The 70303-nt window shown below is 34.3% G+C and overlaps 7 protein-coding genes, 1 long non-coding RNA gene and 2 pseudogenes across 13 annotated transcripts; 3 read left to right on the top strand and 7 right to left on the bottom strand.

Moving 5' to 3' along the window:
• Positions 1-3407: 3407 nt before the first annotated feature.
• LOC123206758 (LEAF RUST 10 DISEASE-RESISTANCE LOCUS RECEPTOR-LIKE PROTEIN KINASE-like 1.1) lies at positions 3408-11343 on the bottom strand. Of its 4 annotated transcripts, none has more exons than XM_044623985.1 (6): positions 11082-11343; positions 10829-10979; positions 9701-10738; positions 5056-5094; positions 4673-4927; positions 3408-4566 (listed from the first exon to the last, which is right to left on the bottom strand). In XM_044623985.1, exons 3-6 carry the CDS (start codon positions 10395-10397, stop codon positions 3590-3592), a joined length of 1968 nt encoding a protein of 655 aa, XP_044479920.1. In that variant the 5' UTR covers positions 10398-10738; positions 10829-10979; positions 11082-11343; the 3' UTR covers positions 3408-3589. The 4 variants fall into 4 exon arrangements, with proteins under 4 accessions (XP_044479920.1, XP_044479922.1, XP_044479921.1 ...); XM_044623987.1 differs by having other exon boundaries at positions 11118-11343; XM_044623986.1 differs by having other exon boundaries at positions 10829-11343.
• A 596-nt stretch (positions 11344-11939) lies between these two features.
• LOC123206750 (PR5-like receptor kinase) lies at positions 11940-15286 on the bottom strand. The gene is made up of 3 exons (XM_044623976.1): positions 14313-15286; positions 13962-14000; positions 11940-13140 (listed from the first exon to the last, which is right to left on the bottom strand). The coding sequence occupies exons 1-3, from the start codon at positions 15007-15009 to the stop codon at positions 12062-12064; spliced, it is 1815 nt and encodes a 604-aa protein (XP_044479911.1). The 5' UTR covers positions 15010-15286; the 3' UTR covers positions 11940-12061.
• Positions 15287-19085: 3799 nt separating this feature from the next.
• On the bottom strand, positions 19086-20060 carry LOC123206751 (annotated as a pseudogene).
• A 3430-nt stretch (positions 20061-23490) lies between these two features.
• Positions 23491-25520, top strand: LOC123206747. The gene is made up of 3 exons (XM_044623972.1): positions 23491-23660; positions 23748-23956; positions 25058-25520. Exons 1-3 carry the CDS (start codon positions 23556-23558, stop codon positions 25341-25343), a joined length of 600 nt encoding a protein of 199 aa, XP_044479907.1. The 5' UTR covers positions 23491-23555; the 3' UTR covers positions 25344-25520.
• A 1113-nt stretch (positions 25521-26633) lies between these two features.
• LOC123206749 (DNA-directed RNA polymerases II, IV and V subunit 12) lies at positions 26634-29517 on the bottom strand. The gene is made up of 3 exons (XM_044623975.1): positions 29360-29517; positions 29170-29262; positions 26634-26945 (listed from the first exon to the last, which is right to left on the bottom strand). Exons 1-3 carry the CDS (start codon positions 29397-29399, stop codon positions 26923-26925), a joined length of 156 nt encoding a protein of 51 aa, XP_044479910.1. The 5' UTR covers positions 29400-29517; the 3' UTR covers positions 26634-26922.
• An 11505-nt stretch (positions 29518-41022) lies between these two features.
• LOC123206761 lies at positions 41023-52690 on the bottom strand. 2 transcript variants are annotated; one of them, XM_044623988.1, is made up of 11 exons: positions 52510-52690; positions 52315-52413; positions 52140-52224; positions 45411-45480; positions 44769-44829; positions 44637-44690; positions 44095-44342; positions 43495-43604; positions 42801-42907; positions 41921-42031; positions 41023-41740 (listed from the first exon to the last, which is right to left on the bottom strand). In XM_044623988.1, exons 1-11 carry the CDS (start codon positions 52597-52599, stop codon positions 41627-41629), a joined length of 1149 nt encoding a protein of 382 aa, XP_044479923.1. In that variant the 5' UTR covers positions 52600-52690; the 3' UTR covers positions 41023-41626. The 2 variants fall into 2 exon arrangements, with proteins under 2 accessions (XP_044479923.1, XP_044479924.1); XM_044623989.1 differs by having other exon boundaries at positions 52315-52385; positions 52510-52655.
• A 6035-nt stretch (positions 52691-58725) lies between these two features.
• Positions 58726-61739, top strand: LOC123206743 (annotated as a pseudogene).
• Positions 61740-62921: 1182 nt separating this feature from the next.
• LOC123206752 (auxin-responsive protein IAA32-like) lies at positions 62922-63555 on the bottom strand. The gene is made up of 2 exons (XM_044623977.1): positions 63124-63555; positions 62922-63034 (listed from the first exon to the last, which is right to left on the bottom strand). Exons 1-2 carry the CDS (start codon positions 63362-63364, stop codon positions 62922-62924), a joined length of 354 nt encoding a protein of 117 aa, XP_044479912.1. The 5' UTR covers positions 63365-63555.
• Positions 63556-65567: 2012 nt separating this feature from the next.
• On the bottom strand, positions 65568-66462 carry LOC123206741 (putative CCR4-associated factor 1 homolog 8). Its single transcript, XM_044623967.1, has 2 exons — positions 65940-66462; positions 65568-65842 (listed from the first exon to the last, which is right to left on the bottom strand). The coding sequence occupies exons 1-2, from the start codon at positions 66460-66462 to the stop codon at positions 65568-65570; spliced, it is 798 nt and encodes a 265-aa protein (XP_044479902.1).
• A 1484-nt stretch (positions 66463-67946) lies between these two features.
• Positions 67947-70298, top strand: LOC123206760. Of its 2 annotated transcripts, XR_006500116.1 has the most exons (4): positions 67947-68095; positions 68896-69029; positions 69812-70012; positions 70089-70298. It is a non-coding gene; the product is annotated as an uncharacterized LOC123206760 (long non-coding RNA). The 2 variants fall into 2 exon arrangements; XR_006500115.1 differs by having other exon boundaries at positions 69812-70298.
• Positions 70299-70303: the final 5 nt, after the last annotated feature.

Below are 70303 nucleotides of genomic sequence, written 5' to 3'. Positions count from 1 at the left end.
CTGATATGTTTGAAGCTTCAGCCCAAAACTCTTTAGGGAGTTTTTTCTCAAACATGAGACACCTGGCCATTTTCAAGATGGATCTGTTCTTTCTCTTAGAAACTCCATTCTGCTATGGAGTATAAGGGGTAGTAAACTGATGCACCACTTCTTAAGCACAACAGAAATCAGCAAACTCTTTAGAGGAATACTCACCTCCATTGTCAGTTCTTAATACTTTCAACTTGAAACTGGATTGCTTCTCCACTTCTGCTTTAAATTTCTTAAACAAATTCAGAACTTTAGTCTTTTGTTTCATAAAATAAATCCAGCAGAACCTTGAATAGTCATCAATAAATAGCAAGAAGTATTTGCTTCCATTTAAGGAAGGAATGCTCATAGGTTCACACATATCTGAGTGCACTAAATTCAGTCTTTCAGAAGCTCTAGAGTTGCTGCTTGCTAAAGGAGATCTAACTTGTTTACCCAACTAACAAGTTTCATACACATCTTCAATCTCATCAACTGTTGGCATATTTAAAACTATTTGCTTGACATGCATTTGTTTCAAAGTTGAGTAACTGAAATGGCCAAATCTTTTCTACCATAATTGTGAATTAAACTCAACATGATGTAAAACATTGTCACACAATTGCATCCAACTTATTTCAAAATTTTTATTATGCATTTCAACTATCATCAATTCATTTCCTGCTTGATCTTTAATTGAGCATGATTTCTTTGCAAAATGCAAAGAATAACCCTTATCAACCATTTGAGCAACACTCAACAAGTTATGATTTATTCCAAGAACATAAAGAACATCATTAATGATTTTAGTACTTGTTTGAGTTGGAATATAAACAACACCCTTTCCTTTAACTTCCAACAATTCTCCATTACCAATCTTCACTTCAGATGAATAGGAAGTATCCAAGTCCTGCAAAATTGATGCATTAAAGGTCATATGGTTCGAGCAACCACTATTTATCAACCATACTGACTTGTCATCTTGTTTTGCATAGCTACAGGCAACAAACAGGTTTTCTCCTTCGTTATCCTGCTTTTCTGCATTTTAAGCATGTTGCACTAGATGATTTCTAGCTTTGTTTTAGCACACATGATCAATATGACCAAGCTGTCCACATAATCTGCATTTTACATTTGGCCGAAACCAACACTGATTTGGAAAATGCCCTTTTTTTTTGCAATGAGGACAAGGGTTGTATTTTCCTTTTTTCTCTTCACTTTTTGAAACTTCGCTGTTGTGTTTACCTTTTTCTCCTCTTTTCTCAAAGTAATTTTTCTTACTGGAATTATATCCAGATTTCTTCTCATACAACTTGGCATTAAAAGACAACATCTGTGACAGCTTGGTGTATCACAGACAAAGCTCTAGGTGTTTTGGCCACTTCATCCTCATGCATCCTTAACTGATTCAGAGTAGGATTCGGTCCTAAAAGAGGTGGTTCCCTTTCCTCCTCAACATATTGCCACAAGCCAACACCTCTCAAGTAAGCTTTCATCTTAACAGCCCAAATATGGTAAGAAGAAGATGTTGAAGCCATGAATTTCTAGAAAAAACACAGTTCAAGGAATTATTATTTTTTTGAGCCTTCAACCACATAGCCCTTTAAGAACAATATCGCTCTGATACCATGTTATCAAGAATAAGAATAAAAGAAGATCAGGAGTATTAAAATGCTGAACAAATGATCAAGTGACAGATTAAGAGAGTTACGCCTGAGTAGAGTTGTAAAGTGAAGAAAAAACTTGAAAAACAGAGGAAGATTTTGAGGGAATTTTTACTGTATTTTTCTGCTATTTTTTTTTTCATAATACTAGGCTTTTTAACATCACAAAAACAATGAAGTCATGCTTACATTAAATGCAAACCATACTTGACTGAACAAAAGTACCAAAAATTATGGATCATCACACATTCTAAAGTTCAACTGCCTTGAATAAGTAAAAGACAAAAATAACCTCAATATTTAACATACCAGAGGAGAGGTAACAAGAGGAATTTATCACAAGCTAAGTACAAATAATGCAGTTATGTCCAGGTGTTGCACATAGATTTGAATATCAAGATAATGGCAAGATAACATGTTTTGAATATGGCAGCAAGATAATAGCAGATAGGCAGATAAGTTCTAAATTGAATGAAGCTGAGAAGCAGGAGGATAATGCAATTTGAAGGTAGCTGCTGGAGTTATAAATAGAGAAGCGTTGGTTGTGTTTTCCATTAAGCAGAAACACAAAAACTAAAGAGGTTATTTGGGGGCTTAGGCCTAGGGGGAGGCTGAAAGGTTTTAGTCAGCATCCATTTGGTTTATTCTGGGTTCGGTTATTGCCTTTCAATTAGGTTCTGTCCTTTGGTTTACTTCACAATAAATTACAGAACACTTGGGGCTGTAATCTTGCTTATTGCATTCAACAAAAGTGATTTACATTCCTTTGGTTTGCATTTCATCGTGTGTCTCAAATACAAACAGTTTCCTCTGTTACATCAAGCCAAAACACAATCAATTATTTACAGCAAATTCCAGCAGGCCAATACAAAACAAACACAACAGCTTCCTGCATCAAGAGTTGGACACAGAGAAGCAATCTGAAGAGCAGAGAGCAGCAGACCAGGGAATCTACAAACCTGCAGCAGTCCAGGTATCCATCAAGGGCACATTAAGAGATAGAGAAGGGGAGATGGGAAGACTCAAATTTTTTAAGGATTTGCTGCAGCTACAGTACTCGTGTCACCACCCGCCAGTTTCATGCTTGGCAGAGGGCTGTCCCAACACAGAGACAGACACCTTGGATTCAACCTGTTTTCTTCTTGAGCCAAGCAAAGAAGTAGAAACAAAAAAAAAGAGAAAACAAAATACAGAATGTAGATTAACCATTAGAATGAAAGTACCAATAGGATCAACTATTGCAACTTCCAAGTCTTTGCAATCACTTTTATTTTTTTTTTTCAGATTAGAAGTTGAATGCCTGCACTCATTGCTTTCTCCATATAGAACTTGAGTCGCTTTATCCATCCAAACGCCCCAGTTGACTTGGAAATTGCGTACAGAAGACTTAGAGAACCAGCAGGAAATGAGATTTTACAGCATATCAAACTTTGGAGATGTTTTTGGTGGTCCTTTTGAAAATTCAAGAATAAGGGGTTGAAAAAAGTGTCAATCTGTTATAATCTTAAATGAAAAGTATGAGAGTTGAATCCTTAAGCAAAAAGTATATATTCTGATATGGAGTTAACCGTAGACTTTTTAATATCAATAGTTGACTTTTAAAGTATGATTCTCTTAAGATTTGTATCACGATAAAAGGAATTTAAAAAAAAAAATACTCAACTATATCATTAAAAGGATAACCATGATTGGAATATTTGCAAAATATGAACACTGGTATGGCCATTTCAGAGCTCTCTTGCAAAATTTGAAGTTGCTCCATTCACCATTAGTTTACATATGTACATGCTCTCTTGCTTGAGCCTACAGATATTGCATATTACTTCTATAAACAGCAAAAAAATATGAGCTGATGTGCGTTGATGACATATTTTCACTATTCAACCCAAAAATCCAGAAACAAGAAACCAAAAATCTTAGCCACTGACATTAGGTGTGGTATTATTACTAACCCATTTGGCAGTCACAGAAATGGGTGAAGATGGCAATCTGATATGCTTCAACAAAGCAAGATTATCGCAATCAGATGGTGATGGTGGTGGGTGCATATTCTTTGGCATTTCATTATCACCTTTCTCATCTCTGACATCCTCCAATTTCCATTCTCTATTTTGAATTCTCTTCAGTTCTTCCAAAATCACATCCATGGGCGGTCTCATTTCCTTGTTCTGTTGTAAACATAGATATGCCAACTCTGCAACTGAAGTTAACATCCTCTGAACTTCTTCATCAGATTGGTATCCTAGTAATGGATCGAACAGCTCTTCTATTGCGTGTTTCCGGATCCGGTTTATTGCTAAGTTTGCCAAATTAATCTCATGTCTGTGCCTGTTTATATCTACAGCAGGCATTGATGATATGAGCTCAACAAGAACAACTCCAAAGCTATATACATCACTCCTATCTGTTAGCTGATAACATTGATGATACTCAGGGTCAACATAGCCTGGAGATCCTTGTGGAGCAGTTGAGACATGAGTAACATCAGTGGGGAACAATCTGGAAAGCCCGAAATCCGCAACTTTTACACAAAAATTGCTATCAAGAAGAATGTTGTTAGTTTTCACATCACGGTGTATGATATCAGAAGCATGGAGGTATGCCAATGCACTAGCTGTTTCTATTGCAATCTTCATACGAATAGGCCATGTTAATGAACCTGGCTTCTCTAGATTACCATGGAGATGATCTGCAACAGTACCATTAGGAACATATTCATACACAAGAAGGAGACCCTGTTGACTGAACCGTGAAGTGCAGCCATAAAGGGATACAAGATTTTTGTGACGCAGACGTGTGAGTATTTCAACTTCATTCATGAACTGCTCAACCCTTCTGTAATTGTGCTCGTATAAGCGCTTTACTGCAACCTCCCGCCCATCGCGAAGTTTCGCTGATTGAAAAGAATCAAATAGGCCATTCAGCAACCTGTCAACTGTCCCAAATTCTCTTTTCTACTTTCATTAAGCAAATTTATCTAAAGGGTTCCAATAGCTTACCATAGTATACTGTTCCAAAGCCTCCATCTCCAAGTTCTTTCTCATGACTAAAATTGTTAGTGGCTTTTGCAAGTTCAGAGTAGGAGAATATGGGGACCCCAAAATAGGCACCACCCACTTCCAGCTCCGACCTTGAGGAGGGGTCAGAAGAACAGTCCCTTGAATTGAAGATTGTGGGATTACACCTTTGTTTCTTGCGACACCAAATAATAAAAGACAGAACCGCAATTAGACCAGACCCTCCAACTCCAACACCTAATGATAAAAAAAGGGTAAACTTTTTTATCGGCACACTGTTTTTGTGGAAAACCATAAAAATACTAACCAAATATTTTTAATAGAAGCATAGGCAGCCGAGAACTTTGGTTGAAGAGGTGTATTACCTAGTCCGAGGCCTAGCTTCATTGCCAAGTTTCCCTTTCCTACGACAAAAGTTAAAATATAAACAAAATAATGGTGTTAGTTCTGATAATAAAAACCATATGTGAGTATATTTATTTCATCCAAATCCTAGATATGATTGCACTAAGGAAAGTCAGAACTTCCCAAATGAGACTACTTTAGCTCTGAATCAGGGGTGGATTTGATCCAAGCTAGGGGTAGGCTTGAGTTCGGATTGAAGGCATAGTGCCCCACTCAAGCTTGAGATCATTTGAGCTGGTGAACAGAGTCATTGGAGGGCTGCCGACGGTGTAAACAGTGTCATCGGAGCTCCAACAACTAGTCCAAGACATGAATTTGATCCAGTCCACCCCTACTCTTAATCCTGTTAAGGAATCAATCAAAATCCAGAGGGCAATTTAAGTAGAAACTAGAAAAGAGTTTGTATGGTTGAATGATATTAAAACTAAAGCAACTTAGTTAAATCTACTGTAAATTGGCAAGTAACCAAACAACATGAAAAGCAGCACAAACAGTAACCAGGAACCAGCCTGAGTACTGCACCATAATTTATGATACCTCTTCTTTCTGCCCCAGAACAATCAAAATTTCCCATTCTATCAGTTTGGCATCGCCCTCCAGCAAAAAAACAATCAAAGCATTCATTTGTTACATCCACTTGAACAGAGAATAAACTCGTAAACAAATCAGAATATTCAACACTTTTTGGTGTCTTATTCACTTGGAAGTTAATATGTGAGCACAGAGGTGGAGCATTTTGAACATTATCAATTGGGTTTGTGTAATAGATATAAGAGTGCTGGGAGTTATTGCAGCCAGGACTGAAATTTTTTGGGATATTGTAATTGAGGGGGCATTCGTACAGGGGTTGAATGAAGGGCACACGAAAAGAGAGAAAAGGAGAGATGGGAAGAGTCAAAATTTTCAAGTAGTTGCGGCTGCAATTTTTCTTGAGGTTTCCAAAAAGATCTGGGTCCTTAATATTAATCATATTATCCTGTGAGATTGCTGAAACACTAAACCAATGTCCCTCCTTCCCAATCTGAATCTTTGGAAATTGTTCAGAGCAGTTATCTACAATCACCAACCCACAATCCGGATGCGACCGATCGGAGAAGGGGAAGCTGATATTGCCCAAGAAACCACAACGGAAACTTGGACATCTTGAATTTACCCTCTTCTCTTCTTCGGCAGAGCAAAAATGTAGAAGGAAAGAGAGAACAAAGAAAGTTATGTAAGAGAAGCGAGCCATTGGAGAATAAACTATGGCCATGCACTAACTTCGTTCATGATATAGAAATTTTTGTTCCTGCTATAGAAATTTTTGTTCCTGCGTTCACTTTCTTTCCCGAAGAAAAGTTTGCCAGTCCACCCAGACACGCCAGTTGACTTGGAAATTGCACTGGGATGACTTGAGAAAAAGAACGAAACAAGTGCAATTAAGGTCTGACAAAGACTGCTTCTGTAGAACTTTTCCACAATAAAAGCCTTGACAGTTGGCTACTGTACAGAAACTCATTAATGGGCTCCACGTTGGATTGACCAATGTTTTAGTACTCTGAAAGTCATTGAATTAGTTATCTAAGTGGTTTTCAATTCAATCAGTTTAATTAACCCGTTTAATTTATTATTTAGTTATAATAAATTTTTAAAAAATAATATTTAAATAATTGACAAATTTTGCACTTTAATAGAATAATTAAAACATCTCAATAAAATAATTAAATAAAAAAATGTCTTAATTTCATTATTAAAAAAATATATATATAATCCTTCAAACCATTACCTACAGAAGAAATTTACTTTTTTACAGATTATCTAATACTACAATCATATGATGTTTTAAAATTTTAAAAGTTAATTTATAAAGTAGTTATTTTAATAGATATGAAATGTCATTTTTTTTCCTTCTTTTTTTTTTTTTCACTTTTTGTATTATATTTTTTATAGGCATTTGGAAATTGATTCAATTTAATCTAAAATAATCAAATTTTTTAAAAATAATCAAACTTTGGTCAAATTTGATACTGTCAGGTTTAACTAGTTTATCAGGTTTATCGAATTTAATTGACTCAAAACCTAAATTAAGTTTCAACATAAATTAGATAAAGCTTAGAGTCAATATCTGATTTAGTCGGTTGAACTAATTGATCCGGTCAAGTTTTCGAAGCCTTGGAATTGAGACACGTATAGACAAGGACCCAGAGAAGAAAAATCTTGGATGGCATTAACAAACAAAATGGAACTTTTACTAAATGGTTCACGGACTTTGGAGAAGTTTATGGTGGACATCTGAAAAACCGTCAGAAAATGTTGTGAGAAAGAGGAGAGGGATTTGACGTACAGAAAAAAATTCTGAACATGGTCACCAAACACAGATAAAAACAAATTACAAATACTCAAATACAGGAACACAAGTTTATAGAAAGAAAACTCAATACGGAAAACCCACGTACATTGGAGAAAATTCTAAGATAAAATAAAAATGCAACAGGGTGAAGATTAACAGATTTCTTTGTTCTCTTTTGCCTCAACTCTAATTCTTTGCTCACTCGTTTACTTATACTCCTAACACAGTTTTTATAAACAACTTTAGCCGCCAGATACTTAGCGCACAAGCATTTCTATAATAAGTCATTTCTGAATTATAATAGGTCATTCCAATCCATCAGTTACACCAGATATGTTCGACTAGATGAGCAAATGGATAGATATCTAACCACTACATTTACTTGAAATGTATGTGAAAAAGATCCATACTATGAGATAAATGGTGGGCTACAAGACAACCTAATCTCTCTGATATCACCATATATCTCATTAAAAGTTCACTTTTCAAATCCGTACTTTCTAAATTCAAGTAACACCTTACAGAATTCAAATAGCTACTATGCAACAAACATGGTGGTGTCAGGGAGAAAGACCAATGTGAGCTCTTCAAAAAATGGGGGAAAAACAGAATATATCTTGAAAGAAAGGGAATTACAAGTTGGGGAATTGTCAATTCTTGAATTCAATAGACGGTATTGCAACACTGCAATTGAGGAGCAGACTTTCTGTTTTGAAAAGTCATTGAATGTGAAGTAGGGAATAGAGCAGAGAAAAGATGCATGGAGACGAAAATCTACTGATATTTCAGGAATCTTTCTATGCATTTTGAAGAGGCTCTTTGATGAAAGTAATTATGAATCTTTCTTCAATTTGAAACAGGTTCTCTTCTTTATCCATGTTTCATTTAGCAGAGGATTTAAATTCAAGAGGTGTTGAAACACCACAAGTTGTCATTATGATAGACCATTAATTGAGGATAAATTTGTTTCCTTGAAAAGTCCTCGCAGTTGAAGTAGGGAGTGGGGCGGAGAATAAATGAACAAGGGCTGTTTCTCTGATTCTCTTTCATGAGACAGAGGATTTATACCTCCAACTTGAATTCAAGGCTGGGCACACATTCGTACAAAACAGACAAAGAGGTTTCTGCACTAGCAAGCAAAACAATACCGCACCACAGAATCCATGCAATTCATACAAACAGACAGAGAGGTTTCTGCAGTAGCAAGCAATACAGTACCACACCACATAATCCTGTCTTACACAGCGATTTTACCTGCCAACTATCTGGAAACTGGTAAGGCTCCATTTTAAGATATCTCTCAGCCTGGGGATGTTTTGTGTTCTGCTGTCATTATTAGCTACTTGTTCTAGAGGAGTTCAATAAACATGTGGAAAGCATGCATTCTTTATTTGTCATGCTAAGCTTGTGCAGGAGCTATGTGCTAATCTTTACAAACCCACATCCTCTAATTGAACAGGTGCAGAAACTAAATATTTACATGCAATTTTACTCCAATTTACATCCTTATCCCCAGGAACTGTTGAGTATCACTCATTGGGTGGTAATTAAGTTGTGTGGGTATGTAAGTCTCACCCCTTGAGTTAGCTTTTAGATGGGAAAAACCCAATAGTACTTTTGTGGTAGCCCAATCGTGTGTATCAAAGCCTAATGTTTGCAACAATTCCATCCAAATCCATTGTAGTACAGGTCCATGAGAAGTTCCAACCTGATAACCTAAAGGCACAGTAGAGGGGAGGTTGCACCTTACTCCCCAGTTGGCCTGGTTTAGGAGGCTTAAATGAAGGGGTTCTAACCTGGTAACCTAAGGGCCTAGTAGAAGGGATGTTGTGCCTTACTCCCCGCTTGGCCTTTGCTCAAGAGACTTAGATGAAGGAGAGGTTTTATCAATCTTACTCACCTAATTCAAGAGAATCTTATTGTTGGTTGCATTTGAAGCAAAAGTGGCCTCAGATTTTTGTGTCAGTGAGAAAACAAGTCATTGAAGCTATGACGGAAGATGATAACAGGCTGATAGACCCTTCCCTCGTCCGCTCTCTACTGGGGTTTTATAGATTTAACGGCATATGTCTACATTAAGAAATAGGTGTGGTTTAACATTTGTTCTCATTTTTTGCCATTCTTATTAACCATATATCAATAACAATCATGCTGGCAAGATAGCTAAATGCAGTTCCTATAAATGCAGGAAATATAGCTAGTAAAGAAACAAAAGTAAAACATGGAAAGAAAGAGTAGAAGTACCAGGAATGAGTCCTTCTAATTCACTGTAATACCTGTTCTTGCTGTCACTGAGCAATTAAACTTTCCCTCGCCATCAGTCTGGCATTGCCCTCCCTCCTTATAACAACTAAGACATTCTTTTGTCACATTTACTCCCAAGGCGAATGCATAAGTTGACAAATTGACATATTCAACACTTTGCCGCGTCTTATTCACACTGAAGGGAATATGTAAACACTGAGGCAGAAGATCTGGCAATTTAGCAGTAGGAAGATAGTAGAGAAATAAGTGTTTGGAGTCATTGCAAGCCCAAACGAAATCTTTGGGCTTATTATAAGTGAGAGGACATTGGAAAACGTTTTGGTTGTAAGGGATTTCAAAAGAGAGAAAAGGGGAGATGGGAATAGACAACCTTTTTAAAGATCCGCAGTTATGGCCGTCCAACTGATTTGGGTATTCCTGGTCACGAAGGGTGACCATGTTATCCTGAGAGATGCTTAAAACATAAAACTGTGGCCCATGATTCCCCAGTTGAATCTTCTGAAAAGTTTTGTCACAGTCATCTACTATGCATAAGCCACACTCGGGATGCGTTCGATTGGAGAAAGGGAAGCCGATCTCACCCAGTAAACCACAGGAGAAAGGTGGACATTTTGGATTGATTTTCCTTTCATCTTGAGCCAAACAAAGCAGAAAAAGATAAAAGATGACGAAGGACACAACAGAAAACACAAGACGAGTCAGAGCCATTTCAAACTTTCTCTATATCATAATGTTTCTTCACTGTTCTTCTTCTCAATATAGAACCCGAGTTGCTTCTCCTTCAAAAGCAGAACGCGCCTGTTGACTTGAAAATTGCAGGGGAGACTAGAGTTGGGAAACCCATTTTCATTGGTTAGCTAGAGACGAAAGTAAACCTTTTCAGCTCCCACTACAGTGTAAATTGATAAAAACAGATTGACTTTTCGGCAGCTTATTTGACTTTGACAACCTTCAGATGAACGACAGCCAAGAAAATTCACAGCTTAATTGCCATAAAACGATTGCCCATCTTTCTCATTTTCACAGACTTCGAAGAATTTTTGGAGCTCCTGTGAGAAAAGTTTAGAAGATGGTGTGAAGAGGGAAAAGGGATCTAACATGTACGAGAAAAATCTGATCATGTATGAGAATAATTTTACCTTTATATGCTAAGGCTTCGGGTTGAAAAGTCTAACCACTGATTCGAGTAACCCATGCGAGACTTTGAGTCACCGCTATACAACAAGGTTAAATGTTCACCTCCTAGGAAAAATCGAATGATCAAATAGCCTGTAACTGTACAGATGTTCTCTGCACGAAAGTAGTTAATTGTTCGTAAATCCTATTGAAAGAATACAAGAGAATGAACTAGAAATTTTGGGCTGAATAAAAAATAGTGAAGATTTAGCCTACCATCTTTGCAGTTCTGAATCTCACTTGGTCAATTACCTTTCTGGCGACACTGTTTTTTCCGTCACCAACTTGAACGGGCTTAAGTTCAAACGGGCTTGAATCTACTCCATGATTAGATAGTAAATACTCTCAGGCAATTTTACTCTAATTCACTTATCTCGAGGGAATAATGCAACAGTAGTTTTCTGGGTTGCATTTGCAGCACAAGAAACCTCGATCTTTCTGTAATTGGTCAGAAACAAGACCTTGCGGTGATGAAGAAAGATTGGATCGCATGGTAAATGAGAAAATAAGACCTGGAACTATGCAAGAGTCATTAGCTTATGTTTGGGCCTCTACAGCAATTTCCAGGCCCACAAGCTTCATATTTTGATTCAACTTATGAAAGAATCAACTCTATTAACATTACTGCAGTAAAGATAATGATCCCAACACTACAGACCGATGTGAAAATTGAACAAGCTGCGTATCCCAGATGGGAGCACATTGATGAAAACCTATCTTTGGAGGATTTAATTGAAGGCCGCCTAACTATTTACTACATTTTTTTTTCCTTTTCATTAATTTTCTCTCCCACTAGGTGTCGGGATTGTGCTGCCAAAAATATAACTAAAAAAAATTTGTATTCAGTCCTACAAAGATCAGTTGTAATTTAATTATATTCCCCAGTTGAATCTTCCAAGAGAATAAGTAATTTAACAAGAGGTTTATTTGTAATTACGTTGTACTAAATTCTTATATAAATATATTCCTTGCATTATTAGCTGGACCGCTTAGTATGTCTTTCTTTTGTGTGACTGATTTTTATCTCTAGTTTGTTTTCAGTCTGACAGTTCTTAACAACCTACACTCTATCACTGAAAAAAACACTTGAAACTATGACATCCATTTATGATGATGAATTCAAGTTTTCATGACACAAGTCTCTCTTTGTTGGGACAATTTTGGTACATCATGCTATTACAATATTACTTTAACAACTATGTTGAAGAATCTAGAAGTAATCTTGGAGGAGAAGAAAAGAAAGGCCTTGGTGGGATTTGCAACAAATCAAGGCTGTTTTCCAACATATCCACCACTCTGCTCATTTTTGGCCTATCTGAGGGGTTAGTCTGTATGCACCACAAGCTTACTATTATCATCTTTCTTATGCACTTTTTATCATCTTCATTTGAAATAGCATCCAATCCAAGCTCTTCATCTTCTTCAAGACGTTTGTAAATCCAATTTGGGAAGTATATTTCACTGTTATTATCACCTTCAACATTTTTATTCTGTCTTCCTCCAGTAATTTCTAAAATCATCATTCCATAACTATAAACATCTGACTTGTGAGAGACCTCTCCAAAGTTTCTTGAAAATACTTCGGGAGCAATATAACCGATAGTCCCTCGTGCAGCTGCCATTGATACAATACTTTCTTTGTTGGGGCAAATTTTAGCCAGACCAAAATCAGAGATCTTTGGACAAAAATCGTCATCAAGGAGAATATTATAAGGCTTTATGTCTAAGTGCAAAATTCTTGTGTTGCAAACACGATGTAAATACTCCAACCCTCGAGCTATGCCTACTGCAATTTGGAACAATGTTTCCCACTGCAACAGATTCTTTTCACCTATGAACTTATCTAGAGATCCATTCGACATAAACTCATAGATAAGAACTCTTTTATGACTTTCAAAACAATAGCCTAAAAGAGTTACTATGTTGACATGGGCAGTCTTGCTAATGCTAGCAACCTCATTAATAAATTCTTCACCATTACCTTTAGATTCAGTCAAGACCTTCACTGCAACATTACGGCCATCATGGAACCTGCCTTTGTAAACACGTCCATATCCTCCTTGGCCTACTTTACGTTTGAATGAATTGGTTATAATCTTAACATCAGAATAATTGTATCTTTTAGGCGCAAGTGATCCATGTTTCCTTAAAAATTCCTTGATGTTTTGGTGACTCTTAGTTTTCTTGTTCCAAAAGACCATCGAAGTATATGGTGATGATTTGTAGACGCAAAAGGCTACAACTATCAATATTCCAGATATAGTGACTGATATAGCTGCAGTTCATTGAAGAAAAGGAGTAGTTAGAACATACAGATGGGAAATTGTTATGACAAATTTTAATGGTTTAGAGGTGATAATTCAAACTTTTGTATAGATTTTAGCTTTGCATCATATCTTAGACTAGTTGAAGGTTGTGAGAGCCTCTGAAAAATTAATTTCATAGATGATATCAAGCTTCCTAGAAAACTAGAGTAAAAGCAAAGAATAAGAAATGTTTGACTGAAGTCCTTACAATTACTAAAATATTTACAAAACTCATGGTAAAGTTAGCATGCCCATTGACTTGACTGTTGAACCGTAACTCCATGTGCTTCATTCGATTAAATTACGGATAAATTTGGTCCACTGACCAATATCTCACTTTAAAAGTTTACCCAAATCAAACTAATTATAAGTAAAATTAGACTTAAACCAAGTTAAATTTGAGTTCGATTCAATTTGAATTTAGCTACAACTTTGAGCCAAGCCCAAACTCGGCTTATCTCAACATTGAAAACCACCAAAATGATGTCATTTCGATTTATATTAATTAAAATAATATCGTTTGAACCATTTTAAATTGAGCTTTCCCAAATCCGTTGGGCTAGAGAGTTGAATGCCCATTAGTTCGAGCTCAAACTTGATAGTACTACAACTCCTTGGTTCGACTCGTTTCAAGTTGAGTTGATAATCAAATTCAAGTTAGTTTGGCTCAAATTCAATCCAAGCCACAAGTCCTGGTTATTCGGTGTAAACTGGTTCGTTGGGGGTGTTAAAACAGCGAGGATAAGAAAAAAATAAATAAATACGATATTTGTTTAAAAAGGTATATTACCAATTCCAATGCGGAGCTTAAATCTCAATTTCCCATCCCCTGCAACAGGTTAAAGGTTATATAGAATATAGATTAGTAAAAAGGTACGGATAAGATTGAGCAAAACAATTATGTAAAATCTAGAAACCATTATCGATTTAGCATATGTACATTAAGGAATATGTGCGGTTTAACATTTGTTTTTAGTTTTCTCCTTTTTTATAAACCATTTATCAATCACAATCACGTTGGCAAGATAAAGATTAAGCTAAATGCAGTTGCAGTTAAAATGGATAGTAAAGAAAACAGAGTAAAACATGGAAAGTAAAACTAGTAGTATCAGGAAAGAGTCCTTCTACTTCACTGTAATACCTGTTCTTACTGTCACTGAACAATTAAACTTTCCCTCGCGGTCAGTCTGGCATTGCCCTCCTTCCTTATAACAACTAAGACATTCTTGTGTCACATGTACTCCCAAGGCGAATTCATAAGTCGACAAATTGATATATTCAACACTTTGCCGTGTCTTATTCACACTGAAGGGAATATGTAAACACTGAGACAGAAGATCTGGCAATTTAGCAGTAGGAAGATAGTAGAGAAATAAGTGTTTGGAGTCATTGCAAGCCAAACCGAAATCTTTGGGCTTATTATAAGTGAGAGAACATTGGAAAACGTTTTGGTTGTAAGGGATTTCAAAAGAGAGAAAAGGAGAGATGGGAATAGACAACCTTTTTAAAGATCCGCAGTTATGGCTGTCCGACAGATTTAGATGTTCCTGGTCACGAAGGGTGACCATGTTATCCTGAGAGATGCTTAAAACATAAAACTGTGGCCCATGATTCCACAGTTGAATCTTCTGAAAAGTTTTGTCACAGTCATCTACTGTGCATAAGCCACACTCGGGATGCGTTCGATTGGAGAAAGGGAAGCCGATCTCACCCAGTGAACCACAGGAGAAAGGTGGACATTTTGGATTGATTTTCCTTTCATCTTGAGCCAAACAAAGAAGAAAAAGATAAAAGATGACGAAGAACACAACAGAAAACACAAGACGAGTCAGAGCCATTTCAAGCTTTCTCTATATCATAATGTTTCTTCACTGTTCTTCTTCTCAATATAGAGCCCCAGCTGCTTCTCCTTCAAAAGCAGAACGCGCTTGTTGACTTGAAAATTGCAGGGTCAGACTAGAGTTGGGAAACCCATTTTCATTGGTTAGCTAGAGACGAAAGTAAACCTTCTCAGCTCCCACTACAGTGTAAATTAATGAAAACAGATTGACTTTCGGCAGCTTACTTGACTTAGTCAAGGGATCAGCTTGGGGCTTTCATGATCCGTCTGGTTAGATTGGCAATTGAACTAGGACATCAGCTCTCTCTCTCTCTCTCTCTCTCTCTCTCTCTCTCTCTATATATATATATATATATATATATTCAAGTGTATAGGTGATGTCAACTTGCTCATTGACCTAACGGTTCAACTGTGACTTAATGTGATTCACTTTATTTAAGGGACTGGCTTTAAATCCATAAGAATAATAACAAAACAATACGATATTTGGTTTAAAAGGTATATTACCAATATCAATGTAACTGTGTTGTTGAATTGTTGAGCGACGCACTTTCAAATTTTTTTGTTGATATATATTGTGTGTGAAATTGATTCAGTTGTGTACCACAATTTCATGTAGAGGTATTCAAAATCGGTTAATCAAATGATTTATCAATTTTTTGAATCCAACCGAATTTTTGGTTTGAAAAAAATCGTGAATAAAAATTGAATCAATTTAAAATTTAATCGAACTGAATTTTGTTACTCAGTTTTTTAACCCAATTTCAAAAAATAATCAAATTTTATTATTTTTTCTAATTTTTTTGAAAACATATTCAATATTTGATTAAATTTTTATTCAACTTTTTAAAAACTAATTCAATTTGATTAATCAATTTTGAAAATTACATAAATCAAAAAATCGATTTTTTTATATTTTTGAATCAATATCTAAACAAAATTTTCAAATAATCTATTTTTTGATTTGATTTTTTATTTAAAAATTAATTCACTTCGATTATCAAATAATTTTGAACACCTCTGATCCCAAGTTGTCTCACAAAATTGTCTTCATTATAAGTTGTTTGGCATGGTGAAGCTTGGCGCGCAAAAGCGACTCTTCATACCCGGAAAAAATATCAAATTTTCGTGGTACAGTTTTCTGGGATAATAATAAGATAGTCAAATAATCTCTCAAATATGACCGTACACGTGTCCTTCACATCTGCCCCCACATGACTGACATATCATTTCTAACCGTCAATAACTAATCTACATTTCCCATTTTCCTCCAATCACAGCCCTATTTAGGCAAATCTAATAATCTATTTTTCAATCACGGATAATTCTTAATATATCCCCAAATATTTTAAATATATCCAAGTAACCCTATAATTGTAAAGTTTTCACACTACACCCTTTTTATCCATTACTGTTAATGTCTATAAAAGCTTTTTCATAACAAAAATAAAAGAAATTAGTGAGATAAATCATTTTTTGGTTCTGAAAAATAAAAGATAAATAAAATTTCATGGATCTCATTTGGTTAATATGTTCAAAAATAGTTTCTGAACATTATTTTTGTAAGAATTTTTTAAAGTGGTTTATTTCATTACTTGCAATTTTATGTCCCTCATTAGAACATTAATACTGAGAACGTACGTATGAAGAATGTACTGTTGTGTACAATTTTCAATCTGATCCACAACATAAGTTATTGTAAAATCATAAATAAAATGGAAAAAAAACCCGTTTTACCACTTTTTTTTTTTTTTTTTAAATCTTAATGGTAAGACGTAAGAACAAGTTTTAGATATTTTATTCATTAGTTTTACATATATTAAATTATCGAGACTTGCGTATCTTTGAAACAGTTCTGTACAATATTCTATGCTTGAAGGGCGTATTTGCAGAGTTTTAAGTTATAGGGTGTCTAATTCTCTATTACTTTTATCAAAACTCAAGCTTTCTTTCCTTCTTCTTCCTATCATTCCTTTTATTTAAAAGGTAATTGATTTGGAATAAATAAATATTACTATAGTAATTTATTTTTATAACTTACATTATTATGTTTGATTTATAAATGATAAAAAATTTTAATAATTTTATTATTAATAGTGATGTAACACATAATATAATATAAGATGTAATATTATTATTATCTCTATTTTATATATTAAAAGATTATTCAACTAAACTTGATTTTATTAAAATTATATTTTTATTTATTATTTTTGAAAAAAATAACGACATTTTTAATTAATATAATAAGTAATATAAAAAAATATTTTAAAATAATTATATCTAAAGACATTTAAATAAAGTAGTATATTAGTATTCTTCATTATCATAAACTAAACATAATAATTATTTATATTTACTAAATTTTATCAAATATAACAATAATTTATAATCAATAATCATTTATAGAGATAGCATCAGTTAAATTAGGAATTTAATTTTAGTTTAAGGACTTATTCTTACTCAAAGTTTACTATTTTCCCAAATTCTCACAAATTTTCTTTTAAAAGCCAAAACACTCATCTATAGATTATTAAATCTGTTAATTTTAAATGTTAAATCGTTATTTTATCAATAATATTAAAAATAAACTAAAATTTTATCTCTTTTTCTTTTTAGACTCTAAAAACTAACAATTTTTCTTTTATATTAAGTTTTAAAAAATAACATTTTCCCTTAAGGTTTAATTTTAAATCTCCTCGCTCCATACGCTTCCTTTCTATCCAATAGTTTCTCTCTCCCCATCTCTCCCTTGGATTGGCCATCCAAGCCGGTCCCTTCTGTGGTAAATTATAGGTAATAATTATGTTTTTGGCATCAATTATATTGGGGCTATTTTTTTACAGCTTAAGTTGCCTGTTTACAGTACAGATATGAACTGAGTTTATTACCACTGAATAGTAGTACAGACCAGATGGGCCAGTTAGATTATAAACTTCAATGTCATTTCAGAGATTGGTTTTGACAAGGAATAAGCTCTTGTGATTGGAGAAATGTAGTTTGGGGTGGGGGCGGCGGAGGATTGTAAACTTGGAGCTGTAGGAGTTTGTATAAATGTCAATTTGGTTTTGGTATTATGTTCTAGAGAATGATATCAAACCATCTAAAGTTATTTTACATGTAGATTGAAAGAATAGGGTTATCTGTTATCGGCTTTTACCTTCGGAGGTTAGTAAAGTAAATCTTGACATGGGAGCAATTCGGGACTTAACAGGTGACACCGTCTTGAATGAATAAGGGATAATGGGTCTATGGGGTACAGTTGGAGGTTGCGATGCTGGACTGTTGGCTGACTTGTTCAAGACCAACTACGGTGTCCATAATTTCCTGTGGAGGTTGGTTCAGCTTACACTGAGCTCTACCGGCTCAAGCGCAACTTAAGGCAACTTTTCAGTTGTTGATATTCCTGAGAAATTTTTTATTTGTTTATTGCTTTGCTACTTTTTCTCCGACGGCAGTTGATTCTAATGTTACCATGCAAGGATAGATGCTCTCGTTTGCTTTAACATGCCCTTCTGTGACAGGCGATTAGGTGAGGATAAGAATTTAGGATAACATCCCTTTTGTAACTACAGATCGATGTGAAAATTGAACAAGCTGCATATCCCAGATGGGAGCACATTGATGAAAACCAATCTTTGGAGAATTTAATTTGAAGGCCGCCTAACTTTTTACTACATAATTGTTTTCCCTTTTCAGTCGTTTACCCTCCCACTGGTTGTCAGGATTGTGCAGCCAAAAATATAATTAAAAAAAAATTGTATTCAATCCTGCAAAGATGATCAGTTGTAATTTAATTATATTCCCCAGTTGAATCTCCACGAGAATAAGTAATTTAACAGGGGATTTATTTGTAATTACATTATCCTGAATTCTTATATAAATATATTTCTTGTATTAATAGCTTGTTTGCTTAATATGTCTTTGTTTTGTGTAACTGATTTTTTTTTCGTTTCCTAACATTTAGTTATACTTTCATTGCACTCTATGACAGTTCTTAACAACCTGCATTTTATCATCGAAAAAAGTTGAGTCTTCCACACTTTAAACTATGGCATCTATTTATGATAATGAATTCAAGTTTTCTTGATACAATAATCTCTTTGTTGGGGCAATCTGGTACATCATAGAATTACAATATTACTTTAATGACAGTGTCGAAGAATCTAGTTGCGATCTTGAAGGAGAAGTTAAGAAAGGCCTTGGTGGGATTTGCAGCATGTCAAGATTGCTTTCCAACATATCTATCACTCTGCTCATTGTTGGCCTATCTGAGGGCTTAGTCTGTATGCACCACAAGCTCACTATCATCATCTTTCTTATATAATTTTTATCCTCTTCATTTGAAATGCCATCCAATCCAAGCTCTTCATCTTCTTCAAGGCGTTTGTAAATCCAATGTGGAAAGTATATTTCACTGCTATTATCAACTTGAACATTTTTATTTTGTCTTCCTCCAGTCATTTCTAAAACCATCATTCCATAACTATAAACATCTGACTTGTGAGAAACCTCTCCAAAGTTTCTTGAAAATACTTCAGGAGCAATATAACCGATAGTCCCCCGTGCAACTGCCATCGATACGATACTCTCTTTGTTGGGGCAAATTTTAGCTAAACCAAAATCGGAGATCTTTGGACAAAAATCTTAATCAAGAAGAATGTTATGAGGCTTTATGTCAAAGTGCAAAATTCTTGTGTTGCAACCACGATGTAAATACTCTAGCCCTCGAGCTATTCCCATTACAATTTGGTACAATAGTTCCCAATTTAATGGATTCTTTTCATATATGAACTTCTCTAGAGATCCATTCAACATAAACTCGTAAATAAGAGCTCTCCTATGACCTTCAAAACAATAGCCTAAAAGAGTGACTATGTTGACATGAGCAGTCTTACTAATGCTAGCAACCTCATTGATAAATTCTTCACCATTACCTTTAGACTCAGTCAAGACCTTCACTGCAACATAACGACCATCATGTAGTGTGCCTTTGTAAACACCTCCATATCCTCCTTGGCCTAGTTTATGTTTGAATGAATTGGTCATAATCTTAACATTAGAATAACTATATCTTTTAGGCGCAAGTGATCCGTGCTTCCTTAAAAATTGCTCAATGTTCTGGTGACTCTTACTTTTCTTGTTCCATAACATCATTGAAGTGTATGGTGACGATCTGTAGATGCAAAAGGCGACAGCTATCAACATTCCAGATATAACGATTGATATAGCTGCAATTAATTAAAGAAAAGGAGTCATTAGAACATATAGATCTGAATTTGTTTTGACAAATTTTAATGATTCAGAGATGATAATTCAATTTTTTGTATAGATTTTAGCATCTGCATCATATCTTAAACTATTGAGTTGAAGACAATGAGTGCCCCTGGAAAATTAATTCTCCAGATGAAGTCATGCTTCCTGGAAAACTAGAGTAGAGGCAAAGAGTAAGAAATGTTTTGGACTGGGCTTATATTTATATATAACAATGGATTTTTAGCCTGCATGCTTTGTAATTTTTGGGATTGGGATTTATCAGCATGCTCATTGCTAGGCTGGATTCACGCGAGTCGAGCTCCAGCTTGCTTGAGCTCGAGCTGGGCTCGATTTGTATATAACAAAGCTCGAGTTCGAGTTCGAGCTCGTGAAAGCCAAGCTTGCACTTGACTCGAATTCGGTTCGACTTGTTTTAAGTTCGAGTTTTTAACTATTTCGTTATTAAAACAACGTCATTTTAATACATATTAGTCAAAATGACGTCGTTTTGTATTAAAATTTTTAATTGAAAAATTTAACGAGTAGCTCGAGTTCGATCGAACTTATATAGGGTTGACTCGTTTCGCACTCATTCAAGCCGAGCTCGAATAGGGCCGGTTCAAATCCAACCCTACCCATTGCCCTATCGGTTGAACGATAACTCGATGTGATTTACTCAATTTAATAATAGGTAAATTTGGTCCACTAAACCCGGTCACAACTAAGGCTAGACTCAAGCCAAGTTAAGTTTGAATTTGGCTCGGCTTGAGTTTGGCGACAACTCCAAACTAAGCTCAGACTTGACTTAACTCAATATTGTAGACCCCCAAAACAATGTAGTTTTGATGTATATTGGTCAAAATAATGTTATGTTGACTGTTTTGATTCAAGGTCTTCCAAGGTCGTGAGTCTAACGAGTTAAACACCTATAAGCTTGAGCTCAAGCTTGACAGTACAATACTCTGTTAGCTTGGGTTTGAGTTCAAACTCATCTAAAGGGAGTTTGTTTCGAGCTAAATTAGCAATTAAACTCGAGCTAACTTGGCTCAAATCTAACCCTAACCACAACTCCTATTGGACTGGTTAAATTGGTTAGTTAGGGTTTTAAAACCATGAGAATAAGCAAAAAATTTAAAAAAATTAAAAAAAACAATACAATATTTGCTTAAAAAGGGATATTACCAATTCCAGTGCCAAGCATAAATCTCAATTTCCCATCCCCTGCAACAAGTTAATGGTTATATAGAATATAGATCAGTAAAAAGCTACAGATAAAATTGAGAACAAACCATTATGTAAAAAGCTGTAGCTTACGGTTGCCTGTTCTTTTTGTCCCAGAACAATAAAAATTTCCCATTCTATCAGTTTGGCATTGCCCTCCAGCGAAAAAACAATCAAAGCATTCATTTGTTACATCCACTTGAACAGAGAATAAACTCGTTAACAAATCAGAATATTCAACACTTTTTGGTGTCTTATTCACTTGGAAGTTAATAAGTGAGCACTGAGGTGGAGCATATTGAACATTATCAATTGGGTTTGTGTGATAGATATAAGAGTGCTGGGAGTTGTTGCAGGCACGACTGAAATTTTTTGGGATATTGTAATTGAGGGGGCATTCGTACAGGGATTGAATGAGGGGCACACGAAAAGAGAGAAAAGGATAGATGGGAAGAGTCAAATTTTTCAAGTAGTTGCGGCCGCAATTTTTCTTGAGGTTTCCAAAAAGTTACGGGTCCTTAATATTAATCATATTATCCTGTGAGATTGCTGAAACACTAAACCAATGTCCCTCCTTCCCAATCTGAATCTTTGGAAATCGTTCAGAGCAGTTATGCACAATCACCAACCCACAATCCGGATGCGACCGATTGGAGAAGGGGAAGCTGATATTGCCCAAGAAACCACAACGGAAACTTGGACATCTTGAATTCACCCCCTTCTCTTCTTCGGCAGGGCAAAAATGTATAAGGAAAGAGAGAACAAACAAAGTTATGTAAGAGAAGCGAGCCATTGCAGAATAAACTATGGCTATGCACTAACTTGGTTGATAATATAGAAGCTTGAGTTCCTGCAATCACTTTCTTTCCTGAAGAAAAGTTGCCAGTCTTTCCAGACACGCCAGTTGACTTGGAAATTGCATAGGGAAGACTTGAGAAAAAGAAGGAAACCAGCGCAATTAAGGTCGGACAAAGACTACTTTATCATTAATACCAAATCACTTAATCGCATCATGATACATCCATATTTGTACATATTTATATAAAAAAAAAAATATACATATAATTTTATTTCTTAACAAGTGCACTCATTGGTGGTGTTACTACAAGTAGAACCCACATTACAGTAAGTCACTCCAATCCATGAATTATAATGGTTATGTTCGATTAGAGTAACAGGCTAACAACGTCTTAACCACTCAAGTATATTTGGAAAAGGTCTATAATGTGGATGTGAGGCCCTGTCCCTCATATGAGATCAATGATGGGTTACAAGATAACCTACCTAAGCCCCATGCTGTCATCACAAATCTCTTTAAAAATTCACTTTTCGTATCTGTACTTCCAAAATTCGAGTAACCTCTAAATCGTCGCTATGCAACAAATATGGTGGTGTCAGGGAGAAGGACCAAAGTGTGAACTCCCCAGAAATTTGAGGAAAAACAGAATAAATCTTTGAAAGAGAGGAATGCACAAGTTGGGGCATTCTCAACTCTTGAATTCAAGAGACGGTGTTGTATGACAAAGAAAGGGCAGGAACCGATTTATAGGGACAACTATATTTAGAGAATAAATTACTGATAATTCTAATTATGTTTATTTAATAGATTAAATTTTCAAATTTTCTTAATGACCAAACCAAACTTCTAAATTATTTTATTAAAAAAACTAAACTTTTATTAATTACTAAAGATATCAAATTTACTTTAAAAATAAAACAAAACAAATAATTCTAATTATGATTATTCAATATTTTAATAAAATATATTAAAAGTTTTATTATTCTATAAAAAAATTGAAAATCCATTTTATTAATAAAAAATTTTTAAAAATTCTACCTTTTCAATAAAAAAATAGAAACATTTAATAAAAATAATTTTAATGATTTATTATTTAGAATTAGAAGAAAAAACCATAGAGGTATAGTGGTCACTGACACACCAAATCTAAACCTCCACAAATATCAAATTAAGACAATAATTAAAAGTCCGACCCAAACCCCGTTCAAACGGAAACAAATATCTGCAGAGCAGGATTCGAAAAAAGCTGTCTCAAAAAATAACAAAAAATGAAAAAATTCATGGGTATGTCAGTCTCCATTTTAGCTGTAGTTACTTTTCTGCATCTCTTAGCCTTCGTCTTCGCCGTCGGAGCGGAACGACGTCGCAGCACTGTAGTATCTCTTACATCTTTTTTCCTTTTTTTTTTTTAACGTTTTTCGAAAATAACATTTAAGTGATTATTTTTTTTGTTTTTGAAGGCTAAGGTGGTGTTGGATCGGTCCGATGAGCGGACTTACTGTGTGTACTCAACGGACGCGTCGACGGTGTACGGATTGACGGCGTTTGGTTTGCTATTGTTGAGTCAAGCTGTTTTGAACGGCGTTACGAGGTGTCTTTGCTTTGGAAAAGGCCTTGTTAGAGGCCGCTTATACACCACTTGCGCCGTTGTCTTCTTCGTCGTTTCCTGGTAAAATTACCTTTCTATCCCTCTCGACTGTACTATTCTGATTCATTCACGTATTAGCTGAATTCTAGTTTTGAATTTTTTATCACAAATTTTGGAATTGTAACTGAAAGCGTGGCAGGGTGATTTTGATGGAAAGTTGAAATTTGTGTACTTGTTTTAGCCAAGTGAAAACTGAGGGTGTTTTTGAGATGTTATCGGAAATCATCTGATGAAGGGTTACCGATAATTATAATTTTATATAAACATTTTTTTATTAATTTATTTGAAAAAACATACAGGACAATACGCACTAGGTTGTTTACTCTTCTTTTTTTTTTTTTAATATTTTAAAATAATTTAATCACATCTTATCACGACAATTCATATGAACAATAGATTGTATATAAGAGTTTATAACAAAATTAGTTAAATGCTAGCAATATATTTTAGGTTCAAGCACAAGTACAACTTTAACCGTTAACATAAGTGTGCAGATTTTTCATTGTATTATCATTGTTTCTCTCTTTAGTAAGTATCTTAATGTGGGAAAAATTGAATATATGTGGGTGGAGGTTTGAAAATTTGAACATGGTTACACTTTTTTTAGTAAGAAGAGTACTTTGCTTTTGGTTTATTTCTATTAACTTTCTTGGATCTCATTTTGTGGAATAGTGATTGTCTAGAAGGAAGAGAACATGGTTTACACTTGATTAAGGTTTCTGAAATAACAAGGGTTTTTTTTAAAAGAAGAATTGAATTGATCTTTTTGTGAATGTGAATGCCCTGTTGGAGTGTTTTGGAGATTATCGATGGTATATCTGGCTATTTCATCACACAAAATGGTTCTTTTTCAGTTGACATTGTGACACACCAAAGTACTGATTGATAAATCCTCATTGATTTTGGAGCTAGGCGGCTATGCAGTGTTTTTGTTGTAAATAGTTTTAGTTTGTGTTACCATTTAGATTTCATGATAAGATCAAAATGTCAAGTATGCCGGGTTTTACCCTATGAAAATGTTGTTTCTTTAGTTTTTTTTTTTTTTTTTGGCCACTTTGTGGAGTGTGTATGAAGTGACACTTACTCAAAAGCACTAACCAGAAGTTTGAACAATGACAACAGGGTTAGCTTTCTGGCAGCCGAAGCATGCTTATTGGCAGGGTCAGCGAGAAATGCATACCACACCAAATACCGTGGATTCTTTGTTGGAAATGACCTATCCTGTGCCACACTTCGCAAAGGTGTCTTCGCTGCAGCAGCAGCTTTAACATTGTTATCACTGCTAGCATCGATTTTGTATTACTGGGCTCACTCCAGGGCTGACACCGGTGGATGGCAGAAGCATCAAAATGAAGGCGTTGGCCTGACAACACAGCGTCACCACCCCGGTGAATTTGAGAAAGCTTAATTATGGTATGGGTAGATCAATTTTCCCCGTTTTGGTGATTGTGTTGAGAAAAAAAAAAAATGGGGAAAGATTAATTTCAACCGTATAGTATTCTACTGGATGGCTGCGTGATGTATATGTGTTGTGCTAGTGCTCAACTTTAGAAATGAAATAAGGTGTCCTGTATGAATTATTATATATTTGAGTAATGTTACATGTACGTAATTTTTGTATACAATTTAAGTATATAGATAATATATCATCATGTGATTGAGTATTATTTTATCTTTAATTCAAAATCATTCAATCACATTAACATGTTATTTATATACTCAAATTGTGTATCAAAAGTATATACGTATAATTGTAGTGTATATATTTTATCTATGGTTGGATTTGGTCTGGATTGAACTCAAATAAAAGCCTACTTAAGATTGATTCAAATATAAAAAAGTGAGGTTGAGCTTGACAAACTAAAACTTTTTTTTGGGTTAATTTTGACAAATTAAAACTTTAACTTGATTTTAAAACAATTTTATTTTAGATTTGAACCAAGTCTATTTAAACTAAATTTGTACTATAAAAACAAATCCAATATTTGGCTTGAATTTAATCCATTCAATCCAAGCTCAAATTTAAATTCATACTACTTGAATCAAACCTAATCTGAGTGTTATCTATTATGGATGAAATATATTGGGACTTGAATCTTATGTTACGACGAGAGATTTGAGGACTTGAATCTCATGACACAAGAAGAGATTGATAATGGATTAATTTCATTGAGGCACATTATTCAAGAAGTATTGCTAATTCCTTTGTATTATTAAAAATCATTTGTAATTTTTCAAAACCTTGTCGCAGTATAAAAGGAACTCACTGTAAATATGCAATATACCCTGAAAATAGTGAGAGTGAAACAAAAACAATTGAGAAAAATGTTTTTGAATTTATATTGATTGAATAAGTGTTTTTCCTTGGAGTAACTGATGCAAGATTTGATTTTTATTCTCAATGGTTAGTGCATACAAGTCATACACTCACTATTATCTTTAGAATACTATCATTTGTGCTCTTAAAATTGTACTCAAACTAGGGTGAGTTAAATTCAAACCAAAGATTGGTCTCGGTTTTACAGGATATTATACATTGAAAGAACTAATGAACGGGAAAAGAAAGAGAAGGAAGATGGGTTGAAGATTTCTGGATTTTGTGTGGATATAGGGTGATAGATGGATAGTGAAAGGAACTGAAAGAAAAGAAACGGCTAGAATGAGAGAGTAAGATGAATTCAATTGAGAGGAATGGAAATAACAAAAAAAACAATCATTTAAATAACTATGGTATACAATTGTAACACAAATAAATTTATGATAATGTTCCATTAACACCACATACTTTCATCACAAAACACACATACAACTAATTATATCGATCACCATCCAATTGGGTGAAAGTAAGTCTTAAATGATAGTAAGACCAAGCTTGTTCAAACACTATAGACATACAAACCAAGAGATCTCTGCAACTTCCAACAGGATGGTCGTACGCTTCAACACTTCAGGCCACAAGCATATACATGTCCACTCTCATCCATCGGCTAGCGTGCCTCATATTGGACAACTGCAATGACCAAAATGTTTAATGTTAAAAATCAAATGTTTGATCAATATGGAGTATAAAATGTAAAACATTTCAGTAAAAAGCACAACATATGTTGCACCAAAACATTAAGAGAGCTCACTCATTAATTACTTTTACAATCCCAGGCGCAAGGTATGGAAGTTGGATCCTATATCCAAATTTATATTATTTTGAACTCTTCAATCTCAAAAGCTAACTTTTGAGGTGTGATTTTTTCAAAATTCATATCATTTAATATCAAAGTAACCATTATGTCTCTTAATAGAAATTATATGGTGCGAGTGTTGACGTCAACATTGTAATGTTCGCCTAAGTCTAACAGGGAACTAGCACACAATCATCTCATATGGGCATCAGGGTTGTAGATTATGATGATATGTTACAATCTCAAGTGCAAAATATGAAATTTAGATCTATATCAAAAACTATGTGATTTTGATGTGGGGTTTTTATGATTTTGAGTTCCCTAAACTCAATAGCTAACTACTGGGGTGTAATTCTCCCAGGATTCATATCAATTACACATGACCAGGGTAAACATGAGAGACTATGGGTGAGAATTTCAGCAAAGCCTTCCAACATTAGAACCCCTCGATATACCAATTAGTAGAAGCCTTTTCTTAATGGGAAGAATGGCCAGTATAAATAAACATTCACACCCAAAAAAAAGAACAAGTCCACAGGCTATACTAGGGCTGGATTCGAGCCGAGCCAGCTCGAGCTCGAGATCGGCTCGGCTCAGTTCGAGCCTGAAACGAGCCGGGCTCTGCTCGGCTCGATCGAGCTTGAGCCGAGCTCGAGCTGGCTCGGGTTGGCTCGGCAATTTTTTTTTTTTAATTTTTTTATACGAAACGACGTCGTTTTGATCCATATATATATACAAAATGGTATCATTTTGATATGAAAAATGAGCCGAGCCGAAAATGAACTGAACTCAAGCCGAGCCGAGTTCAGCTCGAGCCGGCCATAAAAAAACTAAGCCGAGCCCGAGTTGGCTGCGAGCCGAGCTCGGCTCGGCTCGAATCCAGCCCTAGGCTATACATCATGGACCTGAAGTTTAAATATTATCACCCGGAAAATATACATAAAATGCAAAATATGCTTGCACCATAACTAGGCAACATACTATCATTTGTCCTTCCAACGCTTTTTATTCATAGTGCAAGCCAAGAATTTGAAGAACAAAGATATAGGCTCCAATCTCTTTCCAATGATACGAAATCTAAAGTTCGCAAATACTTCATTTTATCCTCATCCCATAAGACATACGCAAACACCCCAATCGATCTCTTCTCTATCACTATAAAGTTATCAACTAACTTCAGCTCAAGAAATATGTACATAACCATATCTCTTTAAAGCCCCATTCTAGCATTCATTAACTCGTTTAACAACATCAACCATTGACACAACAGATTGCATCTCCACTTGCACCAATAAAAGTATACAAAAAGGGAACCGATAGTCTACCATAAAAACACAAACAAAACTCAAAAATACATGAAAGGGCATAAAATTTACCCACCACAGAATTCCAATCACTAATAATGAAGAATAAGACCTATAAGAATAAAAGCAAACCAATTCAAATCAAACCATTTAATAACTATCAGACTTGATCCTTTAAAACCCTAAATAGGGCTAGACCCAAGCCAAGCCAACTTGGCTTGATGGAGCTCGGCTTGAGTTCGTTTGTATCGAGCTCAAACCTGAGTTTTTGGCTCAACTGGAAGCCAAACCGAGCTTGAACTAGAGGATGTTCAGTTTGGTCCAGATCACAACCATTCGGCTCTGATCAATTTGAGCTTTGTCATAGCTTGCATCAAGTTGAACTAAACAGTTGGCAAAACAATGTCATTTAGATAAGTATCAAAAGGATATTGTTTTAAGTGTGAAGTCGTTCAAGCTGAACTTGAAATTCCTTCAAGACCAGCTCAACAAACTCGTGCCACCCCTTTACCCGTTCAAGCTAAACTTGAAACAAGTCATGTTTGGACAGAACTCAGCTCAAATCCAACTTTAACGCTAATCAAGCTCATTACAAAAACTTCCAATCAAACTCCTTCATTCTGAGTCCACCTAAAACTTATCACAAAAACTTTCGGGATACAAAAATAAAAACCCTAAAACCTTAATTTATACTGACTGCCTCAAATAAGCTAAATTTCCATAACTATAAACGATTGAAGGCCATAACACTTACTGCGACGAGTACGCTTCTTGTACAAGATACGATAACCGCACTCGCGGCACTGAATCACATCACCTGGCTTGAGCGTGTTCTCCATTCCACAATCTACACAATAAAAAAAAAATTACCCTCTCCTCACCATCAAATTATGTTCATTAAAATCACAAAAAATTTTATATTTTCAATAAACTAAATACGGTACCTCCGCAAATGTAGCTGACGGGTTCTGGTTGGGGATCCATAGAGATTGCTCTGCGAGTTTTTGAGTCAAACGACTGAATTTTATAGGGTTTCAATGACTAAAAAGTAAAAACCCTGATTGATTCAGTCCAACAGGGTCAGCCGGTTTTTGTATGGGAAAAGGACTATATCCCACCGATCTAAAACCCATATATATGGGAGTTGAAAACCCAAACTCCTATTCATATCAAATTTCTGTTAATTTTTTTTGTTAAATAGAATTGTAAAATAGTTATTTTATTTTTTATATTAAAAGTTATAAAGTTTATTATTTTCGCTCCCCTAATGTTTTAGAAACTAATATTTCACTTTTATCTAAAGTTTTTAAACTTTAAAAAGTAATATTTTCACCCCCAAACCTAGGGTTTCCATATTTTTCAAAACTTAGTTGCTCCTCATAACTTTCAAAACAGTAGTTTTACCCTCGCTTTTCAACTTCATCTTTCAATGTCGTCTCCGACCTCCTTCTTCTCTTGGTACGACGGTTGTAGTGCAACAAAAAGATCTTCATCTCCTCGTCGCACAACCCAGATGACAAAGGATGACGCTTCATTGTCCTTCGTCACTTGTCGCATCATCCTTCGTTTATTTTTCCAAAACTGGACGACGAAGGTTCATCCTTTGTAGCCGGAGAAGGGAGATCGATGGAAAGCGTCAGTCATCGATGGTGGTCGGAGAAGGAAGCAAACCCTAGGGGTGAAATCTAAACTTTTCAAACTTGGAGGATGGGTTGAAATATTAGTTTTTAAAACCTGGGGGAAAATGATAAAATTTTGAAATTTTAAAGTTTATAGATAAAATGACAATTTTACCCTTGTCTTTAACTAAAAATTTGGACGGTAGTTTGGTCATGGGTAAGAGTTTGAGTTATTCATCTCCCGTGAGTGTGACTTTGAAATTAGGCTAAAATTTGGGCGGGAAATAGTCTTTTTCCCTTTTTGTATTTCTTGGCTCTATTAAAGTTCACACAGGTATTATTGCATACACAAACGTTAAGGAATTAGAAGTGAATTCAGAGGTGGCAAAGAGTCCAAGGCCAACCCACACAAAGCACGACCAGCACATTATGGGTCGAGCCAAGACCCGCAAATAAGGAGAGTTGTGACACAATTTGTTTTTTAACAAAATTAGTAATTTTAATAATTTTCATACAAATTAAAAAATTAAAAAAAATTTGACAAATTAGCTCATCGAAAAGCTCATGAAGGCATACCCCACAATACTTGGGTCATACCTCAAGCCTTAGTGTTGAGGTAGGTTAGCATGACTCCTTAGCACATGCCTTTTGGTAGAACTTGGCTAGACACGACCCCTGGCATGACGAACTATGCCAAATTAGGCACAACTGGACCCTTTGATGACTTTGGGTGGATTTGATATAAGTCAAACTGAGTCAGGGAATTATTCGAGTTTAGATCGAAGTCATAATATATAACTTGAATTTGAATTTATTCAAGCTAGTATATAATGTAATTGGAATACCATTAGCAAAGTAAACAATGTCATTGATAAAGTGAACAATATCAATGGTAAGATAAATAGTATTACCAAATGGACAAACAAATCAATCTAAACTAAACTACCAGGCTAGAGCTCCAACTCGAGATTGGTTATTTCAAATCGAATGATGAATTCGGTCAAGTTAGCTCAATTAGATCCACAACTACAAACATTTCTAACTAATAATACAAATTGTTGTAGCATTTTATAATTAGATCATTTGTAAATGAGAAAAAAAGTAAATAATTACATTACTCAATCTCAAATAAAGGAATTAGTAAAAAATGTTTGTATATTTACTTTTATTCAATGAAACGAGTTGTTATTCTTGAAATATTATGTGACGAATCTATGGTCCAATCTCATACTTCTTGATTTACCTAATCTCATACTTGTCACTTTATATAGATAAATTAGTAATAAATGTTTGTACATATACCCCTTATTGGTCATAATTTTTCTGTTATAGCGTGATGGTTTCCCTTGATACATATAATGACAATTAGGTTATTGTTTTAACTTTTTGGGAGTTCTTGTTTCCAAGAGGTGTTAGAATAAACAATTATGACAATGAGTCATTGTGACAATCCATTTGGGGTTTCATTGTTTGGCTAGTAGGTAGGGGCTCTATTTTGTGGTGGGGTTCAAGAGGCAATACCCTCTTTGTACAATTAACAGTTAGGGTGTTACTCACCAGACGCTAATAGTAGCTTAGGTTTATTCAATGAAGAATTGTTTTAGCATTTCTTTAAAGAATAAATATTCTAATAGAGTTTGGTTTAGTAATAAGAATTCTAATAAATTTTGGTTTAAGGATGATAATTGTCACGAGGGTGTTTCCTTAACACGCCAATGGCACTAAAACAACACCCATGATACAACCAAGCTCCCTTGAACTTGGTTCAATAATATTTCAACTCCACTTTAAGGTTTCACAATTAAAAGTGAGGAAAAACACTATAGTGTGCTACAGTGATTTATGCGTAACCGTGTCTTAGCAAATATCAAGTAAATAAAAAAAAACACAAAGAATTACGGGTAACCCTAACCTTTATTGATAAACTCAAAATCATTACTAACCACTCACTTGTATAAACTCACTCTTACAAGTTGTGTAACACCCTCAGGTAAGCTCAAGGTCATTTCAGTCCTTTTCCTAGTTTTAAATTGGGTGATTTCTTTAAATTTTAGTAGTACATGCTCGTGTGTAGAGATATACACGACCTTGTATGGTCAGTAGAAAGTCAAACATCTTGATCAGATTATAATCATAGCGAAACAAGAAATTGCCCTAGTTGTGCAACTAGATACACGATCGTGTATAATCCATACACGATCATGTATTGCTTCCAGAAATTAAAATAAAAATGTGATAACCCTAACTTTATCGCATTATCTTTTCCAACTACATAGGTAGAGAGTATTTTCGTTGCCTATGTAGTTGTCAATGATAATCAGAATTACCGTAGTTGTGCAAGAAAGGCTTTATCATCGAAATTCAAGTAAGTGGAACGACTTCCTTTGTTTGGTCATGTAAATCTTTGGGATTTTTTATTATATACATGATCTAGAGGTGTTTAGATATGGTAGTGATGATCTAGTTAATGAAATTGATGTTATATGCGAATATGAGGAATTGTATGCATGTCTAATCTTTTGATTATGTGAATGTTATATGTTTTGGCTTGATTGATGCTTTAGAGTCATGTATGTGTATTTTGATTAGATAAATTGCATGAATATCATGCTTAGGGTGTGTAGAGACTTTTGTGTATGCCTTAAAAGAAGTAAGCTTGTTGGATTTATGATAAAAAAAAGCATAAAAACCCTAAGGTACAATTTTCAAATCATGACACATGACCATGTATGGTCCCGTACACACTTGTGTCATTCCAAAAAAATTTGAAAGTTTGAAGATCCCACACTTGTTCTAAGTAAAGAAATTCATAGTCGTATAGTATGAGATACACGCCCATATATGGTTTTTCAAAAGTGGACGACGTGCACCAGAAGACATGTAGCTCGTACATGTGGATCCAAGTACACGTGAGTGTGAATAGGTTAACTCCCTATGTGCATCTGCTCTAAACACAATCATGTGTTAAATGTCACACACTTGTGTATATGGTTCCAGAGGTATATGGGCGTAGGTTGAGAAGCACACAACCATGTACCTCTAGACAAAGTCAAAAGATTATTATACCCTAGACTATGTGCATAAGAAGGGAGAGTTATATAAGAAGAATAATAAGCTAATAGAGGATAGAGAATTTAAGAAAAACATAGATAAGGTGCTCGACTATGTGGATGATGGCACAAACTCAAATTGAGTCAAATTCGAATCGAAGAGTTAATAACCTTAAGGCTAGTGTCACACAATTAGATAGTCACCAGTTATATGTGTAAGTGACGATATTTGTGAGAGTAATAGGGTTAGATACCAATTAGATGCATTATACACTCGGTGCCAATATGTATAGCCACTTAGTTCAGTTTAGGTATGCATGATAAGGATATGACAATTGGATATTCTTTATGTGATCAGTGGGATGTATCACATATGTACCTAAGGTAAGGGCCATCTTCAGATGGTTAGTCAACAGTTTCGATCAGCTTATATAGTAAAGGAATGAACTATTATCAAAAATTTTCTAGTGTGATCAGGGTGTCCTAGTTAGATAGCCTAATAGGTTGTTTGACATGTGTGAGAGACATCATAGTAGCTTTCACTAAGGCATCAGATATGCCAATTTTGGTTTAGGTCTTTGTAGTATTCGTGACTGATGTATGTCAGGGTACCAAGGTGTCGTAGTGTGATAATAATTAGCTTACAAATGAAACACAAGTTTTACCGCTAGATAGTTTAATAGCCATAGATGTCAAAAGGTCTCCATATATTGAGTTTTACTCACGCATTTCCTTTTTGTATGTTTTATAGATGGAGGTGAGTAGCGGGGCGAGTGGAGATTTAGCGGTCCAACAAGCAGCTTCACGAAGAGAGAGGCTTTTATTATATAGTTATCAGTCTTATTTTGATGATAACAAACTAATATGTCCTTAAGTATATTGACTAATAACTTTATTTGAGTGTGAGTTTAGATTACAAGGATTTAACTAATGCACTTGAAAGAGTGTCAAAATGAAGATGAAAGACAAGATTCAAGTGAAAAATTTTTGAAGATTTGAAGAAAAACTCAAGTTTAGGTAGATATATGTATAATCTTGAAGCATTTGTTTTTATTAAAATATTTATTTATATGTGATAACTCACTTAAAAATTTATTTTCATATCTTTCACATTTTGGGTTAAAATATTGTTTTTCAAACTTATTGGGTTAAGTCGAATTTTTACCAAAGTTTATTAACTCATTTAAAATAATGAAGTTGTGTGAACTACATTTTCATATCTCAAAGTTGGTTTTGAAAGAATTTTCAAAATTGGGTTAAATTATCACTTTTCAAAGTTTTAGAGGTTAAATTGTAATTTTTAAAAATTAGGGGGTAAATTATAATAAAATTTGGTTGACCGAATTTGACCAATCGAATTCTTCAATGGCAACTTTCAAATTATCTAGAAGCCATGCATTTTGACTTTCGAAAATTCGGTTGATCAAATTAAATCCGGTCAACTGAATTTTATGTTTTCTAGAAAATTAAAACGGCTAATTTTTGTGTACAACGATAACTTTCCTCGTTTTCCCCTATATAAACCTAATCAAATTCATTTGTAAAGGACTTTTGCCACCAAGAACTTTCATATATTTGAGAGCAAATTAATTTTGAGCTATTCGCTTGTAAATTCTCTTCTCTATTCAAAACCCTTACTCATATACTTTGTAATTTCATTTGCATTGGATTGTACTAAGCTTAAATTTTTATATACAATTTTCGAGAGAGATTATATTTCAAATCCATACTAAAATTCACACTATAAAAGAGTAAGGTTCACTCTTGTAGAGATTATAAATTTTTTAATGAGAAAAATTGAGTTCTAGCATTTGTAAAGATTAATAGCACCTTAGAAGCTATTTTGTTGTGAAGAAAAACTTGGTTCAGTTTTTATCAACTAATACTTAGTGTAATACTCCAAGGGAGATAACTTGGAGGAGTGGACATAGGTCGGGTTGTGTCGAATCACTATATATCGCGTTTTTTATTTTCTCTTCCCTTAAACTTATACTTTGTGTTATGTTTTTTTGATTGTATTGGTTATTTGAAATATTATTGTCATTCTCATAAATTGCATTAAAAATAGGCAACATTAATTGATTTGAACAAATTGGTTCAATTCTTTGATTTGGTAAAATTGTTTTAGATTGTCTAATTCACCCCTCTTCTTAAGTCATTCGATCCTTCAATATTTTTCATCACTACTAGTACTATTTTATTGTTGTTATTATTACTGTCAGTATTTTCAGACATTTGGGGTTTTATAAACATTGTTTAATAAAGCATTTTTATTGCATCACATTTTTACACGTTTTATAATTATGTTCATGCATTAAAGTTTTCAAATAATCTAATTGTGCATGTCTCTTATAGTATATTCTCATCAGGGATATTTACCTAGAGAGGAGTGTTACAGGTTGCCCTCGCATATTAATTCTCACACATATCATGTAGCTCATATATCTCATCTTTCTTCATTTACATGAATAAGCTTTCTATTTATATACAAAGGCCTACGCTTGGATAAGCTACAATCTAAAATTAAAAATCCAACCAATAATTCCATGGTTAGCTCCACAAATCATTCTAGCCCCATTTTAGCTCAATTCCTTAAGTCACAGTATTCAATCCCATAATTAGTTCTGGTATGATTGTAGTCCATTCCCTTGGTTTGCTACCATGATTTGCTTAGCCTTAATTGAGTCACAAATTAGATGACATAGTTGACTCATCTTTTTATGCTAATCCATCCTTCTAAGTGCCAACTTGAATTTTTTATGCAAGCCATGCAGCCAGGCTATTAAAACCCGATCTACCCTATTCTCACTTATCGCTGCTTGTTCTTTTGTTAACCCATCCGTTATGCCAACCGGCCTTGTTTTAGGTGCGTAATATCCCAATCTAGCACCCTAACATGCTCTGCTCCAAAGCATTCGCTTAAATAGGAAACAAAGAAGCACTTGGGAGATCAAGGAAGCTAGCTCTTATCCTTGGAATTGGAAGAAAATCATGAAGTCAAGGGAGTTCATGAAAAAAAGAATGAAGGTGATTATTGGTGATGGCAAATTTGCAATGCTTTGGAAGGATAATTGGCACCCTCTTGGACCACTAGTAGAGAAATATGAGAGTAGGATAACTCATGGTCTTGACCTTGATTTAAATTGCAAGGCGAATATGATTATTGAAGATAGCAATTGGCATTGGCCTTGGTTGAGTACAACAAAATATTCACATTACTTAAGGGAGGTGAAAGAGCTTTTAAACTTTCAACCCACGGGTAAGAAGGATAAGCTTTATTAGATTCCAAACAATAAGGGGAGATTCACAGTTAGTTTAGCTTGGGAAAAGTTGAGAGCTAGAGGCAAAGACGTCCAACGGAGTTGGTTGATTTGGCACAAAAACAACATTCCCAAGCACTCAATCATCTTATGGATGACGATAAAGTAAAAGCTCCCTACAATGGATAAACTTGTAAAGTTTGGTATGGTCTCATTGGTTGCCTGCATTCTTTGCATGGATAGGATTGAAGATGTAAATCATTTGTTTTTTAACTGCCCATTTAGTTGTTTTGTTTGGAATAGTGTGCTTGCAAGAAGTGGTAAGAGCTATAGAAAAAGGCTTTGGAGAGAATTTATTGAGGAAAAAGTTACGGCTTGGAGGAAAAATAACCTCCAAAATCTCATGTCTAAATTATGTCTTGTAATTATTGTGTATGAAATATGGAGAGAAAGAAATAGACGCTGCTTCACTAATTCTTCCATGCCGAAAGAAATGATCATCAGTAGAATCATAAGAGGTTGCAACCATAAGGGTGTTGAATTCCAAAGCATGAAGAAATCGAAGAAAAATAAGAAGATTGCCAAATGTTGGGGACTGTCAGAGTGCATTTTAAAAAAATCTTAAATGAAAATCCTGGAGCAGATTGCAGCTCTATTCCTTTAACCTGTGGGTTCTTTTGCAGGTTTTTATCTTCTGTGATCAGGCCAAGAGAGAAGAGTATAAAGCTAAGCTAGATGGGAAGAAGATTGTAATGATCAAGCTTGTGAAGAAAGGATTCATCTCCAGCGCAGTGAGGACAGTACTAATGTTCTTCAGACATGTCAAAAACGAGACAATACTCAAGCTTGGCATTTCGAAAAGCATAACAGCATGGTTTCGAAGCTTCTTTTGGTCAGCTATCTCCTCAACTTTTCTTGGATCAGATTGATCTGTGGTAGTGTGCGTTAAGGCCTTCTTGTGTTTTCAATTTAGTTTCCCAGTTTGTGTTCTACTGCCAGCCTTGATCTCAATTATCAAATCTGCAGAATTTTATTTTGCTTGTGCTTGCTATGGTTAAATTTACACTTGTATAGATTTATACTTGTATAGATGTAGATCTTTGCTTGTAAAGTTTCTTGGGGTTGTTAGTATAGCTACAAGACGGTGGTTTAGTTACTGTAATTTTCCTTTTGGTTCTTTTGTGAGCCTTTTCTCTTGTTTTCTATCTTGTTTTTAATGGTTGGATAGATAGGGAGAGACAAGGCTATTCTTGACTTTTTTTTTAGGCTATTCTTTTGGGCTCTTTGCTACGAGTTGGGGGTCTGTCCCTAAAGTGCTTTGAGTTTGCTTGGTTCTTGTTCCAACTTGTCTTGAGTCTGCTTGTTTGCTCATAGGCCCTTGTGACCGTTTTACTTTGTTTATAATACTTAGCAAAAAAAAAAAAAAGTTTATGGGAAGAATTTTATTTGAAAGAGTCTTGAACAACCGTTAAACCCTGAAAAATATCCTGAAAATCATCAAACTCTGATGTTAAAGTGCCCATTTGGAGCCAAGAATTTGGATGAGTGACACCAGAATCAATAAAACATTCATTGTTCCTTTCGTTCTGGATGGTTGCCCCAGTTCAGACCTACCTCTAGAACTAGCCCCAAATTTCAAAAATGGATTATGTTGGTGGCTCATGCTAATGGTGACAGAATAACAAAGGAGAGCAAGAAGAGAGACTATATTTCTAAAGGAATTTAGATCATTATATGGCTTTTACAAATGTACCTCAAATAGTATTAGAGATAGAAAATATGCACTATTTATCTTGGTTCATCTAAATCGGATTACGTGTAGCACTTTATAATGAATGTAGTTGCTAGTAAATATTTATATCACTCAATGTGTTTGTATAGTAGAATTCTTTTTCCCATAAGAAACTCTATTAAAATTCTTATTTCTAAGTTGAGATGACAAGGGAACAAGGCGCGGTGTTGAATACTCTAATTGACGTCTTTGTCCCGTAGAGAAAACTTTTCCCAGTTTTCACCTCTTCCAAGAAATTTTTTTTCTCCATTTCTATACAGTAAAAATATTGGAATATGTATTAGATATCGAGACATATTCATAACTTAAAAAAATAATTTAATATTTAAGGTTTTAAAAGATATATAGAGAAAGAGGTGGACAGAGGTAGATACTCTATCCATGTTTTCGTATCTCTATGATGATAAAAATTTTAATTATCTTTATTTTTATTTTTATTTCAATCAAAAAATTTCCCTCGCATTAAGAAAGGGGCAAGAGGATGATCCAATATAGAGAGTCAAATTATTATCCTTATTTTTAAGAAAAATCTTATTTAAGATTCTTATTCATAGAAGATTTCTTAAAACATTTTTTTCGCAAGTTAAGCACGGATCATTTACCAATTCTAAAACACGCCTAATCTACAAAATGATCGTCCATTTGAGTCAAGCCAGTGGCAACTAACCGGAAATGTTTTTTTCAGTAGTTGTAAAAGTTCGGATTCTAGTAGGAGTTTTGGACGGTCATCTATCAGAGCTATTCAAAGTGTCCCGGTTTTTTGGTATTTGGAATCTCATGAGACCCTGTCCTGTTTTGGGAAAATAATCTCTTGTTTTGCGAATCCTACCAGCCACGTATGCTACTTGTTGGATGCTCATCAATCCACGTGGGCAATAAATTCAGGGCTCATCTTCATCCAAGTATGCTTGTAATACAAATATAATGTGCATCCAGTTTTAAATTCTTAATTAGATATTAAATTATGTGTTATTATATAATTATATTTTAATTTATTTTTAATTTAAAATTATTTGATTATATGATGAGATATTATATGAATATTCTATTATATATTTAAAATTAGATATACATAATTTTATTATTAAATTAAGAGTAAAATTATTTAAACTAACATTGACTATTAATTTGTGCATTAATTATGATTTATCATTATATAATTAGATATTACTTTATTTATTATTTCAAATATTTAATTATATAATAACACATTATCATTAATACTCAAATTATTATTTCTTATTAAAATTTTTGAATTTATAAGGCAGTGTTTATTTGCAAAACTAATAGAAATCGTTTAAAGAAATTAAGTTCAATCCAAACCCAAAAGAAAAACAATAATACTTTATCAACAATCGATTGCATATAAAAAGGTATAAACAAATTGGCATACTATCAAGTGAAGGACAAAAAGTATCAATTTAATCACCTTTCTTTCAAAACAAAACAAACAATCGTAATTATGTTTATTTAGTATCTTTAAAAAAAAAACTAAAAATTCAATTCCTTTTATAAAAAAATCTGAGAGTTCGATTCTTTCAAAATTTAAGAGTTCAGTTCCTTTCAATCCATGCAATATCCACGACTTGCAAACCATCCAAGAAGGTCAGATTTGTTGGACTCAATTTGGATTAATCTCTCTTGGAGCCATTTGGATAAGTTTTTTAGAATTTGGGATGTGTTATTAAACTCAAATTATGCAACATCTACTCTAATAACCCGTCATAAGATATTGTCCATTTTAAATACACAATTCATTTTGCTTTTGGGATTTATTATGCAAGCAAAAATATGTCTTGATAATTTAAGAGTTCACGAGCTATTTAATAAATCCTCTTTGCATCTAATATACGTTTTGTCAATATGAGATTTGTATAGGGTATTACATTCACCTCTTTTGTTTGGAATTGAGGTCAATATTGAGATTCGTTTTATTATCGTTCAAGAGAACACATAAAATATCTTTTATACCATCTATGACATCCAATTCAATAACTCTACCCATCTTCAAGATATTATCAACTTTAGAGAAACAAACCATCACAATTTTTCTATTCAATATTACAATCCAAAATACACCTTGACAGTGTAAAAATTCACAATTATTTAACTAATCTTTTTATATTATTTTAAAGCGATGTGAAAAACCTATACATAACAAATATCTCTCTCATATTTTGTCGGTAGAGGATTTAGCAATGAGTGTTACAATTTTTCTTTCTTCAGAAAATATGAACTGCACATTCCTGAGATTATTCTATATATTCTATATATCTTTTCGTGGGAAAAGCAATTTTCCTGAGGTAACGGTTCATATTTGTGAAGCGTTAAATTATGATTGGTGCCCAAATACAAACGCCTTTAGATGATGATGATGAAGAAAAAAAGAGTATTGGAGGAGCTGTGGTGTTTCTCATGTAGGTATTTCTGGTGACTCCTTGTATCGTTTCAGCGGCTGTTTTCTCTTGTGCGGGAGGTGGTTCACTTTCAAGGATAAAGATTCTGCTAGAAATGCTGATGCTGCTTATGGCTCCAATTGTGCCGCCGGCTGCGTGGATAAAGATCTCACCTTGCCAAGATGATGACTTACTTTGCTCTGGTCAGGGTCGACTCGTCGTCAATAAAAGTAGATCAAAAGATTTAGTGCGGAGATGTTGTAGGGTTATGTCAGATTGTTGGTTACAGTTACAGTAAGGTTACCAGTGTTAGAAAATGGCGCATATTGTCAAAATCAAACCACCATAAAACATAGAAAAGAGATGAGAGCTAGCTTGGGACCGAACTTCCCCTGCTTAATTAGTGAACATTACATCAAAGTAAAAGAGAAAAGAATCATCTGAGTCCCAAAGGAGAAGAAGAATCGTTCATATCTACCAGAATCATTAGAAAGAAGAAGAATAAATAATTATTAACGAGACAAACTCTAATACAACAACATTAATCAGATATAAGGGTTCAAATTAGGTGAAGTTCACATTAAAATTTTTTCAACTCGAACTCAATTTGTTCAAGCTGAAAAACAATCCAAGCCCAAGCCAACTTGAATCAGATTTGTGAGTTTCTTGAAAAGAATGGAAATTTTCACATTTGCTCAGACTCACCAAAGTTTACCTATAAAAGCAGCGACTTCTTCACATCTGAGACTATCCAAACACAATAAAACCCAAAAGAGAAATGGCAAGAAAGAATAATCTATTTTAAGAAGTGGATTGATAATAAAGATCAACATTTAGTTTATATCCAAAAAAAAAAAAATCATTCTTATTATTTTGTTCAAATTTTCAAAAGAGTACTAATAATAAAGACCTCTAATTCTCAATTTAATTGATTTTGGACTAAAAAAAAACCTTTTTCTTTGAAGATTTCGTATAGATAAGTCCTCTAATACAAGGAAAAACTGCAGAGTGTAATTTCTTCTCCAACGACAGCTATTTTCACAGGCTTTGTTTTTGCACGACACTGGTTTGAAAAACAATTGTTACAGAAGAAATTACATTCGGTTTTTCCTTATTTCAGTTGAGGAGATATCCATACGGAATTTTTCTATTGGTATTGAGACAAACATATCTTTTAAAGTCTCTGGTATGTCAAAATCTTCAAGAACCTGCAGAAGAAAGGTTATAGCTTGGCATTAACATAGTTTCTGCGATGAGAATAAGGAACATGGAAAATGCACTGGTGGATTTAGGAGGAATAATACTACACTTATTAATTTTTCTTATTAACTTGTCCATATAAATTGATGTGTTTCGATGTGACTGGATGGATTTGGGTGTAAACAAACCTTGAAAACGCCATCCACAATACGTCCACCAACAAGGAAAGTGCATCCTGTACTCTTGCATCCGCTCAGTATCTCCAGCATCTGCTGGTAGTCCCCATAATAATATTTAGGCTGAATCAGCAATTAAAAACAGACAATAAGATCAGCTAATGTATTGCAGCGATACTTCCACTCAATCAGAAATTAATACAAATATATAAATTTTACGATCCAAGACTATATTCTCCGTCTCCTCCACAGTAGGGTTTAAACATTTGGTTTATTTACTTCTTCCCATATTACCATGCTTTCCTTCCCCAACCTGACCTACCAAAAATAAATAAGAAAAAGGAGTTCCACCATTGAATTGCATTTTTGTTGCACCACTTATTTAGGGCAATTTATGAAGTGTCTCAAGAGCCACAATAGCCTAACTTGCTGAGTTTCAGGATCTTTTGGTTCTTAAATCTGCAAAGTCTTCAATCCTAACAAATAAATACAGTGCAGAAATGGTAGGGCTGGATTCAAGCTAAACTGAGCCCGAATAAGGTGAAACTCATTTTTGGCTCGTTTTCAAGGGGGCTTAGCTCTGACTCGTCGAGCTCGGGATCAGCTTAGCTTGTGTTCGGCTTGTTTCATGGATTGAGAGTTTGGATTCGTATAGACAAACCAAACTTGACTCAGGCTCACCGAACTTGTTTGCTCGAATTTGGTTTACTTGTGGCTTGTGCAACATGGTTTAAAATTTTTTTTAAATATATTTTAGTTCATGTTCATATATGTTAAGCTCGGCTTCAGGTTCATTTGAGCAAAGCTCATATTGAGCTCAAGCAAGCTCACTTCAAATTCAACCCTAAGAAATGGTAATAAAAGTAATTAGAATTGATTTTCAATTACGTACATTAATAAGCCGTGCTACCGTATCTGCACCAATTACAAAAGCACTGCCTGGAAAAAGTTCAGCTTTCTTATAAAAATAAGGCTGATTTGAAACAATTAGAGTCTTTCCTGCCATCCAAAACCAAAACTATTAATATGCTCGGAAACATAAATGAAATATGTATCTGCTGATATTCATAAACAAGGTTTAATAAGTAAAAATATTCAATACATAAGTTTCAATACTATAGTTTAAAAGGGGGACCAAAACTTTCAAACTACAGAAAACTAAAGATCCTGCGAAACACTGCATGTTGCACACTCTTAACCAAAGAAAAAAAATTGCTATAAAACAATGAATTTCCACACAGTATAAATAAGGAATGCAAGCTGTAAAACATCATCGGTCATACAAGCCTTTGACTAACAAAATCATTTTCATTCACAATATCCAAACTGCCCCACAAAGAAAAATGCCTCAGGTTGGTTCTGTTGTTGCAATAATTGAATATTTAAACTAAAAGCCATCGGCAGATGATGCTCAATTTTCCACATTATAGATGATTTCATAAAAGCAACCAAAGCAGGAAATGGATACTTGGAGATTTTTATAATATATTTGTGACTTCAATAGATCCAATCCCACAACCAGAATAAATACAATGTTGAACATATTTTACATCCACATAGAACATATAGTTGAAAAACAAACATACCAACATTTTCAAATTGCTTGACACGATCTTTGATTTGGGATACTGACAATGGAGGTTTGTCTGCATTGACTGCTGATATTTCAAAGCATGGATAACCATTGCCACAAATGCTAAAAAAATAAAAAGAGTTAATGATGACAGGTATCTTCTTAGCCAATACATTCATCATCCCTTCCATAACATGTTTGGTAACCCTCTCACCAACTTATATTTTGTAGTATGTGCATAGATTCTGCAAACCTTTGCTCAACATATATTTAGCACATTGCCACATTCAGATATAAGTATCATACAGAGAAAATTTTAGCCCTTAAAATACTTACTAAATTGAGAAGTCAAGACTAGAGAAGCTTTACAGTATCAAAAGAAACATATATTTGGTAACAATACAAGCAGAACATTAATTCACCACTTGACATTCATTTGGAACATGAATATATATATATAGAGCCAGTTATTAAAGTTGTTCAAGGAAAGAGTGACCAATCATTAAAGATCAATAGTTAGTAGAAACAATATGAATGTCTAAGAGACTAAAACATGACTAACTAGAAAATAATAAAAAAACAAGTCAACGATAACAGAAATGCATTAATGTACCTAGTTGCAACTTCCAAAAGCTTGAGGTGGCCATCATGTAATGGATTAAATGAACCAGATAGTATTATTTTCCTCTCTTCATTAGACAAGCCACTTGAAAATGGATAAACCTTAAAGCAAATCTCCCCACTTATGAGTTGTTCCAATTCTTCTTCTTCTGTGAACTGTTGCTCAAATTCAGTAACTTTTTCAGATTCAGTCAACCCAGAAACAAATGTTGCTGGGATTTTGCATGCATTTGCAATCCCCTGAAGTGAAAGATAAAATGCCAATTAATTAAGATATGGAAGTAAACAGGGAAAGAAATTGTGCCTTCATGAGAAAATAATGTGACATTTAGCAAAGCAGTGAAGCCCAAAGTCATCTTGCCCGTTCATAACCATCAAACACTGTTCTTCTTTACCTATTTTCATATTCAAAGTTCCTAAAGTTATGCATATATATACATACACAACATATGCTTATACTTTCAATGACAGTTATTATACACACTAACTGAACAGTGTTAAAGCTTATAATCATCCTCAATTTTCATCACATACCCTAATCAAATAATGACTTGAGACCTTATCTTCTTCCTTTCGAGTCCGCAAACCCTACATCAATCAATAACAAAGTAAGTTTACATACAACACTCTGGTTGAATTCAAAATCAAAAGAAATCCAATGATCACCTTTGACAGAGTAACCGTAGATATCCATAGTCGGTCAGATGTCCTCATTGACAAGTGGAATCTATGCAGATGAGAAAAACACAAAATTTTAAGCTAAAGTCTATAGAGTAACCATGAGAAACAACTCTCAGCAGCCAAAGAACTCTCTTTAGCATAACGTGAGGTAACTTCACAAGACTAATTGGAATAAATATGATCATCCACCATGGTTGATTTACTTGAGTATAATTTATATCATAGGTTTAATTGTATCTTATCGATACCAAAGTGGGAAAATGAGAAACAATAAATATTATCTGGCTATTTGGTTCATAAACCAAACAACAAAAGTTAAGATTTCACTGGATCCTTCAACACTGTTGATGGTATAAGAAAGGTTTGGAACATCTTGTTTCTTAATTCAGCTTTCCAATTCAGATATTCTGAGTTTATTAAGTGAACTTAGAGCCACAGAGGTAAATTTCAGTTTTGCTATATATTTATACAATTTAACCACAAAAATGATAATAAACAGTCTCTTCTTTCAAAGAAACTAAATTTTGTTTACTTGCCAAACTTTCCAACCTTAAACACAATAGAATCACATACATAATTTGCTTTGTACATATGCACTGGTAATGGGCAAGAATCAAATCACAATACCTGTGGTCCCCTAGTTTCGGATGAGTGCTGGCCAAAGCACCAGTAAAACCAACACCAAGAACTGGGACACCTATTTGGAAGATAAATAGAGATTATATTAAACGAAAATAGTCAAAGCCAATTCTGAAACAATAAAATAAATGAATTAATGTGTTTCTACAAAAATTAAGCCTTTTTCCAGTCATCATGATCTTAACCCCTCAAAATGATAGACACAAAATAGATCTTATACACATAACATTGACATAAACATATAAATTCACAAAATTTAAAGAATTTACATTCTCATACCTATCCATACTAATATACCACAAAAAAATTTTATCTGGAAAATACTTTAAATTTACATGTAGCAAAAATCTTTCACAAAAATTCAACAAAATTCAGGATGCACTTCATAGGAAATAGTTTTGCTCAACAATGCTCGCCTCTCTAGGAAGCACTTTCAAAACTTCTCTCCAAGTAAACAACTTTTTTTTTTTTTCCATTTCAACTAATCATGTAACATCTCTAGGCAAATTTCATATTGACAAAACACAGGAGAGATGTAAAGTATGTATGTACCTTCCACATTGTTTGGGAATTATAACACACAATTGATTAAATAGCATGTAAAATCCTAAATTGTAAACAAACATTTTGGATTGTAAAATCCAAAAGCAAAAGAGTGACTAGGTGTATGTCCAAAATAGACTATATCTTAACAGTTGTCCGAGCTATCAGAACAGGATGTTACCAATCACAATAAGAAATCACTTTGTCCACCCAGAAACACTTCTGACACAATCAAAAGTACTTCCAAAAGATAGCTCTGTTAAAAAATGATATGGTATGTATCTACCAAGAGAAAACAGAAATAGAGCAGGAAAGAAGAAAAACAGAGGTTTAAGAGGTGATTTTTTAATTGAGTTTTTCTCCTTTTATTTTATTAAGCAACAGCCTTTAAATAGGCTTTACATCCAGAGATATATAACTGACTTGCTAAAATAAAGGAAAAATGGTGCAGAAAAATAGCAACCACAAATGCAAAAAAACAACAACAAGAACAACTAACTACAAATGCAGAAAATGGTGCAGAAAAATAGCAACCACAAATGCAGAAAAACAACAACAGTAAACATGTTTATTTGCAGGTACTCAGCTAATGACTTCGTAGTTGATTTGGTCACTAAACAACTGACTTTGTGGACAACTTCAGAACATAACTATATCATTGCTCCCCACTAAAAATATCCTTGTCCGCAATGATGAAGTCTGGATAGGTGCATGAGAAATGTCTTTCATTTTCCCAAGTAGCATCTTCACCGGAAGTGCCAACCTATTTGACCAAAATTTCCACCTTCGATCGGTAATTACCTTTGCGAATGATGCACCTGTCCAATACAGCTTCAAGTTGGAGAATAATGACTGCAGCATCTGAGACTGGGGGAAGCTGTGGAGAAACAGGAAGTTGAGAACCCGGTTGTTTTTTTAAGAGACTTACATGGAAGACATCATGTATCTGTGAACCTGGCAATAAGTCTAACTTGTAGGCCATTGACCCAATTCTAGCAAGAACTCTGCATGGCCCAAAATAATGGAGAGACAGCTTCAACGAGTGGCGAAAAGCAACTGTTCGTTGACGATAAGGTCAAAGCTTAAGATATACATAATCTCCTACGTTAAACTCTATGTCACGACGATGTTGATTAGCCTGAACCTTGATTCTATTTTGGGCGAGTGTCAAGTTCTATCATAAGTCTCACAAAATAGTATCGCGAGTCCGCAAAAATTAATCGACCGCTTGGGCATTCAATGTGCTTGGGATATAAGAAAATAGCGTGGGTGGAGCCACCCCATAAACAGCTTCAAACGGAGATATTTTGTTGCTTGAATGAACTGCAGTATTGTAACTATCTTCAGCCCATGGAATCCACTCAAGCCATTTCTTTGGTTGCTCATGTGCAAAACAACAAAGATACTGTTCCAGAGTTCAATTAAGCAATTCCATTTGTGGGTGATAACTGGAACTCATACACAATTTTGTTCCTTGTAGTTGAAACAAATTCCTTCAAAATTTGCTAAGAAAAACGCTATCTCAATCACTAATAATTGATATAGGCACCCCATGCAAATGAACAATTTGGCTAATGAAAGCTTTAGCAATGATAAGAGCAGTGTATGGGTGTTGCATTGGAACAAAATGGGCGTACTTCAATAAGCAATCTACAACCACCATGACTACTGTGTGCCCTTGAGATGGTGGTAGTGCATCAATAAAATCCACAGTGACCTTTGTCCAACTCATTGTGGAATCGACAAAGGTTGTAGCAGAGTTGTAGGTGGTGAGTGGTCATACTTGCAACGTTGACAGACATCGCAAGTGTGAACAAATTCCTTCACCTTAGCATGTAAACCTGGCCAAGAAAAAGAAGTGCGTAAATGTCCTAAAGTCTTGTGACACCCAAAATGTCCTCTAACAATAGAAAAATGGCAATCTACTAAGATAGCTAGAATGAGAGTAGAATTAGGACTTAAGAGGAGACGTCCTTTTTTAAACCAAACACCATCTCTTTTGACACGTGTCCTAAACAAGTGGCGTTTCCATGGTGGTTAGGTTATCATAAAAATGATCAGTTGCAACTTCTTGTTGGAGAGTAGCCCACCAAGCAGATACCAGCAAAGAAATTGCTACACATTCAAATTCTGCCACCTTGGAAAGAGCATCAGCACCTTGATTTTCCCCCCCTTTTTTTAGTTGATAACGTAATCATATCCCATTAATTTTGGCAACCAACGAGCTTGGGTAAAAGTTGTTATGCGTTGCTCCAACAGGTATTTTAAGCTTCGCTAATCAGTTTAGATTGTAAAAGGTTTTCCCAAAAGGTATGGTCACCATTTTCAGACTTCCTTAACAATGGCCAACATCTCCTTCTCATAAGTTGATAAGGTCAAAGCAGTGCCTTTGAGAGCCTCACTAAAATAAGCAATTGGTCGTCCATGTTGAGTGAGAATGGCTCCGATTCCTAATCCGCAAGCATCACATTCTACTACGAATGGTTCTGAGAAATCAAGTAGGATGAGAACAGGAAAAATGGTGAGCACTTGCTTCAGTTGCTCGAACGCAAGAGCTGTTTTTAACAAACCATCTTTTGTTAACTATCGAGTTAGAGGTGCTACAATACTACCAATGTTGCAGATGAAGTTTCGATAGTATCTTGCTAATCTCAAAAAACCTAGAATGCTTTTTGATGAAGTGGGAACCAGCCAATTTAGTACGGCCTAAATTTTCACAAGTCAACCGCAACTGCTTTTTGGGAAATCAAATGACCTAGATATTCTACTTGCAAAACTCCAAAGTAACATTTTGACTTTTTTTGTATACAAATGGTTAATCGATAAAACATGTAGTATCGTCCGCAAATGGAATAAATGATCTTCTTAGGTTTGATGTATACTAGGATGTCATCAAAGAAGATGAGAACAAATTTCCTGAGATAGGGATGGAACAAATAATTCATGAGACTTTGTAAAGTAAAAGGCATATTTGTCAATCCAAATGGCATGACAACAATCCCATAGTGGCCTTCATGAGTGCGAAAGGCTATTTTATAGATATCTTCGTCCTTCACTCAAATTTGGTGATAGCCAGATCACAAATCTAGTTTGGAGTAGTATTTGGCTCCATGTAACTCCTCAAGCAATTTGTCGATGATAGGGGCTGGGTATTTATCCTTTACTATGATGTTGTTAAGAACGCAGTAATTAATACAGATCTAAAGTGGTGATTAGCTTAATTATGTTATGGAATGTTGAGAAGATCAAGTGCAAATGCCAAGAAGTTAACACTCAAGAACTATAAGCAACGTAACAGTTAATTGTAATGGAAACAAACAGAGAATATTTTTTTGTATTAAGCAATTTTGTAAAATAGGAATACAACTAGTAGAACACTTGTTCACTATTTTGTTTAACATAAGCTAAAAGCAAATTGGAAATTAAATAGCCACAATAACTCAAACTAATGTGATTTCTTAGCACCGGATCTCTTGCATTCAAGAGGCAAGAGTCTCTCCCAATTTCCTTTTTCCTTTCAAATCTTTTTCTCCTCCTCTTTCCTTATTACCCTCCAGGCCTATATCCCTTCTTTCCTCCTCTTCCCTGTTTAGCCAATGCTTGTTTGCCACCTCATCCAACTTGCATATACTAGTCCCCTAGTTCTACTAAGTCTGCTCTGTATCATACTTGGGCACATGCAATTCTATTATTTTCCTCATAGTCTATTGCACCACTCACTACTTGCCATCTATTTCACCCTTACTGTTGCCATGTGTTTCCCTCAATTGGCTGCCATATAGCACCTCTTCTACTTTCTTCCTCCCTTTATTTTTTATATAAACTTTAGCTCTAATAGTAATCGACACAAAACCGCCACATACCATTTGTCTTTTTGACTAGTAGGACCAAAGAAAAGAAGGGACTAGTGTTGGGTCGAATTATCCCAAAGTCAAGGAACTCCCGAACCAGGCACTCAATTTCAAACTTTTGATAGTATGGGTAGCGATAGGGCCGCACACTAACAGGTCCTTCATTGGGATGTAGTGGTATCTGATGGTTTTGACTCCTTGCTGGTGACAAGTCTTTTGGAAAAGCAAATACTGACTCAAACTCATTGGGAATTCTGCTAGGATCCTCAGGTATGGATTTGTTTTCGTTATACTAAGGATGGGTGCAATCTACAAGCGGAAACTAGCTCCAGTTAAGTTAAACAATTCTTTGTCTTTTAATGGCTCAAGATTAGCTTGCCTCAACCCTTGGAATGTACATATGTGTCCATCTTGATTAAAGGTTATTGTAAGTTGCTTGTAATCTGTTTCAATTGGTCCTAATGTTTCGAGCCATTGTACTCCTAAAACCACCTAACATGCAGCAATAGGTAATATATAGAAATTCACTTAGATCGATTGTCATTGAATAGTGATAGTAAGCACTAGACAACATCCCAGACGTTCAACCTTTTCTTGATTAGCCAACATTACTCAGAAGGATTTATCGCGGATTACAAGCAAGCCCAATTTGTTCACCATTGACTGGTCAATGAAATTGTGTGTGCTTCCTCCGTCAATCATAACTATGACATCATTATTTTTAAGCTTGTCGCTGACCTGAATGGTTTAAGGGTGATTAGTTCCAGACATGGCATGGAAGGATATTTTTGGAAGACAGTCATCTGCAGCAATGTCACCAGAATTCTCTTCAAATGTTAATTTTTCTGTTGGATCCAAGTCTTCAATCATAAACACCTGGGGTGGTTGGCAACAGTGACCTAAAATGTATTTCTCATCACAGTAATAGCACAATCCTTTGTCCCTGCATTCTCTTGCCTCTTGTCCAATGAGACGTCAGATTGGGTATGTAGGAAGATTGCTTCGTTGAGCTGGTGGGGGACCAAGAAGGCCGGCTATTGGGTTACGACTGGAAGACGTGGTAGTCTACAAACGAAAGGAGTGGTATTATTTTTTTGCAAGAAGTTGCGCTCTTCAATCAATCTAGCTAGTCCAATTGTGTTGGATAGCGTCTCCGGCTATTTGACTTTAAGATCCAAACAAATCTCATCTTTCAGGCCAACAAAAAACATCCCACTAGGAAATTCTCAAGTAAGTTATCAACTCGGTGAGACAACTTCTCAAAGGCTTCTTGATAGTCTATAGTTTCCTACTTCAAACAAGTAAGAGCCTCAAAGGGGTCGTCTTGGTCAATTGGCCCAAATCTTAATAAAAGAGATTTGGTGAATTCATCCCATGTGACAAGTCCCTTGAATTTGCCATACCAACAATGCCACTAGAGAGCGATTCCATCCAAGTGAAATGATGCAAGTTGCACTTGTTGTGCTGGTGCAACATCTTTGAAGTCAAAGTACTGCTCAGCCTTGTAAATCCATCCAGTGTGGTCTTCTCCCGCAATTTTTGGAAAAGATAGTTTCAGGTGATGATGGTTTCGGTCGGTTATGATGCTAGAACGATTGGTTTTTGGTTGGCTAGGATGGTGTGATGATTCCGCTGGAGCAAAAGGGTTAGTTTCAGCTTCAATTGGGTTGGAAGTGCAAGCAAGACGCAAGGCTTGAAGGTCTGTCATTACCGTCTGTACAGCAGCATTAATCTGGTTAATGTTGAAAGTCAGGTGTTCAAAGTTTGATTCATGTCAGGTGAGGTTTTTGCTTACTTCATTACGAAACTCGTTGTTGGATTTGCCAGGGGTGTCCATGAGTGACAAACCTGCTCTGATACCAAATGGTATGTCTCTACCAAGAGAAAATAGAAATAGAGCAGGAAAGAAGAAAAACAGAGGTTTAAGAGGTGGTTTTTCAATTGAGTTTTTCTCCCTTTATTTTTCTAGGCAATAACCTTTACATAACTGACTTGCTGAAATAAAGGAAAAATGATGGAGAAAAATAGCAACCACAAATGCAGAAAAAACAGCAGCAACAACTAAATACAAATGCAGAAAATGATGCAGGAAAATAGCAATCACAAATGCAGAAAAAAGCAACGGTAAACATGTTTGTTTGCAGGCACTCAGCTGATGACTTCGTGGTTGACTTAGTCACTAAACAGCTAACTTTGTGGACAAGTTCAGAACATGACCATATCATGATACCAAATGTGAAACTCTAAATACTTTACAAGTCTTAAACCAACACATTATAGTTCTAATACTACCAAAAATGAAGCAGGATTATAAAAACAAAACCTGGACTAGAGAGCTTAAGCGCTCGATTATAAGCCAGCAAAGCCATGCTCCCCGCCGTTTGTTGACTACAAAAACTCGAGGGAATCTGAAATATCAATGTATCAACTAATCAATACAAATTCATCAAACTCATCACTACAATCAAGTCAAAATTGCACGCGCCAAAATCATGAACCTTGCCGAGTAACTGAATTATAGACATTCTGGAGTACGGTACAACTGCTTCAAGCACAGTGTTCGAAGCTCCTGGAACCGACATTAAATAGCCTAAAGACTGATCAAAATCGTTCCAAATTACTAATGATTTGAGTTAAATTTAATATGAAAACTGAGTAAGTGACCGAGTGTAAATAGTTATAGAGCGAGAGACCTGAGAGGCGCCGCCGGCGAGGTAGAGAACGGCTTGCGTGGGGCTTGCGTGTATGGCTTCCACAACTGATCGGATACACGCGTCTGTCATTTTCGAATAATCCCTTCTCGTCGTGCTCGATGATCGATCGTCGCTCGCTCTACCACCTCAAGTTTGTTGTCAGAACGTAAAGTAAACGGTGTTGGTGTCTTTTTGCGGCGATTTATTCTTCCTTTTTGGCGGGGCGGGGCGGGGCGGGTATTTTCTGTTGGATCCTTGGACTGTTGTGGTGTTATGTTGACCCTATTTTGAGTATTATTATTCAATTCAATAAAATTATATGTATTTATTTTTAATATATAAATTATATATAATTAATGTGTTATTATATAATTAAGAAATTTTAAATTAAAGATAAAATAATACACAATCACATGATAATACATCATTATCATATATGAATTGTGTAAAAAAAATGGATACACATAGCATTACTCTACTCAATTATATACTAAAATAATGTGATTTTTAATTTAAAATTACTTAATTGTATGATAATATATCATTAAAATATCTAATTGAATACTCAAAATTAGATACATATAATTTCATTGTATACTTAAAAGTTAATAAATATAAGAAAATTTTTATATTATAAATAGTCAATTCTGAGTACTACTAATAAATTATATACTCAGATGATATGATATTATAGAATTAAGTGTTACTTTATTTTTAACTTAAAATTATTTAATCATATAATAATACATTATTGGGATACTTATTTAAATATTTAAAATTAAATACATATAATTTTATTGTATGCTTAAAGTCTTAATGGATATGAGAAGATTCTTAGACCTATAATGCCGAAGAAATTGATAAAAATGAATGCATCAATTTATGAACATGTCTTAAGATTTCAAAGGCAAAGTATAAGAATTGGATTTCACTTCTAATAATTCAAATTTTTATTGTGAGGTTGGTATAGCATTGTACTCTTCGATCTATTTTTTGGAATGTGATTCTATTAATATTTCAATAATTTGTTATCATGATCATCATCATCTCTTCTACTAAGGTATGACATTTGGACCATGGGATCTCATATCGGAAAATGTCTTAATCAAATCATAGAATTTCTTTAAAACAAAAATGAAAAACTGTAAATGGCTAATAATCTTATAGGAGATGAATAAGATTATCTAAAACTTTTAACCAAACAAAAATTTCCTAAGCAAATTTATAATTAATCACAACCAAACAAATAAATTCAATAAGATATCTAAACAATTAAGAATAAATTATATTCAGAAACTAATCAAAACATGCAATATATATATACGCATAAAGTAAAGAGAGTAAGGAAATGAAGTGTTTAATAATTTATAGTAGTTCAGAGTTTTCTCTTCCGAGCGTCTTATATTCACTTGTTCAAACAATCTAATTAAAGTTCCATTAATAAAGAATCTCTTTTTTACAATAGTTCTCCAGAATTTCCCCCCACGTTCACTAGTTGACTCAGGATTACGTCTAACTCAATAGTTATTCGGGATTTTGCCCACCACAATAGTTATTCAAGATTTTGCCCAAGTGTTTAAATATAGAAAATATTATTTGTGAATGTCTCTACAAGAGTGGTATAAAGGAAATGAACACAAATATATCTCTTAAGAATTTTGAGTTATGAGCTTGCGTGAGAGAAATTTGAGAAGAAAAGAGTATAAGTTTTTTACATTATATTCTCTAACTTATTCCCTATTAAAAAGTCTTCAATTTACGATCTTAGATGGTTGAAATGGCTCAAATAACCGTTAGTTGGGATAATGTATCTGTTGAGCTTCAATAATTATGTTTTGGCCTTGAAAATATGAAGGGACGGACATCCTATTTTGAGGGATAGACGTCCTCTTACACATTCTAACTTTGGTGGCTTTGAAAAAGTCGTCCAACAATCAAATTCTTTAAACGGACAACTTTAAGGTTGGGTGTCCCTTTTTCCGAGACGGGCGTCTTTTTTTGCACTTTCAGAATTCAATTCTAGAAGCTTCAGACAGAAAATGACTAGTTGGGGACTATAAGAGGAATGAGTGTCTCTATTTTGGGGGATGGAAGTCTCTGTTCATTTGACAAAAATTCCAAAGAGTTTCAGACTTGTAGGGACGGACATGAGATTAGCAAAGAAATAAGCATCTCATATTTGGGGACAAGAGTCTCATATTTAAAAAGTTGAAAAATATACATTTTACCTATTTTTCGATTATAAAAATTTTATATAATTAACTAAATTAGTTCAATAAATATAAATTAATAATTTTAAAGTTAATTTTGATATAATCAAAACTCTATAAAGGTCTAACAAAAAAAAATACTAGTCATTATAGAAGTGATAGTGAGAAAGCTCGAATCTCAAATCTTCTCATCTTACTTGTTCATAAATTTCTCCTCTGTCTGTCTTCCCATCCTAGATGTTCAATCACTGCCACGTAGTCCCCGAAGGCTCCGCCACTGAAAATAATGATAATTAATCAAATTAACATTATTTAAAAGGGTTTAAACAATTTTAATTAACATTTTGAGATTATATGAACATAACCATTAAAATATATATTAGATGATTTTACTCAAATATATGAAAGAGATTTTAAATGAAATTGATCCAATTCGACCAAAAAATAGCCATTGTCAATGATTTTTGTTAGCAAAACAAGTGTAAAAATTATTACAAAATGTTTATTATATTTATTTTAGATAATTTTTTTGTGTCTATTTCAATATCAATGGTTAATTTTTGTTGATGAATATGGTGTTTTTTAAATAAATATTTGACACATTGTTGATGAAATTTTTTTTAAAAACATTTAAGAATGATAAAGGCTTTTTTTTTTTTTGGGTGAAAATTGAGAGATTTGGTATGCAAATAGGTAGTCTGATTCACCGAGTGGGCTTTTACATACATACAAATGTAATTTTAACAAAAATAGATCAAATATAATTTTTTAGGTAGATAAATTTTGGGGTTCAAAAATATTTTTACGACAGTAATATTTTATATATATAAAACTTTATATATAAATAATAATGTGTCATTATGTAATTAAATAGTTAAAAATAAAAGATAAAATAACACTCAATCATATTATGATACATTGTTATTTGTATATAAAATTGTATATATAATTTTATTATTTTAATTTGTACTTAATGGGTGTTTGATTTGGGTAATGTTTTATTACGAAATAGAGAGATTATCTTGAAGATAAATTACTAAGAAAATTATTGGGTATAAATTATTACTATATTTGATAAAATTTAGTAAGTATAAATAATTATTATATTTGGTTAAAGATAATAAAAAATTATTAATAAATTATTTTACTTAAACACCCTTGGATATAATTATTTTTAAAAAATTTTATATTATTTATTATATTAATTAAAAAAATTATTTGTCTCAAAAAATTAATAAATAATAATATAATTATAATAAAATCAAGATTATCTTGATAATCTTTTAATACTTAAGGTGAATATGATAATCAAATTATCATTTATATAACCTGTCACATTATCATTAATAATAAAATATTACTATAATATTTTATTATTAATAAACTAAATAAAATAATATAAATAATAAAAGATAGAGTATTAAGATAATCTCCCTGAAACCAAACAGCCTTAAAAGTTAAATGATATTTTGATGTAAGCCCAATATAGCAGTTAAATAATATTTTATTAGATATTAACTTTTAAGAGTTAATTGATATTTGAATGTAAATGCGTGCTAATGTTTAAAGGTTAATTGTTATGTTACAAAAGGTTAGATGATTTTTTTTCAATTATATTATGCACCAAAGTTTAACGGGTTAATTAATATTTTTTACTGGCGGTAAACATGAGATCTCTTATGGAAATGTGACTTTTCAATTAAATTATCTGGATTTTTTAGAGTTAGATTACCATGAGTTTCGTTTCAAATCATAAAAAAGGCCAAAGGACTATATCTCACCCAAGGTATGCTATATTCACAAGTTTTCCTCTTTTAACTTTGATAATTCTAAATACTCACCCATAAGCAGTTAAAATTAACATAATCCTAACCCCTTAAAATTTTATCTCTTTTTGTCCCGCTAAACTTTAAAAACTAAAAGTTTTTCCCAGCCTAAGTTTTAAAAAATGATAGTTTTCCCTTAGAATTTTGTTTCGAGATCTCCGAATCCATCTCCAGATCTATTACCGACAGCCTCTTCCTCCCGAAGCTTTCTCTCCCTCTGATGATCTCTTTCTATCCATTTGGACGCTCAATCGGCATCGGAGGAGTCATAGAAGACGAAGAGCTTCGTCTTCCCCGACGAAACTGTTTATCTTCCATGGATCCTCTGACATCGATTGGGGGGCTAAATGGGAGGAGAGAGACCGTCAGAGGGAGAGGTCACCGATAATGGCATCAGAGATGACGTTGGAGATCTCAAAACGAAACTCTAAGGAGAAACTGTCATTTTTTAAAACTTAAGTTGAGGGAAACTTTTAGTTTTTAAAGTTTAAGGGGGCAAAAAAAGATTATATTTTAGTTTATTTTTAATATTATAGAAAATATAACGATTTTACCCTTACCACCGTTAATTTTAATTGCTTATGAGTGAATATTTAAGATTATTAAAGTTAAAGGAGAAAAATTTGGAAATGCAACATACCTTGGGTGGGAAATAGTCCTTTGGCCCATAAAAAATGTCTTGCTTTTTCATAAATCTGTATCTAGATCAAATGTGATATACGTTTTGTGAAACTTTTTAATTAATTATTTAAAAAAATCAAATGTGATAGTCACTATTAAATTGAAAAATAACTTACTAAATACTTTTGATATATTTTTAGAATTTAACTTTGAATTAGTATATTAAAAATATTTTCCTATTAATTTGGGATCAACTTTGATCATACTACTATATTAGAGTAATTATATATAATGATCAATAGGATTTTTACAATCCAATCTTTGAATTCAAGAAATAATAATTATGATAAATGAAATAAATTCATTATTTTTTTTACCCCATCAAGTAAATAAAAAAACCCTAAAAGCAAATGAGTAATATTATGTATATTCAGTTTTAAATATTCAATTAAATAGTAAGATAATATGTCATTATGTGATTAAAAATTAATTACATAATAAGAAATATAATGATATATTATTTAAATATCTAATTATATAATCAAACTTTTATTGAAAATAAAATATTAAACAATATAAAATATCAAATAACTCCAAATTTCTTGAAACTAAAATGAAATTAAATTTTTGTCTAATACGCTTGAATTCATTTATTGAGACTTTTGTGTGGGTTTAATTTTATGTTTTTAAGTGAGATTTTGGTAATGAGATTGTTAGAAGTTGAGGTTAGATGAAATGTGCTAAGGATTTCTTAAGGTTAGAGTCGAGTCGAAGTTTATCAGTGTTTGAGATGTTCGATTATATTTATATAACTTTTTAAAATGTTGGCTAAAATCGAATACATACTTAATAAAAAGTTATTTTATGTGAAACTTAAATACAAAATTTGACACAATTGTTATCATTATGCACACACAGGTAGATTTAATTCGAACCGCTCAAACTTAAAATTTAAATTCCGATTTAAGGAGTCAAAGAGTTTAAATTAATTTAAATATTTGAATTCGAATAAATTCATATTGAATTTAAAATTAAATTGTTTTTATATCAAATTTGAGTCTGATTTATCTATCTAAAAATGATTTTTTTAAATTCAAAGTGATATCAAATTTTTTTTTGTATAAGAAACCCAACTCAAGTTAGATTGTTTTTATACGATTAAATCAATCATATCAATTAAGTATATAAAACTAGAGTTTAATATTTAAACATTGTTTGAAAAAAACTTAAATCTAAAATTGGTATCAAACTTTTTTTTAATCACGAGAAACCTTTTTCGAGTTAGAGCTCTCTTCTAGAGTTATACTAATTATATTGAGCACATTAAATCTCAAATTTAATAATTTATTTAATAATTATTATATCGAATAAATAAAAATTCGATCATAATATACATTAATTGAGTCTTATACCCGAAACCTCTCTAAAGAGGACCCTAAACTCACACAACTCAAGCCAACCTCAGGTTTAACTGGTGTCAAACTTGGTCATACTCAGACTCAGTCCTTATCGAATTTAGACGCACATGGGATCACCTTCCCATCAAAATATAACTAGAAATTGGTAGTTATGGAAATTGAAGTAACACTGCTGTTCATATGTGGATTTTTCTCACCAGCTTTCCTTCTGCTTCTCAGTTTCTTAATTTGTCAATCTTCCCGATGCCTCTCCTTTATTAGCTTAAACTTTACCTTACCCTCTTCCACTCTCTCTCTTCAGTCTTTTCTACATCACTTTAAGCCTTTCACCCACAAACCGACTATTTTTCCAATTCTCTCTCTCACTCTCTGCTCAGTTCTGAGTTCTCAACTTTCTTCACCATCAATTTCTCACAGAAAGGTGAGTTTTTTAATCTCTTTAAGCTCCTTCACACTTACTCCTAACGGTCACTTTGTCGTTTGTTGTGATGTTGTGTGTTTTCGTTTGCTTGGTGCTTGTTCTCTGCAAATTTAATGGTTTTGTTGAGCCTTTGAATGGTGAAGGCTATGCACTTTTGTCCTTTAAGCAGTCCATTTATGAGGACCCAGAAGGGTTTTTGAGTAACTGGAACTCTTCTGATGAAAACCCTTGTTCATGGAATGGTGTTGTATGTAAGGAGCAAAGAGTGGTCTCTGTTAGCATTCCAAGGAAGAAGCTTTATGGCTTTCTTCCTTCTTCTTTAGGCTCTCTCTCTGATCTTCGCCATGTTAATTTAAGGAATAATAAATTTTTTGGAAGTTTACCTACTGGGCTCCTTGAACTTCAGGGGCTACAAAGTTTGGTCCTTTATGGGAATTCTTTCTCTGGGCCTTTGCCAAATGACATTGGCAAGTTGAAGTACCTTCAAACTTTAGATTTATCACAGAATTTCTTTAATGGGTCATTGTCTACATCAATTTTGCAATGCAAGAGATTAAAAACCCTTGATCTTAGTCAAAATAATTTTACTGGTCCTTTGCCAGATAGGTTTGGTACTGGTTTGCTTTCACTTGAAAAACTTGATCTTTCATTCAATAACTTCAATGGTTCAATCCCTGGTAACATGGGAAATTTGACCAGTTTGCAAGGAACTGTTGATTTGTCCCATAATTTACTCAGTGGTTCAATTCCAGCCAGTTTAGGAAATCTTCCCGAGAAGGTGTATATTGATCTAAGTTATAACAATTTGAGTGGACCAATACCTCAAAGTGGTGCTCTTACTAATAGAGGACCAACTGCATTTATTGGAAATCCAGGACTCTGTGGAACGCCATTGAAGAACCCATGTTCTGACACTTCAAGCGCAAATTCACCATCCTCGTATCCCTTTTTGCCTGACAATTATCCACCGGAGAATTTGGGTGATGATGGTGGAAAGATTGAGAAAGGAAGAGGGCTAAGTAAGGGTGCTGTAGTTGCCATAATAGTGAGTGATGTAATTGGAATTTGCCTTGTTGGGTTATTGTTCTCATGCTGTTATCTAAAGATTTGTGGTTCTGATGAGGGTAAGGATGAGAATGGTTATGGTTTTGAGAAAGGAAAAAAGGGAAAGCAAGAGTGTTTTGGCTTTTGGAAAGATGAATCTAAGACTCTATTAGAGAATGTGGAGCAGCATGATCTTGTGCCACCAGATACACATGTGGCTTTCGATTTGGATGAACTGCTTAAGGCCTCAGCTTTTGTTCTTGGAAAGAACAGAATCGGGATTGTCTACAAAGTTGTTCTTGAAAATGGACTAACCTTAGCTGTGAGAAGATTGGGTGAAGGTGGATCTCAAAGGTTCAAGGAATTCCAAAGAGAAGTTGAAGCAATTGGAAAGCTAAGGCATCCTAATATTGTAACCCTCAGAGCTTATTACTGGTCAGTCAACGAGAAGCTCCTTATCTATGATTACATACCTAATGGAAGCCTTGAAATTGCGCTTCATGGTATGTTTTTTGAAATCCTCTTGCAAGTACTATTTCTGATATATAATTTGGTATCTTAGGAGAGGTTTGTGTTATTGTATATCCATTGGTCAATTTGATTGTATCAATTTTTCTTTATACCACAGGGAAGCCGGGAATTGTTCCGTTCATACCATTATCTTGGTCAGTTCGGTGTAGAATCATAAAAGGGATTGCAAAAGGCTTGGTTTATCTTCATGAATTTAGTCCCAAAAAGTATGTCCATGGAGATTTGAAGCCAAGTAATATTCTGCTTGGCCGGAACATGGAACCACACATATCCAACTTTGGACTTGGATGCCTTGCTAATATTACTGGTGGTTCTCCAACTCTGCAATCTAATCGAACTCCTGCAGATAAACCTCAAGAAAGACAGTCAAGGAGTGTATCTTCAGAAGTTACTTCAACGAATTCATCAAGTGACTTGGGTACTTATTATCAGGCCCCTGAAGCAGGCAAAGTGGTGAACCCATCACAGAAATGGGATATCTACTCCTATGGGGTAATTTTACTAGAAATGATTACCGGAAGAACACCGGTTATTCATGTGGGATCTTCAGAAATGGATATTGTCCACTGGATTCAGCTCTGCATTGAAGAGAAAAAGGCACTTGCAGATGTTTTAGACCCATATTTAGTACCCACACCGACCAAGAAGAAGAGGAGATCACTGCAGTTCTAAAGATTGCAATGGCTTGTGTCCATAGCAGCCCGGAACGGAGACCTACAATGCGACATATCTCCAATGCTTTGGACAGATTGGCTACTTCCATTGACTAAGAATATCTTATAACAAAGAATCCTGAACCTCAAATTTACTTGAACTTTTCTAAGATACACTGTGACAGAGGCATTGCCAGAGATGGATGATGAATGGTTGTGCTTCAACTGAAAATGTGTAGCCTATTACAATTGCTCTAGTGTGAAGAAATGTGTTCATAATCTTTTTATTATGTGTTGTAGAATCTAGATGAACGTAGGCCTGCATAAGAGCATGCTTTGAGAGATTCGGTCCAACTTAGATTGAATTCGAATGTTCGGATCGGATTGGTTCAAACTCAGCTCATTTTATGAAAACACACTCAATCCTTTGTTTGAATTCAAACTTGTTCAGTCCGAGTTCACGGATTCTAAATCTAATGAGAATTAGTAACTTTTCTTTGTTGTTCTGTGTAAATTTTCTTGATAATAGCAAAAGCTAGAAAGGATTACCTGTAGGATGCTAAATGACTCATTTAAAAAAAAAGGCCAAAAGACTTGGACCCACCTAGGCATGGTGAAAACCCAAAGCCTTTTGGCCTAGAAAAAAAAAAAAAATCTAGAGAGGTCGTTGTTATGAGTTGCACAGGCCATTTCCAGTGCAGAGCAGCTCCTTTTTGTATCATATCATTTGTGGCCACGTGGAAGTAGAACTCCCTAATTTGAGCCTGCCTGGTAAACTAGCCTGACTATAAGCATCCAAAAGCACTTGAAGTATTTGCAGCCTCTGATTAACAAAGAGGACATAGAGTTAGGGGCCGATTGGGTCAAAATGAATACAAAGAAGGTTATCTCGAGCTTATTTTGAATCCAAAAAGATTAATTTAAGATCAATCTCAGCTCACTTGATTAATGAATAATATCATTGGTGAAGAAATACAGCTATTAAAAAAAGAAGTAGAAGAAAAATCATCAATAATTGAACTCTAATATAACAACACCAAATGTGACAAAAGGGTTTGAGCCAAAGCGAATAACAATGTTCAGATCAAATTCACACCTGCCTAGAGTATTGTAAAGTTTGAAGAAGGTTTAGCAAACAAAAATAAAGTAATAGAGGTCCAAAAATCCCATGTAAAGACTAACTATTAGGTGAATTTCAGGATTCCTATTAATTATCCAATCTGAAACTCTGATCTCCTTTCAAGCGAGAGCTTTAACACCAACCTTCTTGTTCTTGCTTGAATAATCAATTGACTTCAAATAGTAATTATTAAAGGTATCACAATGAAAGTCTAAACTCCCCTTTTATTCATGGGTGAATTCCAGTCAAGTTAAGCCCAAATAAAAGCCAGTTCCAGTTTAGTTCGAATTCTCTGGCTGCCATTCTGATTCTACATGCCTTGTGGTGCACAAATTTCCCCGTGTAATCTCCCACTCTAGGTCAAGTCTGTCTTCCTTTGAAATTCTTCACAACATACAACTAATTAGAAGCTTGATTCGGAAGAAAAGCCTCAGTTCCGGGCAATCCTCAGCCGTTTCACTGACTTGACAAGCTCTCTGTTGGGAGTCAAACGATAACTTGGTTGATAATGCTGAACAATCTATTGAAAAAGTTCTAAGTATTTACAACATTGTTAAATTTGAACAACTTACTTCCAGGTAACGTCACCAACAGGCCTCCAATTCGCTTCCCTGACCTGATAAAACAGTGAAAATTCTGAACCAGCCTGGAATAATCTTAGCCCAGATGCAGAATTTCTCCCTGAAATTGCACCAATGTTACTCATTTCAAGCAGAATTTTTAGAAACATAAAATTCTCAAGATCCTGACAAGGATTTTTTCCTACTTACCAAACATTTCTTCCAATTTATGCGCCAGGCTAGAATAGCCTCCATGGTCAAGAATGCAAATCTTTCTTCCCACCATAACTCCATCCATGTTAACCTTCACACAAGCCCACTTCTCTTTGCTCTGGATTCCCTCTGCCTCCTCGTCGTCATCGTCTTGTATCGGCCCTGGAAATCCCCTGCCTGGATTCTTCAGCTGCAGAGTAGCCTGTGACCATTCCATAAAGTCCCCATATCCCTCCATGGCCACCACTGCTACATAATCAAACACCAATTAAGAAGTCAGAATTTTTTTTTTCAGGAAAAAGAATTTCAGAAAATGCATACCATGTTGAGATGGATGATAGGCTTCAGGCTGTAGAGTTCTGAGGCCATCATCTTCCTTAGATTTATAGTAAACTGAGTGGAGTCCTGAAGGGTTGAGAAGGAAGTTGGAATCCATTGAAATTTTTTTGTTGGTATAAGTGAAAATACGAGGTATTTATAACCAGGAATCCCAGGGAAAACAACACATAAAACACAAGTGTTTAGAGCACTCCCTTTCTTTCTCTCTCTTAGTCTCTTTACATGCACTTTTATGAGAAAATCCTAACTTGTGGATCCTTGACATGTGGTTGTATCTAGTTAACCTCAGGTTGCTTCTATTCTACTTACATGTCACTACATTTATTTAAGTGTAATAAAAAATTTAACAATTGAGTCATGTGATTCATATTAACGGATCTACTGGCCTGATTTCTTCACTATCACCATATATCTCCTTAAAAATTTACATCTCGTATCTTCACTTCCTGAATTCGGATATCCTCCTCTTAGAATTCATATCACTAAAAGTGAAAAAAATACTCATTTGAAAAACTGAAATGAGGGAATGCGAAAGTGAGGGATTTTATTCTACCCGTTTGCCACTGTATTTATTCAAGTGTAATAAGAAATTTGTCCGTTGTGTCATATAGTCTATACTGATGGGCCTATCAGCCTAAACTCTCAGCTACTATCTCTTTAAAAATCCACATTTCATATCCGCAATTCCTAAATTCGGATCAAGTTACCGGAGGGAACGTGAAAGTGGGGCCAAAGACAAGGACAAGGAAGATAAGTGAGGGTTTCTCTCCCATGATCAATCATTAAATGATGGTGAGTTATCTTGTGAGAAGGGATTGAAAGTGTCAACATGGAGAAGCTGAAACTACAGACAAAGAAAAGTAGAAAAGAAAAGAACAAGGGATGGCCAAAGTGATTCTAAGAAAAGTAGGTTTGGATCCTGCAACCCAACATTGATACATTGCTCCTGCTTTTGAGGTAATTTTCAAAAGCACTTTCATTTGAAAGAGCTTAGGATACCTGAAGGAAAATACTCCGCCTTGACCAATCTTAAGGAAACTAAAAAATAACTAACTAACAAGAAGTTATTTGGTTAGTGATTAGACATATCACTTATTTGCAAATTAGTACAGAATGTTAGTAAAAATCTCATGCCTTAAAAGACAACGAAAATAACTTCATTTAAAAGTTTTGACTTCTCAACATTTCTATGATCATCTTCTTATTTCAACTTCCCTTTGTATGGTAAAGTTATTATCTCTTACCAAATCAAGATCATATGATTAATGTAATTATTTAAATTTATACTTGTATTAGAAAGACTTCAACATGGTATTTATTTGTAACTTTACCTTTCATCCTATATATGTAGAGAGAGAATTCGACTAATTTTTGGTTGAATATGGTATTTAGTTGTATTATTTTGCATCCACTAATTTTTGCTGTTGATTTTATTAACGGTATTCAGTAGCTATGTCTTGCTATCCAGCTTACTCAAATGCTTGCATTTTTGCAGGTAGAAAGCAAGCTAAATGGAACACCGTTGTACATGCTTATCGAGCCGCACCAGAAAACCAAGACTGTAACACGAAGGAACCAGATATACAGGGACTTTGTTTTCTGGCTCTAAAAATCAGTGATTTAGCAGAAGTCCTTAGTGATTTTTTTGATGTGTAAGCTGTCAGTAGATATGAAATTTGGCTGTATCTGGATATCCTCTGTACACAAATTATAATGCTTGCATTTCTGGAAATGTTACGATGAATTCTTGGTTTTCCTCTGCATTTTACATGCTAAAAATAAAGTTTAATTTTGAGTGTTTTTCTAAGTAACATTAAATTTGTTACAAAATAACAAGTAGTTGGATGAAAAAGTCTGATGGGCAATCATTAAAATATGCCAAGTATTCAGTTAGTTAATCTTCTCAAGTTCTTAATTTGGAACATCAATAAAGGCATGTTCTAGAGTAATGTAAATTCCTGTTACATTAAGATAACAGGAGAAAACAGATTATACCAAGAAATATATAAACTTGAAAAGGTTTATTACTATTATATACAAAAAATATTTGACAAACGAATTTAAATCATTCAAAAAAATAACTCTCCAATTCTGCAAAATAGTCACGGTACAGGACAAATAATTGGCACGGCACAAATAACTGGTCTTACACGAAAGATGGCTGCAGGAGGAGGCCTGGCCGGAGCTAAAATCATCCATGGAGAATAGCAAGGAAGGACCATTTTCATACGTCTTCCAATACGAGTACTGATGCCGTATAAACATCCACTATAAACTTCTTCTTGAAACCCAGACATCATCTTCATTCTTTCAAAAACAGTGGCAGTGAGGAGACTATCAGAACCAGCATTGTGAGTTGTACCTTTTCTCTCGACGCCTAATATTTTCGCCACTCTATTCAATCCAATCTCACCACCCAGTAACCCATTACAATGTTTCGCCATGAATTTTATATCGAACACACACCCGAATACCATGGATGCCACTTCCACAAACTCGAATAAAGATCTTGGCATAGGTTTGTTTGTTCAATAACAGTTTCAAAACATAGGCCAAATCATAGAGGCCATGGAAAGTGACCCACTTTATATTTCTATGTCGTGACAAGATACGCAAAAATTTGGGCACAAAAACTTCCCTTGATACCCCATCCTTCCTGATCTTTTCAAAATTGATTCCAGACTTCTTCAAAAGATCAATCGATTCTTGGGCATGTGCATCTTTCTCCAAATCAAAATCACTAAAATTAAACTCCCATGTGAAACATATATTCTCCTTGCCATCTGAAAGTGTGATGCCCAATTGGATGATCTTCATCAAATCGACATTAAACTTCAAATCACTGTAGCAGAGACTCAGGCACATCCCGGGAGTGTTTCGAAGAAAACCCGGAAACTCAGTGTCGAAAGATAGGAAATTAAATTGCTCTAAACACTGATTGAAGAATTGTAGCTCTGAATCAACATTGGAACCCCAAACTTCTCTAATTTCTTTCATCCTGTTAGAACAGGGACCAAGACAATGAATCTTTTTTGACAAATTTAAAAAACTAAAGAAAACTCTTTTGTTTCAGCTACCCACCTTGATAAAAAAGACAGGTTCCGGGCACAGTTCAAGCAGAGGAGAGGGCAGAAAAGAAGATGTCCTAACGGCAGGAAGCAATTATCTTCCCAGGTAAGGGATGGTTGACCCACTCAACAAAAACTAATATCTTGACTGGTTTGACAACGGGAGGAAAGCCGCAAGTGTGGTGAGAATCCCTTTCTTTGAAATCAAAACGAAAGCAAGAGTGTGGTGAGAATTTGAATCTTGGACTGGTTTAACAACGGGAGGAAAGCCGCGAGTTTCTCTTCTTCTACTTTGTTCTTCTGGATTTATTTCTCTCTCTAAACTCTCTTCTGAATTTGAATCACAAAATTCCGATCGCATCAGAGGCAGTCTATGAGATAATGAAATGAGAGCGAGTGTTATTTATAGGGGTAATCAACGGAATACAAAACAACTGTCAAATTCTTGTCTTAATGAAATTGGAAAGCAGAGTTTCCCGCTTAGTTCACTATGACCGTTATGATTTATTTATTAAAGGCCAAAAGACTTTTTCCCGCCCAAGGTATAGTGAATTCTAATACCCACCCACCAACTAAACCCCAACCCACCCACCCATGGTTTAAAAAACTAACACCTACCCTCCAAAATTAAGATAAGATTAAGGGCAAAATCATCATTTAACAATAATATTTAACATTTATATCATTTTACCCCCTTAATTAGAAAAACTAACAATTTCGTCTAAAATTAAGTTTTAAAAAGTGACATTTTCCCCTACATAGAGTTTCTAATTTCACCGGTGAATTTTCGACCAACGATAGCCAATATCTCTCCCTCCTAGTGTCGTCACTTCCTCTGATGTTCAATATTGGACCAACGATATCTAGATTCGATGAAATCTAGACGAAAAATAAAATTCTTTGTCTGGATCTTTGTCGTCCAGACAAAGTTGGCTTTGTCTGGATGACGATGACTATCCAGATGAGGAGATCGGTCTCTTCTGTCTGTCATCATCGTCCAGATGAAGATCCAGATAATGAGTTTCGATATTATCTGGATTCATTTAGATTCTGTCGAATTCAGATATTATCGATCCAATATTGAACACCGGAGGGAGAGAGATTGGCTATCGTTGGTCGAAAATTCACCGACGAAATTGAAAACCTAGGTAGGGGGTAAATTGTCGCTTTTTAAAACTTAATTTAAAATTGTTAGTTTTTCAAATTAAAAGGGTAAAATGATATAAATGTTAAATATTATTGTTAAATGATGATTTTGTCTTTAATTTTATCTTAATTTTGAAGTGTAGGTGTTAGTTTTCCAAACCATAGGTGGGTATTTGGGTTTTGAAAGTTTGTGGGTGAATTCACTATACCTTGGGTCGGAAAAGTGATTTTTATTTTCATGTTTTTTTGGTGCTTTTTATCCAACGAAACGAACCGTTTTGATTCAAGTTTAGATTTCCTCTTTAATTTGTCCATAAACGCCTCCGCTGCGGTTTAGCTTCGCCGACTAAGCTATCGCAGCCTCCGGCAAGCTCCTCGATCAGCTCCGATCTGCTTTTCGTCAACTGGATCCTCAGGTATTGCTCTTTGGGATTTCTTGACGTGTACGGATAGGCTTAGAAATAGCTGAATCTTTTATGAGTTTTGGGATTCGAACTTGTTGCGGTACGACTAGTTAACATATTTTTGTTTAATGATTAATGGTTTGATATGCATTGTTTCTCTTTAAATTGTATAAAGACAGCTATATGTATGTGTGGAATAGTGTGTATAATTGTCCATGTGGGTATGTTTAATGAATGGATTGAGAGTTTAATGGTTTGATATAAATAGTAGAGAAGTGAGGAAAGAGTTGAGAGTTTGCGTGATTATCATGTTCTTTTGAAATTATAATTATTCATGTATGGTTGTGTAATAATTTAACTGAAATTGTTACGATAGGATTAATTGTTAGAACATTATATATGTTTGTCTAAGGATTTTTACGATGGTCTGATGTTGAGGTTGACATGTTTTGTGTTTAATTATGATGTGTACGTATAGTTATTTTTATTTGTATGTGTATCTACTGATTTGTTGATTTGATGGAAGTTAATGGTTGGATTGGAATTGGATGGTGAACAAGCTAAGGAAAAGAAATTGTAAGGTTTAATAAATCTGATGTGATTTGGGTTGATGAATTGATTAATACTTTTGCTTTTGTTAGTATCATAGACTCTTCGGTTGCAAATGTGTGGTTCTTGATGAGTTCTTTCTTTTAGAGGCTTTCTGAAGAGAATGGTAAACTGTGAAGTAAGGCATATTGATGCTTTTACTGGAGTTTATCCTACTATATGGTCATTAATGTGCTCATATTTTTTTTGATATTACCTTGCAGCATTTAGAGAGAGCTCTGGAAGAATGTGACAATGATTTACATTGTGCAATCAAGAAGCTGAATAACTCTTTCCTTAGGAATAGCTGAGAAAAAGTTGGACTCTCTGGAAGAATTATATGCCAGTGATAATCAAGGTATGCAGTTGCTTGATATCATGTACAAATCTATGGATCAGGGGATAGTGTGTCTTTGTTTATTATTTTATCCTTATTGTCTTACATTTCTTAAGGAATATATTTGGTTCATAAGTATGCTTAAGTGTTTCACCAATATTCAGTCATATTTTCTTTATCTTCATTGTTGTGCAACCTTGAAATTAACTCTTGTTGCTTTCCTTAGTGGAAGCCTGATGATGTTGTAAATTGTTGATAATGTAACAAACAATTATTGTTTCATTGATTGTTGCCCTTACTGTGTGTCTCTGATAACCTTGCATTGTATTCACTGGTTTCAAATTAGTTTTGATAATTTCAATTTTTTTAGGTTGCATATTTGACTAAGTATCATTTCTATGATCTTTTACCTACCTCCCTTGTGTTCTTGTGAATGTTATTGTTGTTTTGTGCGGAGTAAATGGTTTGTCTCTTTTTTGTGCTCTTTTTTATTTGGACAGGTTTTTTTTTTTGGTTTATTTGAATGTGAGGTGAATTTTGTCTTTTCTTTACAAATCATGGGTTTCAATGTGCTATTTTCCCTAGTCAATTTCACTGATGTATGCTGTGAGGAAATGTTTTTGAATGATTTATTTTTTTAAAGTGAGCTACAACTGAGCCCTCCTAATGGAAAACTTGATTACACTCAGAATTTTCAATCAGATGTTTATTTCCTTTGTTTTCTGTAATCTGATTTTCTAAGGTTCTTGATGCATCTTAAGGAGAAAAAAAAAGGGGTTTATGTCTTCTTTCAAAATTGACAGGTAATATTGCCATGGTTGAAAATGCTGTTGCTTCAGACAGTCCATTAGAGCCAAACAAGCTTCCAGTTGATGGTACAGAACATGTGGACTTGTTTATGACAGAAAAGATGAGTGCTTATTAATATGGATGATGCCAAAGCCTGTGTCTCAAGAGTGCTGGAGATTTTAGAGAAATCCATTATGGCACGTACTGCTGATGAGGTAGCACAAAGATTTCAGAAGGTTGGTATCTGTCTCTTACTTAATCTAAATGACTATCATTTTTCTTTGCTCTTAGGGGTTGATAGTGCAGTTTCGCTGGTTCCCTGGAGATAGAATACCTCAACTTTAATATCTGTGCTTATAGTTATGTTGGTCATGAGCTTTATAATTGGCAAAATTCCATGAATACTGTGACATCTCAACTGTATAATGAATGAGAAAATGTTCCCTTAATCTGTAGCATAGATGCTGTTTTGCAGTGAATAAAGCAGTTGTAATGAAGGTATGATT

The sequence above is a fragment of the Mangifera indica genome, unplaced genomic scaffold, assembly GCF_011075055.1.
Source record: "Mangifera indica cultivar Alphonso unplaced genomic scaffold, CATAS_Mindica_2.1 Un_0048, whole genome shotgun sequence".
Classification (NCBI taxonomy): domain Eukaryota; kingdom Viridiplantae; phylum Streptophyta; class Magnoliopsida; order Sapindales; family Anacardiaceae; genus Mangifera; species Mangifera indica.
This window is presented reverse-complemented; position numbering and strand designations above follow the sequence as displayed.

Bases quoted from the DNA above. Each gene is read 5' to 3' on its own strand.
- LOC123206749 (XM_044623975.1), bottom strand. From the start codon at position 29,399: ATGGATCCCCAACCAGAACCCGTCAGCTACATTTGCGGAG. The intron at 29,263-29,359 runs GTACCGTATTTA...TTTATTGTGTAG, and splicing joins CGTCAGCTACATTTGCGGAG to ATTGTGGAATGGAGAACACG. The intron at 26,946-29,169 runs GTAAGTGTTATG...TGGTCATTGCAG, and splicing joins CAAGAAGCGTACTCGTCGCA to TTGTCCAATATGAGGCACGC.
- LOC123206750 (XM_044623976.1), bottom strand. From the start codon at position 15,009: ATGGCTCTGACTCGTCTTGTGTTTTCTGTTGTGTTCTTCGTCATCTTT. The intron at 14,001-14,312 runs GTATTACAGTGA...AACCTGTTGCAG, and splicing joins TTCAGTGACAGTAAGAACAG to GGGATGGGAAATTGAGATTT. The intron at 13,141-13,961 runs GTAATATACCTT...AATGAACTGCAG, and splicing joins TAAGCTCCGCATTGGAATTG to CTATATCAGTCACTATATCT.
- LOC123206747 (XM_044623972.1), top strand. From the start codon at position 23,556: ATGAAAAAATTCATGGGTATGTCAGTCTCCATTTTAGCTGTAGTTACT. The intron at 23,661-23,747 runs GTAGTATCTCTT...TTGTTTTTGAAG, and splicing joins CGGAACGACGTCGCAGCACT to GCTAAGGTGGTGTTGGATCG. The intron at 23,957-25,057 runs GTAAAATTACCT...CAATGACAACAG, and splicing joins GTCTTCTTCGTCGTTTCCTG to GGTTAGCTTTCTGGCAGCCG.
- LOC123206752 (XM_044623977.1), bottom strand. From the start codon at position 63,364: ATGGAGGGATATGGGGACTTTATGGAATGGTCACAGGCTACTCTGCAG. The intron at 63,035-63,123 runs GTAAGTAGGAAA...GTGCAATTTCAG, and splicing joins TAAATTGGAAGAAATGTTTG to GGAGAAATTCTGCATCTGGG.
- LOC123206741 (XM_044623967.1), bottom strand. From the start codon at position 66,462: ATGAAAGAAATTAGAGAAGTTTGGGGTTCCAATGTTGATTCAGAGCTA. The intron at 65,843-65,939 runs GTATTCGGGTGT...CGAAAATATTAG, and splicing joins TTGTGGAAGTGGCATCCATG to GCGTCGAGAGAAAAGGTACA.
- LOC123206758 (XM_044623984.1), bottom strand. From the start codon at position 6,347: ATGGCCATAGTTTATTCTCCAATGGCTCGCTTCTCTTACATAACTTTC. The intron at 5,095-5,632 runs GTATCATAAATT...CTTTTGTCGTAG, and splicing joins TTCTGGGGCAGAAAGAAGAG to GAAAGGGAAACTTGGCAATG. The intron at 4,567-4,672 runs GTAAGCTATTGG...CTTTTCAATCAG, and splicing joins CTTTGGAACAGTATACTATG to CGAAACTTCGCGATGGGCGG.
- LOC123206761 (XM_044623988.1), bottom strand. From the start codon at position 52,599: ATGACAGACGCGTGTATCCGATCAGTTGTGGAAGCCATACACGCAAGC. The intron at 45,481-52,139 runs GTTTTGTTTTTA...TCTTCCAAATAG, and splicing joins GCTTAAGCTCTCTAGTCCAG to GTGTCCCAGTTCTTGGTGTT. The intron at 41,741-41,920 runs GTTTGTTTACAC...TTTCTTCTGCAG, and splicing joins TTGTGGATGGCGTTTTCAAG to GTTCTTGAAGATTTTGACAT.